General features: G+C 35.9%; 2 protein-coding genes, 1 long non-coding RNA gene and 3 pseudogenes across 3 annotated transcripts in view; 1 reads left to right on the top strand and 5 right to left on the bottom strand.

The window, feature by feature from the left end:
* Nucleotides 1-129, bottom strand: part of LOC132641572 (AAA-ATPase At3g28580-like) — a 1404-nt pseudogene extending 1275 nt beyond the window's left edge.
* Nucleotides 130-157: 28 nt separating this feature from the next.
* On the bottom strand, nt 158-2050 carry LOC132641571 (AAA-ATPase At3g28580-like; annotated as a pseudogene).
* A 14711-nt stretch (nt 2051-16761) lies between these two features.
* On the top strand, nt 16762-31654 carry LOC132639808 (putative late blight resistance protein homolog R1B-16; annotated as a pseudogene).
* On the bottom strand, nt 25105-27921 carry LOC132641573 (uncharacterized). Its single transcript, XR_009582895.1, has 3 exons — nt 27697-27921; nt 26702-26752; nt 25105-25360 (listed from the first exon to the last, which is right to left on the bottom strand). It is a non-coding gene; the product is annotated as an uncharacterized LOC132641573 (long non-coding RNA).
* A 31921-nt stretch (nt 31655-63575) lies between the features above and the next one.
* On the bottom strand, nt 63576-65323 carry LOC132641570 (AAA-ATPase At3g28580-like). Its single transcript, XM_060358611.1, has one exon. It carries the CDS (start codon nt 65234-65236, stop codon nt 63647-63649), a length of 1590 nt encoding a protein of 529 aa, XP_060214594.1. The 5' UTR covers nt 65237-65323; the 3' UTR covers nt 63576-63646.
* Nucleotides 65324-70343: 5020 nt separating this feature from the next.
* Nucleotides 70344-72089, bottom strand: part of LOC132641569 (sphinganine C4-monooxygenase 1-like) — a 4420-nt gene continuing 2674 nt past the window's right edge. The window contains exon 2 of the mRNA XM_060358610.1: nt 70344-71197. Within this exon, the coding sequence (XP_060214593.1) occupies nt 70643-71197 (555 nt within the window). The 3' untranslated portion in view covers nt 70344-70642. The remainder of the gene's footprint in view (nt 71198-72089) is intronic.

The following is a 72089-nucleotide window of genomic DNA, read 5'->3' as shown; positions in this document are numbered from 1 at the left end:
CTTGTCATCCTCCTTCCACAAAGCAATTGTTTGTTTGTTGGCTGCTAATTGGCTCGAAATCCACCAAACTTTCTCATATTTATATTCATCGGTTATCTCCTCATAATCATGCATGGTTAGGATAAGAGCTTGACCATCTTTCACCGTGTTGGCTTTGAGGCGCTTAGCTTGTGTGCAAGAGTTCTTGCTCAAGTACCTTTCGATTGCTACGTAAGCTTTGCTCCGCTCGAACCACCCCTCACTTTCATACTCATGACCATTTTCCTTACCGAAATCAACCTTTGCTAACATCACCATTTTCCTTAGCACCATTACTTTCTGACTTCTCTTTTTCGCTTACACCATCAGCATTCTTGGCTTCTTTAGTAGCTGCTAATTCTTTCTTTTTCTCCTCCTTCTCTTCCTTCTCCATCTCAGCCTTTGCTCTCTCTTCTTCTTCTTCTTCTTCTTTCTCAGCCTTCAACTTTGCTTCCTCCTTTGCAGTTTCAAGAGCTTTAATCAATCTCTCCAAGCAAGTGTCTGCATTTTCCTTCGAAGACTTAAGCATCAAATTCTCATCAATATCAGCAGGAGTCATATTAGTTTCCCCCAATAACCGACGAATCTCAGGAAAGTGAACATGAGATTCGACGTCAAGATAATTATTTGCAAGCACCTTGAAGGACTCAAAGCAACAGTAGGATAGCACAATATGTTTATCCATCCTCCCCCTCCGAATTAGAGCAGGGTCACCACCAATAGCTGACCATAGACCATCAATGAAGTTCAAAAGTCCGGATAAAGTTACCTCACTTTGCTTTTCTTTCTCCTCTCCTCTTTTAATCTTCTTCTTGATGGCGTCTTTCTCATTTTTTTCTTTATGTTCCTTGTTTTTATTTTTATTCTTCTCTCTTTGACCCGTAAGGTCAAGGGAACAATCAATGTCTTCAATTACAATAATAGATTTACCTGTAGTGTCTATGAGCAATTTTCGTAGCTCAATATTGTCCTTAACCGATGTCAGTTCAAGATCATAGACATCAGATTGCAAGAAATTAGCCATAGCAGCAATCATGCTAGATTTACCCGTTCCTGGAGGACCATAAAGAAGATAACCGCGCTTCCACGCCTTGCTAATCTTTGCATAATAGTCTTTTGACTTGCTGAATGTTTCGAGATCATCCGTAATCTCTTGCTTCTTGTTTGGATCCATGGCCAGAGTATCGAATGTTGATGGATGCTCAAACACTACTCCACTCCACATCCTCCACCCCCTATAGCTGTACCCACCACTTGTCTCTCCCTTATTGTTTGTGTACAACTTTTTCTGTCGTTCTCTCACAGATATCGCCTTCCCTTCATCCAACACATACTTCAAGTATGACTCTGTGATAAGCTTGCGATTCTTTCTGTGAAATTTGAGCTTCAAAAACCTCTTGTCATCCTCCTTCCACAAAGCAATTGTCTGTTTGTTGGCTGCTAATTGGCTCGAAATCCACCAAACCTTCTCATATTTATATTCATCGGTTATCTCCTCATAATCATGCATGGTTAGGATAAGAGCTTGACCATCTTTCACCGTGTTGGCTTTGAGGCGCTTGGCTTGTGTGCAAGAATTCTTGCTCGTACCTTTCGATTGCTACGTAAGCTTTGCTCCGCTCGAACCACTCCTCACTTTCATACTCATGAAAAATTACGTGCATATAAGGGTAGAAATAGCTCACGATTTTATCGGTATACCTCCTAATAAGACCACGAAGTTCATGAGGAAAATAGTTCTGGTACATGGTCCAGGAGAACATGATTGTTGCAATGGCTGGACCCAACTGAGTCCAAACATCTTGCATCATCTTGAGATTAATAGGAGTACAACAGCAATTGAAGAGTATGTGAATGGTTTGTTCAGTACTAAATGATATATGGCCTCTTATATATAGAGATAGAAAACACCAGAGCGTACGTAGTTATCATTTCCTTGGTCACCAAGTTTGAGCGTTTAAGAAAAGACATACTTGTGATGGAAAACAACTCATAGATATTTGTGTAATTGCAAATCATCTCATATAAAGACAGCGGGAAGGAAAGTGTTATAAATCATGAATAAAACGTGCCAAGTTCCAGGCGGTTTGTAGGTATTCTACCTTCTTATTTTGACAGAATAAAAAGGAAAGTACATCGTATAAATTGGGACAGAGACAATATTTCTTTTCTTTTATAATTTGGGTATGCTCATGAGTCATGACCATATATATATATATATATATAGGTCCCTAGAGAAGTAGGAAGGTTAAATTAAGATAAATTAAGATTCGGAGTTGGATCCACTAATATTCTGATGCATATGGACATTGTCTTTTTCCAAGGTGATAATATATACACACACACAATATATGTATATACCATCTATAAGATGTCGTTGTGCTTACTCATGGGAGAGTGACTAATGATCATATATCATCTAAGATGTCATTATGTTTAAAGGAAAATTTACAGCCAAATACCATTCGGCCATCTACTTTACAAAATATGTACACAGTGTATAGGTAGTGTATAAAATATACTAAATATACATATAATATACATACCTATACAGCCAAAGTGTATAGGCAGTATATACTTTGGCCATATTTGATAAACTAGATGGCCAAAGTGTATATTTAAGTGAATTCCCCAATTACACTATCTGATATTCGGTATAAAAAATTCACGGACTCTATTACTAATACAAATTCACACTTAAACGACCAAACAGAGGGTCACAAGCATTAGATAATTAAGGTTAAGTGGTTCAGGAACAGAGCATAATGAGGACTAATTTAGATATCAAGAGGAACAATTGGGAGGAAAATCGAACCAAAAGCCTTCAACAAATTAAAGTACATTTGTTTGTTGAACCAAGTCTCTCAACAAATTATTTTATCCTTACTAATTAAGCCACCTCTTCGTTGGTAACTTGCATAAAGTAGTCCTCATTATTGTCTTTGTTTATTACATAAGACGACCTTTGTGTTTAGGTGAAGGCACGCCACTTCCCGCCCACATTATTTAATTCATGAGTTTACAATTATTTTCATGTCGAAATTTCCACTCTTAATTAACAATTGTTAGTACTCATATTGTCTTTGTTTATTACACTAGTGTTATTTGGCCCGTGCTAAGCCCGGGTCCAAAATTAATATTAAAATTAAATTTGCAATTACTTTTTTTCTTACTCATTGTGATTTTAAGTTATTGAAAGATTAATTTGACCTTTTCTGCAAATTCCTAAAAACTAAAGGCTCTCCATAAATTAAAATTGCACCCAAAGTATTTAAAAATTGAATAAAGACTTTTTTGTCCTTATTTTAGAGTTCATTTTAGCATTGTTTATTTACTAAATTTTATTTAGATTTAGACTTTGGAAATTTCTTGAAATCCAACTTAGCTGTAACATCTTTGTGATTAAAAACTTCCATTATGAACTATAATGCTTTCTTTCAAAAAGAAGAAAAACAATTTGGTTCAAGAGACATCAATTATAAATGCTACATTTATTCTTATAATGAGATGTTAGTAGATGTTATTTTCATTTAAGATAAGATATACAAATTACAATGAAAATATGAAGAGAATTAATGACTTTTCTTAATATAATTAAATCCTTTTGCTTTCCAAAACTTATGTATGAGGAAATGACATTTTTTTCCTTTTGCTAGTTTATAAGTGGCACATTATTTTATAAAATGTACATTATAATCATTTTTTAAACAAAAATAAAGCTTCAATGCTTCATGCTTAATATAATCATGTTTCCCTATGCTAAACAAGCACTGCCTAATCCTTTTTTAACCCCCCCACCCAACCCCCACCCCCACAAAAAAAAAAAACTAAAAAATCTTAAATATGATTGCTCTCTTTTGTTACAATTGTTTGATACTCCCTCCGTCGCAATTTAAGTGTGTTACTTTCCTCGTTTATTTATCCCAAAAAGAGTCTCTTTCTATATTTAGTAAGTTTTGACAAGTTTTAGACCACTAGATTTAAAAAACTACACATATCTTTGATTTAAGACCATAAGATTTAAAAGTCTCTCTTTATTTCTTAAATTTCGTGCCTAGTCAAACTAAGACACTTATATTGAGACGGTGGAAGTATTACTATTGTTTGGAAAACTAAAAATTATGTAATATTTAGGTACACAAGCATAAAATATGTTATTTTCTTTAATTATACATATCAGTTATAGTTGGAACGACTTTAAGGATTTATAGGTTATTGAGGCTAATGCGTCTATCTATATATATATATATATATATATATATATATATATATATTAAAGGAGATGACATATTTTAAATAGTTAACTTATCTATGTAAGAGACATTTGAGAATACAAGCAAAAGTATTTTTAAATAGAAAATGTCCAACAGAAACATATTTAAAATTTACTAACAAATTTTTAAAAAACTATTAAGACAATAAAGTAATATATAGTAGGAGAAAAACGATTCATATAAAAGAAGCTATAATACACTCCACGTCACTCTCTCAAGTAGATAAGCAATAAAGAACAATTAAAAGGTTGAATTTGGAAGAGACACCTTTTAGTTAGAATCTAACTAAATGACTATAAAATCTTTAGATTCCCACTTATTATAAGTAGTAATATCCAATTTAAACGAAACAAGAAATCTGTTGGAGTTGTTTCACATGAGCAACTCAGAACATTCGACTTGTTGGCTTTATGAAATTTAACCTTAACTGATACAGAAACATGATAGAGTTGTCATTCTTAGCTAAACATTGGGTTGAACTTGAAAAAACGTTATTCAATATCAAATTAAATAATAGGCCAAAGTCATAGATGGACCCCTGAACTTGTCCTGATTTTTCATTTAGACCCTCCAACTGAAATATTGACCATCTGAACCCTCGAACATAAGATAAACTGTGCCATTTGAACCTCTCATGTCAGTTGGGCACACACGTGAAGCTCACTTGTTGTGACATGAAAAAATAGACCAATAAAAATAAGCCATGTCATGTTACCTGTTTTTTTTTTTTTTTAAAAAGCCATGTCAACGAAAAAAATTAATTTTTACAAAAACTCTATTTTAAAATCTATTTAAATAATTGAAAAACCCAACCCATCCTCTTCGAGAGCCCCCTCGCTGCCGCAACTGCCTCTGCCGCTACTGCCGCTGCTGCCTCCTCAAAATAGATTTTGAAGTGGAGCAGCGAAGGAGGCAGCGACAACAGTGGCGATGGTGAAGTGGGCTATCGGAGAGGATGGGTTGGGTTTTTCATTTTTTTTAATTATTTAAATAGATTTTAAAATAGAGTTTTTGTTAAAATTAATTTTTAATGGTTAAAATTAATTTTTAATGATTAAAATTTTAAAAAATAAAGCAACGGCGGCGGTAGAGGAGGCAGCTGCGGCGGCGAGGTGGGCTATCGGAGAGGATGGGTTGGGTTTTTCAAAATTTTTTAATTATTTAAATAGATTTTAAAATAGAGTTTTTGTTAAAATTAATTTTTAATGATTAGAAATTTTTTTAAAAAAAAAGCGACGGCGGCGGCGGAGGAGGCAGCTGCGGCAGTAGCGGCAGAGGCAGTTGCGGCGGTGAGGGGGCTATCGGAGAGGATGGGTTGGGTTTTTCAATTTTTTTTTAATTATTTAAATAGAGTTTTTGTTTAAATAATTTTTAATGATTAAAATTTTTAAAAAAGAAGAAATTTGGTCTCTCACGCTCTATTTAAAGCAGTGAACTTCACGCGTGTGCTCAGCTGGTACGAGAGGTTCAAATGGCACAATTTATCTTATGTTCGGGGGTTCAGATGGTTAACGTTTCAGTTGAGGGGTCTAAATAAAAAATCAAAACAAGTTCAGCGGTCCATCTATGACTTTGGCCTAAATAATATACACATACAACATATACAACATACAATACTTAAACCTATTAATTATTGAATATTGTCAATATTTGCTAAAGGCTAACAAGGCCACGATTAAACATGTCTGGAGGGAGGCAAATTATTTTCTAGCAAATGAAGGATATGGCTATGAGAAGCTTTGATACTCTAGAATAATGCACTTGAGGAAATTTTCTCCTACGTGTTGCTAACGAACGATTTTAAGATCTTTATTTAGTTTGTTTCTTCGATTTTACCAAAAAAAAAAAAATAGAATAAACAAAATCAGCCACTCCTTTTGAAGGCCAAGGCAAGGACCAGTGGGATATTTCTAAATATGTAGCTTTCGCTTAGCTTGCATCTTTGTCCCTTCTAAAAGTGGAAACTTTCATTTCTATTGCCCGGTCAAATGGGACACATTTCACTTTCATTGATCTAATTTTTCTTGTTCATTTTCCACATTAATGTTAGACATATTGTTCAATTGTAATTCTTTTTTCCACAAAGCACATGGTCACGTCTTTTAGTTCACAAAAATACCCCTATTAGTTAATTAAAATAGGGACTTTCAGGGGCCATTTTGGTCTTTCCATCAAAATTCCTAATTTCCCTCCAAACATTCCTAGACCCAATCTTCCACACCCCCATCCCGATGCTCATCCTTACAAGCTGGTCCCCCAAACGAGTGAATCAATACTAAATCGATTCACTTAAAAAATCTAAATTTCCTCCGCACAATTCCAAGACCCAAAAGTCCAAAACGGTAGAAACAGTGATTCAATTTATTATTTGTATATATTTTGTTAATCACCAATTAGAGGAAACCAAACCATGGAAGTGTTTCTATTTTGGAAAGATGTATATGAAGAAGATGATGTTTTCCTTTGTGCTGTGTGAAAGTAAATGGACAGAAATGGTTTCCAAGAGAGATAAGGTAGTGAGTGAAGGAGGAGTAACAAGATTCTGAAAATTGGCGGAATTTGGGGTAAAAGACAAGAAAGCCCATATATTTAAGAGGTGGTAAGGGTATTTTTGTGAACTAAAAGATGGGTACATTGCTATCGTACAACCTTCATGTTGTAGGTTAGCAAAACCCATATATATATATATATATATATATAAACTTTCGGGGAACTCCAAAAAACTACTTCACACTAGGGATAGTTCTTAAAAATTTAATACTGATTTACAGTAGGGGTTTATATTACACAGGTTTTTGACTGAGCAAGGGATTGGAGCATTTGATGAAAGAGAAGGGGAATATGGAAATTTTCTAGAGAGAGGTGGTTGATGCTCTTGTTGGTGATGTCTTTGCTTTTCCACAAATGCTGCTATTTATAAGCGTCTGGCGGACTTTAACTCCGGATTTCAAAATGCTAAAGAATCTCTTGAGTTCAGCCGGGTGCTCTTTGGGCCCCATCGTCACGTGAACTTTTTTCAAAAGAAACTTTATTTACTCGTCTGTTAGCTGATCTGTCCATTTACTGTAGCTGCTTTATTAAAGTTGCTTTTAATAAAGCCTTCTTTTTCTGCAAATGTCTGCTAGCCGTTGCTTTATTCAACGAATCTTTCAGCCTTTTGTCTTATCATAACTATTTCTTCTACTACGTCTGTCTGATTATTTCACTTACACACACACACACACACACACATATATATATATATAGCCAAAAAAGAGTGATTTCTTTTAGTCACGAATCTAGTTTAATTCCTTAACATTGTCTAACTTATCTGACATTTCTAAAACTTTTTTGACTATATGAGGTTGTAACTTTATTTTACCCTCTCCTAGTATTACTCCTAAAAAGTTTATATAAGTTTTACATAATTTCATTTTTTTCTTACTAATTATTATTCCATTTTCTACAAATAGTCTAAATACTGTTTGTAAGTGACCTAAGTGTTCTTTAATATCTTTACTAATTTTTTTATGAATAGTAAAAAGTGAAAAGTACCATAAACAGTAAAAAGTGAATAGTATTATGAACAGTACTTTTTTTTTTTAAATCTTAATCTGGATTTTATTCAGTCACGAATCTTGTTATACTGTTCATCTCTTTCTCTTAACTTTTGTTCTTAATAACAGTCTTCTTTAACCACACCCCGGTAACCACGGCCAACATCGTCCTTTATTATTTGAACATTAAAACGGCCGTTTTAAAACTTAGGAATTTACAGGTTAATCCATCGATTCTCTCTCTCTCTCTCTCTCTCTATATATATATATATTATCATCCTCATTTGTAATAATTAATTATTTACGGAAGGTTCGTGCTAAGTCCGGACCCGAACTCAAAATATAAAAATAGAAATTCTTATTAAATACGTATAACGTGACACATTTTCTACCGCATATTTAATATAATGTATTTGCAGGTTAATGATATCTTATTGATAAGTTTTATAATTACTAAGGTTTCTTCGCCACACAATTAGATGATTATAAATGAAAAATTTATTTATGAGGAAGAAAGTTAAGTAGAAAAATTAGCAATTCTCAAGGGACGCAATGACTCGATATCTTACACTGACATTGATTATGATAAAGTATGATAATTACAAATTGCAAAGCTCATAAATCAAAAAAATATTTTCATCTTTTTGTGAATTTGTGAGCATGTGATTTTATTCATAGATAAAAATCGATTTGTTTTGACATTTATTAAATTTTCATTCATTATCTTGCGTCAAGGGTTTATGCTTGTTAAATGTGATTTTTCACCTTATTTTCAGATGAAATTCAAGAAATAACCTATATTTATTAAATTGAACCTCAAGATTCAATAAAATTTAATTCTTCATCTATTCTCCATACTAAAAAAAAAATTAAATTTAGTTAACCAAACAAGAGATTTTAAAGATAACTCGATCTCAATGGATGACATTGTCTTCATTTTCAACACTATATGGCATCCTTTAAAAAAAATTACTTTATGTATTTATAATAAATTATAGATTTCAAAGGCGACGTATAAAATTGTCCATAACTTTTTTATTAGGCTAAAATTACATTCTTGAAAAAATTATCTTATAAAATAAAAAAGGACCTAAAAATAATTAATTGAAAAGTTTGACATTAATTTGGAAACTTTTGTGAGAACTACAAAAGTCCTTTAATTGTTCCTTATATATAGTAGTAATAAGACGACACCTTGTGTTTAGGTGAAGGCGCCCCCTTTTTCCGCCCTCATTATTTAATTCATAAGTCTGCAATTATTTTCATGTTGAAGTTGCCACCCTTAATTCACAATCGTTGGTCAAAATACAAATATTCTTGAAAAAGAATGAAGAAAATAAAAGTTGTAATGCTGATGTATGCATATCTTCGTTTCTTTAAGGAGATTCGAGGGTAAGGTAGTATAATCTTTACTGGTTCATTAAAGAGTAGTATTAAATAAGAGATAAGGATCACAATGGATGTTGAAAGAGCCATAAGTTTTTATATTAGTTGGATTACCAGTGGATGTTGAAAGGACAAAAATGTAAACAATAACTGAAAATTTTGCACAACATCGAGTCCGGAACCAAAATAACCTCAGAAAAAAGTTTTTGAACCAAACTACCCAAAAAACAAAAGTTGCAAAACTGGCTTTAGCGTAGTAAATTACTGCGCTAAAACACTTAACGGGGACGGCACCGTTAACTGCTTTAGCGCAGTAATTTACTGCGCTAAAGGGGTCCCCCCCCCCCCCCCTTTTTGGCCCTTTTGGTTAACCCCTCTTTCATTACACTTTTTAACGTACTTTGACCATAGATTAATCATGCTTCGGGACCCCAAAACTTCAATATTTTATATAGAACCCTACTTATTTTTGTGCTATTAATAAGGTAGGCTCAATACATCAAGGATAAGAAAATCTTCGGATGGCCGTTTTAGTAGTTGAAAAGTGCTCGATCGCCATTTTTGTTTGAAGGCTTGGTGTCATTAGCTTTAAGTTTTTTATAAATACTTAAACTTGTTCATTAATAATAAACCAAAACTAGTAAAAATACAATCATCAATTCATGCCCTTGAGTTGATGAAAAACTAAATATACTAATATTTTTCAAAATAACAGCATCATCATAAATTAAACTTAAAACTAAAATCACAACATTTTTAATCATCATCAGAATACAAGTTCTCAATATCGTCCTCAGAAAAATATTGGCTGTTTCTTAAGACACATCTTTTTTCAGTAGATGTTACTTTTCTACCGGTTGATGATGTTTGTTCTTCGGCCAATTTTAGCATGTAAAATCCACATCGTCTTGCCAGCATTCTGTTGTTTTCTTTTCTAATCCTTTGCACGGCAAGCTCGCAAGTTTCTGGACCTACTTAAGGCATGGTTATGGAGTACCTTGTTAGGATTGGAGCGTTGAGATTTTTCAAGTCACGAACAAGACGTTCTGATTCGGCAAGCCGATGTGACCATTCTCGACGTAAATCGCCATAATATTCGCGCGGATCTGAATATTTCACACTGCAGAAATCATCATTACGCTCTATAAGAAGGTGGGGTTAGCTCATCTAGTTTGAAATCACTAGTATCGCTCGAAAAACTGCTATGATTTGAACTCTCATCATCACTGCTATTTGGTTCTTTTGGAAGGAGTAAAGACCAAGCTGAGTTTCTACTACTCGACATTGAATATGTTGTAGTCTAATAACAAAAGAAAGTGTTACTTATATAGTTGTAAACCCCCGTGTACTCCTAGTTGGGGGGGAGGAGGAGTCTTTATGACCCTACCTACTTACTTTATATAAAAAATATTAATCTTCATCGGACATCTCACAGCCCGAATCCCACTTGGATCTAAATCTTGTGCTACCATGTACACCATATTCTACCCTAAGGTAACGTATTTGGATCCGATTGTTCTCTTCACGTAAACGGTTAAGAGCAAAATTATACTCTTGTGGAGTTCCACGAGGCATTGATATAGCACGTTTTTTTGGGCGTTTAAGTCCTACTGGCGATAACTATTGCTCCAGTGCTGCAGCTTCCCTAACATGCAAATCTCACTCCTCTCTCATTTTATTATTGTATTCTCGATTGAATCTATTGTTAGGGTTGTTTGAGTATTCAAAATCTTCACCCAATTCCCATGTCCTACCCATTGCGTCGAATATGTTTTCTGAAGTGAACGATATAACATGACTAATATCTCTAAATTGGTCAAAAAATGATATAGTAACTCAATTTTGTGTGGTTGGTAACTATTCGTCAAATTACGTTATATAACACTTAAAGTTTGATTCGAATTAGGACGTTTTTCTGTATGACAGTTTTGGTGACAACATATTGCAGTGGTATAGTGCAGTAAAATACTGCGTTATGATAGTATAACGCAGTCATTTACAGCGTTATGTCAGAATAACGCAGTATTTTACTGCGCTATTCTGCCAGGGACTGACATAGCATGGTTAATTCATGCGTTATGCAACATTCCGTACTTAATTTGATTTGACGTAACACTGCAAGACACACTAATTTCATGCATGCGTTGGTTCAATATTCAAACTTCAAATCTTATTAATATAGAGTTCAAATGAGAGAAAAAATTCTAAGTTTCATCCAGTTTTTGCATTTTGTATGCCTCCTAAATTAGACACAAATTCTAAGTTTCATCCAGTTTTTGCATTTTGTATTCCTCCTAAATTAGAGTTTCTTTATTCTGGGACGGACAAATTATATTCGAGGAAAATAATTTGTGCTATGATTCTCCCCCAAAATACCATGCTAAGTTTTCACTTGACTTAAAATTCTCAAAACTACCCCAAGCCTTGTATAATAGACTACAAGTTAGTAGGAGTGATTTTGATTTAAATATAATTGAAAAATATCCAATGTCATTTACACCGCAAGGTATAACTAGTTATGGACAGTGGTACATTCAAGACGATGGTTCTTTGACTGATTATTTGAAGGCACCTTATGATAATAGGGAATGCATAACTTTAAACGTCCTTGAAATGTACGTAGAGAAGGTCCCTATTAATCGACTTGAATTCATGGCTAGGGCTCCTTGGGAAACCCAAAATAGACATCGTCGGGAAGCCCCGTCTAGAATTCAGGCCGAAGTCACTCAAGCGGAACTTACTTATGAACACAATTACCCTGACATGAGTACTTATGAAGGCATTTTAACGAGCCAAATGCCTCTGGATAGTTTAAGTCAGCAATTTGATGGGCAGTGGTAAATATTCATTTTTTACAATATTATAATTATTATTATTATGTGTAGTGGCACTTGAATGCTACTAATGATGTCGATTATATTATTTAGGGGTTATATACCTGATATGAATCATATCAGATGGTCTCCTCAATCGGTATGGATGAATCAGGTTGGAACATCCTCAGCCTATCCTACTACTCAAAACGATGGTCCTTCCTTAAGTTTCGGTGCAGTTAATTACTATCGATACGTCTATTTTTTTTTTAACATCAATAGTATTATTTTATGTGTAGTAGTTAAAATACTCTAATTTCTTATGTAGGGAGAATGTGGTGGTTGCACCAAATTATAGGCAAAGACCCGCTATGGATGGTCTGGATTATCTGAATTATATAGTGACATCATCTTGCGATAGTGAGTAAATACTTAATGCGGAGGAAAGTGGCGATGAGAAAAGTGACGATGAGGTTCATGTTGGAACCAATCCTCAATATCAAGTAGAACTGTTGCAAGACATGATGAACAGTCCGACACACCAGGAGGAACTGAATTCACAGCAAGCATTTGAACAGCAAAAGTCAACTCCGGTTCAGCCGCAAAGCTAATTTCAACAGCAAGAGTCGACCCCGATTCAGTGGCATTCCTATCTTGATCATCTTCAAGATTGCCCAGATGCCTTTGTCTTTACTAGGGATGATGATCATATTCGACAAAGTTTGTGGAAAGAGCCAGTGGATCTTTCAAAACAAAAGGCTCATATTGAAAAAGGCATGATTTTCAGCTCGAAAAAATCATTGCAAAGGGCTGTTAAGATTTATTGCATCCGGGGGATGAGGGAGTTTAAAGTTGACGATTTCACACGAAAACTTTGGCGATTGGTCTGCAAGCGAAAATATCAAGGCTGCGAATGGATGCTCCACGGTAAGGAAACTGTTGAAAAGATGTGGACTATTTCAAAGTTCTACACAAAGCACACTTGTGATATGGGTGACCTCCCAGATGATCATTGCAATCTAGATACTAATATGATTGCTCGTGTGTTAGTTAGCGACAATGGAAAAAACCCAAGGTATCCCCTTCGCCTATGTTTATTTTATTTTTGGTGTTAATATAATGTTCCTCGTTGCTATATGCTGATTTTTCAACTTTTTCAGGTTCCCTATTAAAGATTGTATTACAGCCGTCCTGAAAGTATATAGCAAAATTGTTAGTAGGGGGAAGGCATATCTTGGGCTTAGGTGTGCACATGAGATAGTCTACGATAATTGGGAAGACTCTTTTAAGATGTTTCCGAGATACATGGCGGCTCTACAACATTTCAATCATGGTACTATTGTTGAATGGAAGCTCAAATCGAAGCCTGGTGTGCTCGGTAATATTTTTGTGTTTGTGTTTTGGGCATTCAAACCATGCATTGATGGTTTTTCTCATTGTCGGCCTGTAATATCAATAGATGGAACATATGTGTACGGGTTATACGACATAAAGCTGCTAATTGCAGTGGGAATGGATGCAAATGGAGCTATATTCCCTCTAGATTTTACAATTGCAGCTAATGAGAGCATTAGTACGTGAGATATGTTTTTAGACTACTTAAGGCAACACATTATTAAGGATCGCATGGGAATATGATCTCAGACAGAAATGCTGGCATATTGCACAATATGTTCAATTTGCTGGGGTGGCAGCCGCCTTTTGCCTACCATCACTATTGTTTAAGGCATTTGAAGGCAAACTTCCAAAAGGCATATCGAATCCCAGCACTTTGCAATTAGATATAGGCGGCTGCAATGAAGTATAAGGAGAAGAAGGTTAACCTGCAGATGGACATTATTAGGCGGGCGAATGAGGAAGTCTTCCACTGGTTGAATGCCATTGATAAATACAAATGGACAATACATCAGAATAAAGGTAGGCGATGGGGTATGCTGACAACAAACAGCTCTGAGTCATTCAATGGCTTGTTGAAATCTGCACGGGGACTACCCATCTTCGCAATGGTGAGAATGACTTTTAAGCAGATTGTGGAGCGGTTCGTCAATAGATCAAAAGAGGCCAAACCATATGCAGCAGCAGGTCTAAGATAGATGCCAAAACCGTCACAACTGTTTGAGTACCACAAATATAAGGCTCAACAACATGACTGGATAGAGTACAACTCTGCAGAGCGCATATTTGAACTCACAACAAATGTACACCAAGGTAAAGGAGGTAACACCCACACAATTTGTGAGATTCCAAGAACATGCACATGCGACAAGTGGTAATCATATCACATGCCATGTTCTCATGCCTTCAAGTGTTTTATCGCAATGGGAAAGAATGCCTCCGAGTACATGGCTGAGGAATATACAGTTGATAATTATGCAAGAACGTATGCTGGAAGGTTCTACTCACTTGGTAATGAGAGTTATTGGCCACCGGATCCATTTTCAATGGTTGCAAATAAAACATTTATCCATAAGTTCAAAAAGAAAGCATACTTCTATATTCATAATGAAATGGATGTTCCACCAGGGAGATTCACTCGAAAGTGCTCATTTTGCAATTATGTTGGTCATGATAAGCGCAAGCTTACGACATGGTAGTCAAACTACATCTCGTGGTGGAAGTACCTCTCGTGGTGGAAGTACCTCTCGTGGTGGAGGAAACTTTCGTGGTAGTAGATCTAGCAGTGGTGGTAGCACATCTTGCGGTGGTGGCACATCTCGCGCTGGTTGCGGAAGATCAATTTAAGGGCATTAATTGATGAATGTTTTTTAAGTTTTTTTTTTCTTTCTTTGATGATTGTATTTTAAAAAGTTTGAGTTTCTTGTTAATGAACAAGTTTCAGTATTTTCATATTGTTATGAATGATGCAATTTAATTATTTTGAGATTTGTATGAATGCTGCAATTTTGACTAAAAAATAGTAAACTTAAATTTAAATTTAAGTATTCGTAAAGAACTTAAAGCTAATGACACCAAGCCTTCAAACAAAAATGGCGTTAGAGCACTTTTCAACCACTAAAACGGCCATACGAAGATTTTCATATCCTTGATGTATTGAGCCTACCTTATTAATTGCACAAAAATAAGTAGGGTTCTGTATAATATTGAAGTCTTGGGGTCCCGAAGCATAACTAATCTATGGTCAAAGTACGTTAAAAGGTGTAATGAAAGAGGGGTTAACCAAAAGGGCCAAAAAAAAAGGGGACCCCTTAAGCGCAGTAAATAACTGCGCTAAAGCAGTTAACAATGCCATCACCGTTAAGTGCTTTAGCGCAGTAATTTACTGCGCTAAAGGCAGTTTTGTAACTTTTTTTTATTTGTTGGGGTAGTTTGGTTCAAAAACTTTTTTCTGAGGTTATTTTGGTTCCGGACTCCTCAACATCAGCACCCTATAATAACTATTGGAAGATGAAACGATTCTTCCCATTGATCCGATTCAACGTAGCATTTTGTTTTTTTCTTCTGAAGGTCAGATTTTTATATGACTACTTTAGTTTTTTAACTTTTCTCGTTGAGGCTTTCTACTTTTTCTATAACACTTGTCTCTGGTTGCACGTGTATCCCATGCTAATAAGTATAAATATTTTAAAATGGTATAACTAATATCATCTGATTGTCTTTTGATTAAAATTGCTATAGTTTTTTCTCATTCGTAATGTAAATAAATTGATGTATTATCCAAACTCCCATATTAGAAAAACCAAGAACAAAGATATTAATATGAGTAGCGAAGAAAAAGGTTGCACAAAAGCACCATAGAAAGCAACATGAAGAAGACACAAATTCTTCGAAGTATCTCATGAGACAATTCCATGGTTTTGCTCTTCTCTGAGAAACCAAGAACCACCTAGTTCCTCATCAATGACTATTCTCACCTAGATCCAATATTATAAGACTCTGAGGATTAATTAGCAATTACTCATCCACTTGATTGACTAGTTAATTAGATTAAGTTTTCTAGGTTATCTTTCTATGTTGATTTGTCGTTACATCAGGATGAGCCCTTCACTACAAAAAAATCTCTATTAGATGCATCAAACTTTTCAATCTCATCTCGTGCTATTATGTTATGTTGATATTTTCATCTTCTTTAAGCCTAATCCGCAAAATGGATGAAAAAAGGGAAAACAGCCAAATATACCCTTATACTATTGGGAAAGGGCCAAATATATCTTTCGTTGTACATTGGGTCCAATTATACCGTTGTCGACAGGCTTTATCAGATAGCAATTGTTTTTTCAGTTGAACTATCTCAATATAAAGCGTTACAGCAAAGAAAACATACAGCTACTCAAGATTCATGAGAAGTGGCAAGTGACCCAATGACCAAGTTTCAGATGGAAAATTTGAAAGTTGAGGTCCAGTTCTGTTGCTAGTTTTCATCAAAACATTTAAAGGAGCAATATATGTTAGTAGGTTGAACTAATATAGTATCAGACCTGTAACTGGCAGTGGCAGAGCCAGGATTTTCACTAAGGGGGTTGAAAAATATTAAGTAGTAAACAAACGAAGAAGCTAAGGGAACTCAACATCTATTATATATACAGAAAAAATAATTCAACCTTGTATATACAGGGTAATTTTTGGCGAAGGGGGTTCCAATGAACCCCCTAGCCATTACCTGGCTCCGCCCCTGGTAACTAGTTAGAAAAGATCATAGCAGAAAGAGTCAAAGACAAGCTCATAGAATAAACATATTTAGCCTAAGTCGATCTTAAGGTCCAATTGGTGGTAATAATGGCAGAGGGTTAGTGGTGGAAGAACAAATAGAGGGGAGGGGTATAATGGTTTGGACTCAAAGTATAACGAAGGGTATATTTGGCCTTTTTCTGTTAAAAAAAGTGGTACAAAGTTTGCAAGAGAGGAGTAAGGGCTGTAAACACAGATTTCTTACCACTCTTTGATGTCCTAAAATCAACTCAACGTGCTATTAGTTGTCGGAACATCCATAATCAAAAGATTACATTCAAACTATACTCAATTTAATCCCAAAACTTATTTTCATAATTAATCCATAACCACAACTTCATAAAACCCCTTATACCCTCGTATATGACAATTCCTTAACATCATTATTATCCCTCATAAAAGATTATGCTCAAAACATACTGATAATTATAACTCAAGTTAATTCACAACTCAAAATATCATCAAATGTATATTTGAACTTTTCCTCCAATTTTCTTCTCCTTAAATATTAACATAATTACCAAACAAACTTATAAACATGCAACTAAGATGAAATCTTACCTCAAAATTCAAGAACACTTCAATTCCATGATTACTCCACCTTAAAATACTCACCCAAACATCTTCAAGAAGGGGAGACAAGTGTAGACCTCAGTTGGAACCCCTAACCACTTTAATCTTCACTTTGATCCTTGGTTTAGGCTTGAAAATATGTTGGAATATATTTGGAGAGGCTTCTAGGACTTGGGGTTATGTTAAAAATGAAATAAAAATGACCAAAATTGTCATATAGACTTTTAAGAATATATGTGCATGTTGTGGAAGTTGGGGGAATGTTCTAGAGGATTTGGGATATGTTTTGGGGGGTTTGGATGTAGAAATAAGGGTTAAACCCTTTTTTATAGTGCTCTAGAGTCGGTTGGCACCGACCTAGAACTTTCCGCGCACTATAGCTGCTCGTTTCTGCTCTGTCAGCCTGACTTGTAACATTCATAATTCTGTACTCTGATGTCGTATCAATGAGCGGTTTGTTGCGTTAAAACTAGACTTCATGAACTTTAATTTAAGCTTTTTATTTACTTCAAAACTCCTCATATCCTAAAATATATTCTTTCCCCAAGTTGGCTCATACTTTGTTGTTCAAAGTAACGCTCATCTTTTTCCAAAGTCATACTAACTCAACTCCTTCCACTCAATTCCTTATAGGACATTCCAAAATTCCTCATATGCATTCTTTACTCATAAAAAATATACTTAATAATGCTTCATCACTTATACTCCAAAGTTATTTTACTTAACCATAGTTCAACATACTTATGCTCAATTTGATCACTGCTTCTCTGCAAGTACGGGGTGTAACACTCTTTCTCACTATTGTTGACATGGTTTCTTAATTCATCTAAATTCAATGCATTTCTTACCGTCTGTAACGTGATCACCTCCTTACTGTACATCACTGAATTAACTACGTCTTTATACGCCGGTGATAGTGAAAACACTAGAGTGCGCGTTAGTTCTTCATCTCCCACTTTAATATTAGCATGAGTAAGATCCATAGCCAATTCATTAAAAGTATCAAGATGATCCTGTAAAGTTGTACCTGTCTTCATCTTGAAGGTGTGTAAACATTACCTTAACAATATTCTAGTTGTTACTGATTTCTTCTGGTAGAGATATTCAAGTTTCTTCCACAAACTCGCAACTGTTTTCTCGGTACTGACTTCACATAACACGTTGTCTGATAAAGATAATTGAATTGTGTTAAACGCATCCATCTCAATCTTCTGCTTCTTGTCCTCTTTCATATTTTCGGGATATGAGTCGTCCAAAGCATAGATTGATCCTTCTCTCCGTAACAACGCCATGATCTTGATCTTCCAGATGTTGAAGTTATTTCTTTCCGCTTTTGAGTAGGAATTGACTAGAATATCTTCTCAACTTCACATTATCAGATACAATGAAGACTGGCACTGCTCATACTTCATTACAATTGCCAAGAACACCAAGCGTGAATGAAGAAATTATGGGTTTGAGGATGTAATAAAAAATTATGAGATAAATTACTAAGAGCAAGATGTTATCTCAATTCACGGCAGGCCGGCCCAAGGTAAGATGACTTTGGCTTACAGACTCTATTCTGACAGTTCAGTTGTCTCTCAATTTGATATTCGTGCACAGTGTTGTGTGTCTCAAGTATATTCATATACGCAGGGGCGGAGCTAGGTAGGCTCCAGGGGTTCACACTCGGTAAAAGATTACAGTGTATATACAAGGTTAAAATTATTTTTTTATGTATATATAGTAGACGCTGAATTACCTTGGCTTCTTCGTGTATTTACTTCTTCATTTTTTTGAACCTCCTAGATGAAAATTCTGGCTCCGCCACTGCATATACGGACTTATTATTTTCCTTGCTACTTGATGTTGTTGGTAAGGATTCTGAATGTAAAGATGCCGATATGCTTCGCAAAACTTTATTGCCCAGAAGGTACCTTATCCTTGTTGATGATGTGTGAGAAAGTAGTGCTTGGGATGATTTAAGAGGTTGTTTTCCAGATGCCAATAACAGAAGTAGAATCATTCTAACAATGCGACATCATGAAGTTGCCAAATATGCTAGTGTTCATAGTGATCCCCTTCATCTTCGTAGGTTTACCAAGGATGAAAGTTGGAAGTTGCTAGGAAAGGAATTTTTTGGTGGAAAAAGCTTCTCCCCCCTCCTCATAGATGTTAGCCAAAGGATTGTAGAAATGTGTGGAAAACTCCCTCTTTCACTTGCTTTGGTGGCCAATATTCTCAAAGAGATGGAGAAGAAAGAAGAATATTGGGAAAAAGTGCTGAGAATTTAGGTTCTCACATTCAAGGTGACTCAAAGATGGTTATTGAACAGAGTTATCAGAATTTACCCGATCATCTTAGATCATGCTTTCTTTATTTTGGAGTAGTTTTAACAAGATTATGGATCTCAGAAGGATTTGTAAAAAGTTGTGAAGGCAAGAGTTTGGAGGATATAGCAAAAGGTTACTTGGAGAATCTTATTGGAAGAAATCTAGTGGTGGTTGCTCAGAGGACCAGTTCAAATGATAAGGTCAAAGGATGCCACCTTCATGATCTATTGCTCGACTTCTGCAAGGAAAGAACTACTGAGGAGAATCTTCTACAATGGATAAAACGGTAATATGTTAATTGATTATGGTTTATTTATTCATTCAATCAATCAAGTATTTCAAGTTATATTTGAAAACTAATGATATGATTTGACTAATTTATATATTCTAAAGGAATAAAATTAAGAAGAAAGGATTGAGATAAATTTTCTCTCTGTATTTGATCACCATCAGTGTACATGTATTTATAGCTATGTAAAAGAATATTGCTATTAATAACCTATACAGGTGTCCTACTCCTATTTGTATGTGTGTAACTAACTAATATTTACAAATACTAAGAAATAAAATAAAAGGCTAAATATTTACATAGATGAAACATTATGAAGCTTCTGGTTGGTTTCTTGTGTATGATGAAAGGACCTGTATGAATAAAATGGTCCCAAACCACTTTACTCTTTTTCATTTTCCATGAACAGCAAACCAAACACACCTTAGCTCAAACACACCTTATTCTTCATTTCTCCATGGTTATCGTCTACTCCATTACCCCCTTTCAAGTTGGAGGGTGGTGTACGAACCCTCAACTTCTTCAAAAGAAAATGATCAGATCGACCCGGATGTGGTTTTGTAAACAAATCTGCTACTTGTGATGAAGAAGGGATGAAAAAAAAAAAGAGACCATAGAGATATTGTTGATGGACGAAGTGACAATCAATGGAAACATGCTTCGTCCGTTCATGAAAGACAGGATTTTTTGCGATATGTATGGCAGCTTGGCTGTCTGAGTGAAGAGAAATAGGAAGTGAGGGTGAAAGGGACATATCTCAAAAAAGACGAACGAGCCAAGTTAATTCGGCAACTACCCTGCGCATCAATCTGTATTCGGCTTCCGCCGATGATACTGAAATCGACGACTATTTCTTAGACTTCCAAGAGATGGAACTACCACCCATGCTAATAAAAAATCCGCTCACATAATGTTTGGAGTCTTGGCAAGTGGCCCAGTTTGATTCGTAAAAAGCAAGCAATTTGAAGGATGGAGAGCTGTTGAGAAAATTCCTAATCTAGGGTCGAAGAGTAGGTAACGAAGAACATTCTTAGCAGCAGCAAGATGGCCATGGTGTGGAGATCGCATATATTGACTTAGATATTGTACTGAAAAGCACAGATCTGGTCAAGTATGTGTCAAGAAGTTCAATTGCCCAATCAATCGACAATAAACAGTCGGATCTGGTAACGAAGAGTCCATCTTGGCTGTCAATTTCTGAGTAGGGTCCAAAGGCGATGAAGCAGGATTCAGATCGTGACAATGGTATTCATCAAGGAGTTCCAAAATGAACTTCCTTTGACTAAGTATGAGACCCTGGGGTTCACGAATGATCTCAATCCCCAAAAAATAGTGTAAGTTCCCCAAATCCTTTATCTTAAACTCTTTGTCAAGAAATGATTTTAATTCATCAAGTTCTTCTTTGTTGTTACTCGTGAGCAAAATATCATCCACGCGGACTACAATAAGAGAAATAGATGAACCAGAACATTTGTAAAACAATGAATATTCGTTTAAAGAATGATGAAAACCCTTGTAGCTCAAAGCTGACGTTAATCTTGAATACCACTGTCGAGAGGCTTGTTTGAGCCCATATAAAGACTTCTATTATCGACAAACAAAAGTAGGATCACTGACTTGTAACCCTGCTGGAAACTTCATGTACACTTCTTCGGCTAAATCCCCATGAATAAATGCATTATTAACATCCAACTGATAAAGTCCCCATCCTCTTTTAATGGCAACTGCAAGTACACATCTAATTGTAGTGATTTTGACTACTGGAGTGAAAGTCTCAGTAAAGTCGATACCTTCCTCTTGTATATCACCACGTACCACTAGTCTGGCTTTTAATCTCTCTAAAGTACCATTAGAGTCGAGCTTAGCTTTATATACCTATTTTGAAGGTAATGCCCTCTTTCCAGTAGGCAGGGGTACAACTTCCCAAGTGTCATTTGTGATCAAAGCCTCGAGTTCCTTTGTCATAGCATCTCCAACCAGGGTATAAAATAGCTTGAGAAAAACATTTTGGTTCAAAAATTTGAGAAATAGAGTTATGGTAATTTTTGTTAGTTGGAGACAAGGTATTAAAAGAAAAATGAGAAGGAGAAACAGAAGAATTAAAACATGAAGAAGCAACATTGGAAATATGAATGGCATTGCATATGTAATCTTGTAAATAAGCTGGGGTATTGACTGATCTGAGTAGATCTCCTTAGGGAAGTTTCAGACTCAAAAATAGGTATAAAAGGATCAGATGTGTTAAGGTCTTGAGAAGATGAGTTAGGTGACAAAGGCAATGATGTAGGAAGAGTAGTAGGAGATTGTGGTATGAGTGGTGTGCTGGGTGGATTATGGGAATTGGTAGATGGAATTGAATCATTAGAAAATGTGGGAATATCTAGTGTAGGACTGTTAACTGTGTCACGGAGAGGAAAAATAGGACTGTCAATGTGAATGGAATTAAAAGGATAGATGTTCTCATGAAATACCACATTTCTAGAAATTAAGAATTTCTGAGACTGTAAATTGAAGAGTCTGTATCCTTTCTGTCCAAAAGGATAACCAAGAAATACACAGGCTTGTGCTCTAGGTTCTAGTTTAGTTCTTCCATTGGATAATGTGTATTCAAAACAAAGACAACCTAAACATTTCAAATGAGAATAGGAAGGAGGATGATCAAATAATTTCTCATAAGGAGTTTTAAAAGATAAAATTCTTGTAGGACACCTATTAATCAAATATGTGGCTGTCATAAGGCAATCACCCCAGAACTTAGGTGGTAAGTGAGATTGGAATAGTAAAGCCTACATACCTCTAACAAATTCCTATGTTTCCTTTAACTACGCCATTTTGTTGTGGTGTGGCTACACAAGAGGTTTGATGAATTATTCCTTAACTGGATAAAAAAGAAGATGTTTCTGTACTAGAACCCAATTCCCAAGCATTATCAGACCTGATTACTTTCACTTTCTTAGCAAATTGTCTTTCTACCATGACAAGGAAATATTTTAGAATAGGGAATGCATTAGATTTAGTAGATAGAAGGAAAGTCCAAGTACACCTACTAAAATCATCAACTTTGGTCAAAAAATACTTATAAACATCATAAGTAGGTATCTTATAGGGTCCCCATGTATCAATATGTATAAGATCAAAACATTGCTTGGAAGATATATGGTTGTTAGGAAAAGGTAATTACTTTGCTTTGCTAATAGACAAACAGAACAAGGAGTCAAAAATTTAGAACAAACACCGAAAGGAATTCCATTAATATTCTTCATATTTGAAAAAGGCATATGGCCCAATCTATGGTGTCATAATCTACTCTTAACATCCGAAAAAGAATTACAACTAAAACTGGATGATACATCCTTTAGGGAATCAACAACATAACTAGGTGACTTAAAACTAGACCTAGGCAAGAGTGGAGCTTCTGGATTCCTATTGTTGAGCACATATAGTCCTTTTAAACAGTGAAAGGGAGAAAAAATCTTAAAGCTAGAAAGTTGTTGGCAAAGTCTATGGACAGATAAAATATTAAAATGAAAACTAGGAATAAACAAAACATTGTAGGTAGTCACGTTTGAAAACAACTTGACAGAACCAAACTGAGAAACTGAAACTCTTTGAGAATTTTGTAATTCAACATAGACAGGATAGGGAAGTGATTTCATATTGATAAAAAATTCTTTGATGTAAATCATGTGTTTTGAAGCCCCAGAATCAGTTGACCAAGTTTTGTTAGTGATTTTTGTAATATCAACCTTATAATTTAAAAAGAAAGGGCTCAAACTTATTCCAGCACAACTTGCATTAGCTATGACATTAGAACTGTAGGATTGATTATTTGTTTTCACCTGTTATAGCATCTGCATGATTTGTGTCAATTGCTCAGGACTAAGCAGTTTTCCTTGCTCACTAGACTGAGCAATGCCAAGAAAAGGCTCAACAAATTCATCATTGTAGGACACTGCATTACTCTAAGCTAATTTCTGGTAGTTTCTTTGCTTAGTAAACTTGCAATTAGGAGGAAAACCATGTAGTTTATAGCATTTTTCAATAGAGTGGCCAGGTTTCTTACAGTACTTGCAAACAAGTCCAGAATTCTTATTGTCATTGTATCCTCTTTGAGCTCTGAAATCAGTGGTAAAAGTCCTTTGTCCTGTGGTGTTCAGCTGAACAACAGCAAAAGAGGAAGATTCACCAGGGTATCTAGGAGTTTTATACATCTCCCTTTGTTTTTCCTCTTGAATCAACAATGCATAAGCATTAGCAATGGTGGGTAATGGTGAGATCATAAGTATGTTTCCTCTAGCACCACAGAAAGAGTCATTAAGTCCCATTAAAAACTTCACTAGTCTTTCATCTTGTTTGAATTTGACATTCTTTTCTTTTGCCCCACAGGAACAAGCACAAGAACATGGGATGAATGAATCCACAGTATCCAGAGTCTCTTGATTTTGGTAAAGTACCCAGCCATATCAGATGACCCCTGGACAAGGTCACTCAAATCCTTCTGGAGTTGATACAATCTAGTCCTAGAACTTTGCCCAAATCTGGTTTCTAATTCAGTCCAGATGTTCTTAGCAGTGTGACAATATAGCACACTGTTAGAAATGTCCCTGGAGAGTGAGTTTAATAACTATGAAATCACCATGTTATTGGATCTGGACCAAGCAGAATGAAGGTCAGATCCAACAGCAGGTTCAGCAGTAGTTCCATCTGCTTTGTTTTTAGCAGTCAAAACAATCCACATAGCCCTTTTTCATCCCCCAAAACTTTTCCCATAAAAAACAGTGTTAACTAAGAGAGTTCCTGGGTAATTTGAGGGTGAAATAAAGAAAGGATGAAGATTTCTCACCCATAGTCTCAGAAGTTTGTTCACCCATTTTCACGAAGAAACAAGATGAAGAAGACGAATAGAGAAAAAAAGAAGAGAGTGAATACTATCATTGCTCTGATACCATAAAGGAATCAAATTAAGAAGAAAGGATTGAGATAAATTTTCTCTGTGTATTTGATCACCATCACTGTATATGTATTTATAGCTATGTAAAAGAATATTGCAGTTAATTGTCACGACCCGACTAGGGGCCGTGATGAGTACCCGATACTTGTACCGAGCACCCCTTATCTATCGTTTTACCTTTACTTCTCAGCGGGCCGTAGGAACTGTGCCATATATTTTTTTTTTAACATTAACATTAGCAGCATCATTATGAACATAGACTAGTAAACTTCGTTATCACTTTATACAACAACATTAAAATGCCAACACACCATATATCTAACTGTACTTGACTGACTGGGCATATCTGTCTACGAGCCTCTAGACATAGTACACTTATACATAGAAAGGGCCGGGTACTGCTGTGCCCGAATATACATACACAAAATAGTACCGCGGAAGTGAGGCTCCGGAACAACTGGAGCACTGTAGAGTACCGCTGGTAGAGCTCCTAAGGATCAAGTCCACCTGTCTGCTGACCTGCGTGGCATGAAACGCAGCGTCCACAAGAAGGGACGTCAGTACGAATAGTGTACCGAGTATGTAAGGCATGGAAGACAATGCAAGCAATAACATAGAGTGCGATTAATAATATCATGGAGTCACAGGACATATAACGAGGCAAGAAAGTAACTTGTACATAGGAAGGCCCCTGTTTGGGCGGCTATCATGCATGGCTTGTCTTTCCCTTTTAAAAACGTTTCCCCTCCATGAACGTAGAAAATAGAACTTATATTATGTCGTATCTTGTCGTATCGTGTCCTATCGTGCCCTATCGTATCCTATCGTGGCATATTGGGTCGTATCCTATCGTGGCATATCAGGTCGTATCCTATCGTGTCTTATCATGGCATATTATATCGTGTAATGTCATGTCTTACTACAGCATGTCGTGTCGTGTTATATCATGTCAATGTCATAGTATAGTGTGTCATAGTGTATCATGCCATAGCGTAACTTGTCATATCATAGCATAGCTTATCATATCATAGCATAGCTTGTCGTAGCGTATCATATCATGGCATAGCGTATCATATCATAGCTTAGCTTTCCGTTGAAAATCTTTTCTTGTTCATATATATATAAAAATAGAACATGTCATATTGCTGAGGCGTCGGCAGCCGATCCATTTAGCCATAAATACACATCCCGCGTCCGGGCATCCCGCGTCCGGGACGATATCATGTCATGTAATGCCAACTGATCAGGTGGATATGCGTGTATAACGCTCTGCCCTTATTCCCATCTTCCCCGTATACATATGCATACATCATGTACATATATCAGCGTCTATAGCGCTCTGAATCTTTTATCATATACATATACTGGTATCATGTACGTATATCAGCGACTATAGCGCTCTGGATCTTTTATCATATACATATACGTGTATCATGTACATATTTTATAAACATATACATATTTCCATTAGAATGGTACAGTACTTATCGTTTGATAATCGGAACGAGGATCAAAAGTTTCCTTTGGATTCTACTCCAAAATAAGTCAAACGGAGCAATAGGGAAAATCCGGGAACAATGGGCCCACCTCAGGTCAAATGAGGCGGCGTACCAAATTTACGTACATTATATTTCATGACGTCACTTGTGAGGGTTTTAAGGTAGTCGGGTCATATTTATGCCAGTTCTAGATGTTTAGGAAGTTTCTCCAATATTTTACACAATTTCTAATTCAATTCTACTGAATGAAAAAGGGGAAACTTTAAGTGCGGATTCCGGGAAATAGAGTTGTCCCCGAGGCTCGTACCCAACTTATTACGTTTAAGGCATGCCATAGAAGGAAGGGTGAAGCCTTACATACCTTTTCCGCTTCATACACGTCTCCAAAATCAAGTTTCAAGTTCGCCAAAATCTACAATTTGGTCACAATTACCAAATGTTAATTGTAAGGCTTTAAGATTTCAATCTTAACCAATACTTGTCTACAAAAATTTGGGCAGCATCTCCCCTATAAATACACCATCCCCAAAATTCAACTTAGCCAATTTTTATCAACAACAATCCGGGAATTCAACCCGGCCAAACTATCAACACAATGACAACAACCATGACTACAAAACACAATATAACACAACTAGTCTTCTTTCCAACATAATGCAATAGCTTTCATTCCAACTTCACATTTCCAAAACCAATCTCAATGTTTTTACATTCATTACTAATCAAGATCATTACAATATAATTCGGAAGCATTTCATATCATTTCTACCAAATATTCACAAGATATACAAAATATACAAACTTTCCACCAAAACCATAATCCATCCAAAACTTCTAATCTTCAATCTACATATTCCTAACATATTTCCATCTTCCAATTTCATCAACCATAATCATAATTTGCACCTTAATAATTTCATTTTCATAATTACATAAATCTACCATAAAATCACAAAACTTCTCATAACCACTTAACAACCAATCTTTCATGCCAATATGGACTATTATCCTTCCAAATTCACCAACTAACATAATAATTCACATTTAAAACTCCACTTCTATAATTACATAAAAACTTCATTAAAATCATATAATTTCCTATAACTATTTCCAATAATTTTCCATGCCAACGTGAACCATTTTCTTCCATTTCCAATATAAATTTCACCATAACCACAACTAGAATACAACATAAAATTCAACTCATATTATTTATACAACAATATACATATATGTCCACTTACATATATGCACACCCACTTTGTAAACTTCCATATTTCCATAAATTCTACTCATTTCTACATACTACAACATAAACCAACCTTCATAACATAATAAAAAGGGATTAATTCTTACCTTTTTCTACAATCTTCTTCACTTGACCAAGTTGTCAACTTGAAGAAACAAGTGTTCTTTCTTCCAAAATAATTACACCAAGTTGTAAAGGACCCTTGAATTAGTAGGAATACCACAAGAAAATAATTTTTGGGAGAAGATTTCAAAGGGACAAAAATTGGAGAGCATGGCCGTATGCCATGTCTCCTTTGCTCTTCATTTGTTTTGTTTTTCTCCTCTTCTAATGTTCTTGAAACTTCTATATGTTTCAAGACAACTAAATGACCCCTTTTATTTAATTATCACATGGAAATTAATTAGAATCCATGGGCTTGGGCCATTGTATGGCTGGCCACCCCTCTTTTGGGCCTAATTTTTTTTCTTCATTTTTTTGGGCCAACTCGGTTGATCCCGAGTTGGGCCTAGCCCACTGACCTTTCGACCTTAAAACTTCCATATCTCCTTGTACCGATGTCACCTGGGAACCCACAACCTATGGTTGGAAAGCTAATTCAATTATCTACAACTTCTATTTCTTGATATTTTTCCAAATTCCAAACTTATAATACCGTTTTTGCCCCTACAAGTCAGATCACCCGAAAACGTTTTCTTAAAAATATTCGTTTGGAGGACATCCACTTTGATTTGGCCCAAGGGTCCTTCTTGAGTTGTGTTTAACTTCACATATGTGATTCATATGACTTTTCAGATGTCCAAAAAAAAATCTCGATGTGTGGGCCCCACCTCAGCTTACAAATAATCCGACGTAAAAAAAATACGGGATATAACATTAATAACCTATACAGGTGTCCTACTCCTATTTGTATGTGTGTAACTAAATGATATTTACAAATACTGAGGAATAAAATAAAAGGCTAAATATTTACATAGATGAAATATTAGGAAGCTTCTGTTGGTTTCGTGTGTATGATGTCTGGACCTGCATAGTGGCCACGTGTCTGCTTCTCCTTGTATGAATAAAATGGTCCCAAAACCACTTTGCTCTTTTTCATTTTCCACGAACAGCAAACCAAACATACCTTAGCTCAAACACACCTTATTCTTCATTTCTCCATGATTATCGTCTACTTCATTATAATTTCAGTGATCAAGTAACCAAGTTATATGTGAAAATCAATGTTATGATGTTGCTGATTTATATGTTTCACGGGGATCAAAATGCCAATCCTTCTTTCTATGTTCACAAGCAACATGCTCAATGTCGCTTGGCCTTCTCTAAAGTGGATAATCTTGTAGAATGGATCTCGTCTTGCTCACTTGTTGGCTCTGTACTTTGCAAGAATGATGCAGCATACTGTGCCCCTCGTAGACCATCCTCACACACCTTGTCAATTTCGCGCATTTTACAGAATTTCAAGTTTCTAAAAGTGTTGGATTTGGAGAATTACGTTGCTATTGATTTTATCCCAACTGATCTAGTTTACTTGAGATATTTCTCTGCAGGAATTGAACAAATCTTAATTCCTTCGTCCATATCCAATCTTTCAAACCTTGAAACTATGCTATTAAGATGTAGGAAAAGAGAATTTAAAATTACAGTACTACCCTGTTGAAAATAGTGCGTCCACCAAACAGTATATGGAGAGACCTGGTTGTCTACCAGTTCTGTTAGACGGTGCAGTAAGTAAATATCATAAGATTTTTACCGTGGAAAACTTCTTGCTCAAGGGATTAAAAATCGCGACCTACCACGTAGGATTTCAACTCCACCATCACCGAGCAACTTCAGATTACAACCTCTTGCAATCTAGGAATTTAACTCACATAAATCCCTCACCCTTACAATACACCTATTGTAAGCTACACCTCTTGACCACCCTTCGCCAAGCTCACAACCAAGTTTGACTAACTCTAGCCAAACCAACTAATATACTTAACTAACTCTAGCCAAGGGTACCACTCAATAGACTGAATAGGTAAACTGCCTGACAACTACTGAGAATTTACAACACCTACAACAGCTTCTTGAAAGAAGAGTAGGTTTATAGTTTAAAGAGCAAATGAACAAAGACTCACAACTACCTAAAGAACTTAGACATAATCTGGTGTCTGGATCAAGTTCTTCAGCTTGTAAGTGACTTTGTTCTTGAGAGCACTTGAGAACTTGTGGCGGCAAGAATTTGCACAAGATAGTTTAGGTTTTCAAGTGATACCCAATATGTTGGAACAAGTTGTATATATATTGAGGAACATGTGGGTGAGATAGAGACCACTCATGCCATGTTTGACTTGACGCATGGGCCGCAGCATTGTTGTACAGTTGTGCAGTTAGCAGTGCAGGTTTACAGTTGTTGTTGTTGATTGTACGACATACAGAGAAAGCAGATCGCGAACCAAGTCTCTCTCTATTTCACCCACAGTTTGACAATCATATGTGCTTTGTTTTATCGTACCCGGTACAGTTTGGGAGATGGTTAAAATCAAACATTTGCTTATTTCTAACTTCGCCATTGAAGATGCAGAAGAATTACTTGAGAACTCCCTGAAACTTCACGATCTTGAAACTTTTTCCTGTCCATTTTTTGCTTGTGTCGAGGATGTGGAACTGAAGTTGAGCAAAATGCCTAATCTTCGAAAACTAATATCGCGAGGGTCTCCGGCTTTCAGCACCATGTATTGAATCTACCGAAAGGGATTGATATATTAAAGATTATTCAATTATATTCCCCTAAAAATATTCCCTTTTTTTATCTCTGCACAAAATCTAAAGAACTTGAAACTATCTGGCTTTTACTTGTATCCTGAGCACTTGTCAGAAATTGCACAGCTTCAGAACCTTCAGGTACTCAAATTGTACTTGGTTAAATTCATGAATATGGAATGGAAAGTGAGCGATGACGAGTTCCCTCAACTCAAAGTCTTGAAGCTAGATAGCTTAACTTTATTTGAGGAATGGATTGTCATCGATGATGCCTTTCGAAACCTTGAAGGCTTGGTTTTGAGTGGTTGCCAGGAGCTTAAGGAGATCCCTTCTTGTCTCGGGGACATCTCTTCTCTTAAGTCCATTGAGGTAGAGAACTGCAATGAGTCTGTAGTAAAGTCAGCTAGGGATATCCAAGAAACACAAGTTGAAGATTATCAAAATACTAATTTCAAGCTCATCATCAAGGTACACTACTAAGAAAATATAACTACATTCAGTCTCACATTACTTACTATAATAAGTTGCCTTTTACTAACTATTCTTTTTGTTTGAAACCTTGTCTAAAGATTTATTATTTATTATCTTATTTATTAGATAGAGTACTATCAATAAGAAAAGACCCAAAAAATTCCATGAAAGTTATACGAACTCGTAAAAGCCTACTCCTCAACTAAGAAATTCCATCCTCATATATATTCTTTGGTCAAAACTGTAGAAAAATATAGCAGAAGAAAAGTAAATCGGGGAGACCTTCTGCTAGCCCAAGATCGTTAACTAAGATCGGAAGATTCAACTAAAGAAGAGGAAGTTATGAAAGGGAGAATTTAGTTGAAGAAGACTTTATTGAATTGGCTTGAATGACTTACAATTGGGTTTGGCTTGGATTGGTTACAAATGCCTAATGTCACCCCTATTTATACTTGTTTAGGGATGCTTCTAGATGTTATTCTAGATCCATCCATAAGAAAAATCTAGTTATCTTTATCTTCTAGTATTACTCTTGAATATCTAGATTTTTCTATCCTCTACTAAAAATATCTAAGTGTCTAGAATTTCTAGACATTTCCTAATACAATATATATCAAAGATATTACATTATAACTTTCTAGAAACTTTTCTAAATATCTATGATATTTATTCTTCCAAAAAATTAACTTTAATTTTTCACACTCCCCCTTAAAGTAATTTTTTGAAGCTATCCTGAACTTGTCGCAGAAGAACTTAGACGAAGCTTTTGGACGTGCCTTGGTGAAGATTTCAGCAATGTTTTCCCGACACTTCTTCCTTCTTCAAATGATGATGGTTTTCCGCTGATAATTGGGCCTCCAAAGAAACATGAATACGTCTTGATAAAAGTTTCATCTCTGTAGCGGGCAGTCTTGCCACTATTTCTTTTTGGACTTTGCGAACCACGTGAATCATCTTCATGCTGAATTTTTCATTCTTGAGTTTCCAGACTCTCCCTTTCTCTTAGCTCCTTAACAATTCTGTTATCTGGAGAAACACCTGAGTCGGTGACGATCTGACTATGAATTTTCTTCAAAGCCTCAATACCAACACATGATCCACCACTAGATTCCCTTTTCAACTCCTCAATAAATTGTTTGTCAGCTTCAGAGCATCCAAAAACCATATTATCTATCTCTCCATATGAAATTGAGCCTTCAAGGTCAACCTCTTCATTTATTTAACCGTCAGCTTCTCCATCTGCTTCCAGTATTTGATCTGAGCTAGTGATTGACTTTGATACGGTAGATGATTGACCAGAGACTTCAACTTCCACTACAACTCCGTCAATGCTTTCTCTAGAATGGTCATCATTGTCATATATAGTTTCAGAAACTTCATGCTCAGGTTCTACTTCAACACCCTCTACGTCCAGACTTTTATTACCAGTTTCAGGATCTGCTTCGTTGATTTCCTCGGTAGCAGCTATCACGTCACTAGTCTGAACGTCTTTGGAATTTTCTTGCTTTTTGATGACGCCAGTGTCTTCCTTCTCCACGTGATGGACCGTATTATCTGCTGTCACAATGACATCACAACCATTGTTTTCTTGGAGGTTGAAAAATTTAGATTCATCTTCAGTGAGATGGTGCCCACATCCTGAATTAACGATCCAGCCTCTTTCGAAATTGAGAGAAGCCAAGGCATTTACTACTTGAGTCTCAGCTACAAAGAACCTTCCCCAATCTTCTTCTTCAGGAGCTCTCTCAGTTTGAGCCATGTAGCTTTCCTTGGCTCGGCAAAATTTTTTTATGTGTCCTACTTCACTAGATCGATAACATTTAATAGTCTTCTTACCTTTATTAGAAGACTCTTTCTTCTGTCTTGGTGAGCTTGACCCCTCATGGAATTGAGAATGTGTCATCTCTCTTGAGCCACTTCGCTTTTGTCTTCCTTTAAAATTCCTCTTGTCAGCTACAAGAGCATTTCCTTCCCCTTCTTTGATAGACACACTAGCCATCTATTTGGCTAGTAGCTCCTGTGATGACAATAAATTTTTAAACTCCTCCAAGAATGGTGGTTGAGCCCATCCTTGAATTGATGTAACAAAAGGAATATATTCTTTCTTCAAACCACCAATGATAATTCTTCTCATTCCTGCTTCAGAGATAGTCTCATCCGGATTTAATAATGAGATCGCTGAACATAAGTTCTTAATCTTCAAAAAATATTCGACAATAGAAAGATTACCTTGAATGGTGTTGTCCAATTCATTCTCCAAGATTTGTAGTCGCGCTTCATCCTTCTTGTTGAACAGCCGATCGAGGGTCCTCCATATCTCATGAGCTGATTTGCACCTAATAATATGATCAAACAAGTTGTGAGAAATGGACCTCTTCAGGATGAACTCCGCCTTCGCATTAATTTGCTTCCATTTCTTGCATGCGTCGCTATTTTTGCGGTCCGTCAATAGGAGGACTTGTGTAACTACCATTAACAACATCCCACAAATCCTCTCCCACAAGGTATGACTCCATACATGTCTTCCATACCTTGTAACTTGACTGATTCAACAACTCCATCCCCAGTCCATTAACACGGCTGTTGACACCCAATTTTATCCCTCTTTTATTTCAATTTATTTACTCGGGGCTTCTAAATTCATTGAAAAGCCAAACACTTTATTTTCACTATTATTTTTTACTGCTACTACTATTAACATCATTACTTTCATTTTCACTACTTTACTATCAATATTACTTGTATTACTTTATCACAAATGTTAAATGGTTCGTCATCGTTTCATTTAGAATTTGTACTCGTTAAATTAATTTTTTACTTTATACATACTAATTACCATTTGTTTTCACATAGTATATATTGTACCAGTTATTAAGCTAAAAGCCCAAGAATAATTAAATAGGGGAGGAAGGATCAATAATTTTCAGCCAAATTATTAGCCCATACTCTAATTAATTCGTCCAGCCCATTACCCATTTCACTACTCAAACGGACCAGCCCACAACTCTACCCGATCCAGTCCACTCCAACACCCGACCCGGCCCACTTATTATTTTCCTAATCCCTACCTCTCTTTCTCTTTCTCTTTCTTTTTTCCTTTTTTCAGCCGCCCCCCTCTCTCTCTCTACCCTACACTCCACTCACCGCCGCACCCCGCTCCTCTCCACTCACCACCTACGCTCCTACTCCTCTTGCTCTTCTCTTAAACTCTAATCACAATCCTATAAATAATCCGAATTGGGAGGAGGTCGGGAATGATTTTAATGTTTAGAGGGACACAATTATCTTCCACACTTGATTTTTACTTTTCCGGTGAACTTTAGCCGGGGATTACTCAAACGTTTTCAGAGATTATTTTTTTTATCAGTAGCCTACTCTAAATTTCACACCATTTGATAAATTTCTTTTACCTGTTCTTAAACATTTTCTCACACGAAAAACTTTCGGATTCGTTTCGATCTGGGATTTGAATTTGTTTCTGTGGATCGAGCCTAGTTCACTGCACTCGAAAAAGGTAAACGATCTTTCTTTAAGTAGTTTAATTTCAGTTTAGTAAGTTAAGAAGCAGTTATATGTTCACACATGCTCATTTCATTTGGTTGAATCTTAGTTTATGACTTGTAGTATCGAGCATGTTCCGGATTGGTTAGTTTGATTTTGGTTTTAATGATGCTTGTATGATCGTGTCTTAATTTAGTTCGGGTTTTGCAGTTTAGAAGTTGACAGAATCTATTTGTTTAGGTCTTAATTTTAGTTTAGTTTAATTTCAGTTTTGTTGGCGTTTAGATGTTCGTACGAGTTTACGTGGGGATGATTATGATGATGGTTTTGATCTCTAATTTGACATAGTCATGTTTGTTTGGACGTGTTTAGATTAGTTTAGTCATTTGCTGGTTTTCGTTTAAGGTGATTTTGGTGTTTAAAGTCAGTGTATTCTTCAATCAAACTCATGTTGATTCAATTCATGTAACTTTCCTTCCTTTAGTTTTTTTTTTTGGGGTTTCTGTTTGGTCGTGTTGTTATTATGTTTACATTTTTAGTTAAGTTTGTAATAGTATGACGTTTTACTGTTGTTACTATCAGAAGATTGGTAGGTCTGTTTGCGATGTATTTATCGATAGGTTAGGTATGTGGTGAAATGCTAGTTTACATGACATGTTGTTCAAGGGAGCATGTTTGGCTCGATTGCTATTTGTTCAAGTCGGATAAGATCATTAGGGATCTATGTTGAAGCCAATCTGCAGGTTAGGATATGTCTATCAGTGGTCATTTTTATTTATGTTGAAGCTAATCTGTTTGTTTGCCTGCTTTGTGTCCAGAAAGCATGATGGATATCTTTTCCCCTGTAGTCTCTAGTTTGTGTGTGCTGCATCTCTCATGTCTTGAACTGTTGGTGCCTTTGTTGCTCATGTAAAGATATGAAACATATAAGCCTTCACATGTTTGGTAGTATCTGGAAACCTTATGTCATGTGCAGGCTCAAGTTGTTGTATGTTCGCCCTTCTATGATGTTTTCCTTAATTTGGTGCATAGTCTTGCATAGGCCTTGGAACTGGTTCTGTCCTTCTAGGGTCTAGGTAGCATGACACTTAGTCTCTTAGCCTTGCTGATCATTACTGTCAAATGGATTTATTATGCTTGCTTGATCCTGTCCTTTTGGTGATTGATTGTTGACTGAACCTGCATATGCTTGCCATTTATGAATATCCCTGTTGAATGTTGCTGTTTTGTGTGAATCGGTGTCGAGTTAACTGGTCCAGTCTGCTTTCCATATGGACTGAAGTCATTACAAAGCAACTGTATTTTAAAAGGATTAAAATGACAAGTATAAGCTATGCAATTTATTTGTGTAAAGAATGTCGGTTAAGTTTCCTTTACTGCGTTACCGATTAAGCATACAGTTTCAAAATGCCTCTTGCCTTATGATTAATTCATTTTGTTTACGTTTTCAATACGACATGAATCATTTTTTTTTTCTGTGGTTGTTAGTTTGTTTTGTTTTGTTGTCTACCTATGCTTAAGTTAAGTATACTTTAGTTAGTTATTTGTTGATTCACTTACTGTTTACATGCTTAATATGCCTAGTTAGGTGTAGTTAGTTGTTTATTGGTTTATTTCCTGTTATGCGCTTAACAGGTTTACTGGTGGTAGCTTAGCGGGTTTGGTTAGTCTATCCCAATTATAGCATTATCTCATGTGCGCTTTTCCTTTTTTATTTTGGTAATCAGCATGTCCTCTCTCCTAAACTGTTTGGTATATTGCCCCTCTACCCGAAACTGTTTGGTGTATTATCTCTCTTTCCTGCACATGTTGTTGATTGTATTTTGGGAATTTGGCTTGGTGAAAATATGATTTCAGTTGCTGATTGGCAGAAGACTCTTTGGTTCGAGTTTAATTTCATTTGATAGTAAACTTTTAGTTTCTTGGACTTATTGGCTGCTCGCTGCCTTGATATTTTCAATTACATTGAGCAAGACTGAATTAGAATCATACAAAGGGATCTGTGTTCCGCATATTAATGTCAATTAAATTTATGTAGTTCTTTTCCTTTTGCTTCACTTATTTCTATTATTTAACGCTCATCGGCTGAAATTAATGTCCCAATCCCCGCATCTTTCACCTTTAATTCTATCTCCATGCCTATTAATGACTTGGTCCCTTTACTAATTCCTTCATTTTTTTTTCTTTGTTTGCATGAACCTTGGGAACGAGGATGGAGTCTTAATGCAAGACTCTACTAAGTCCGACGATGGAGTCGATCACTACTGCTGCATCCCCTTGTTTAGGATTTTTCTCCAATCTCTTGCACTGTATAAGCAGTGAAAGAATAGAAGGAGTCTTCAATGTCTACCTTAGTTATTTTCATTATCATCTAATCACTGTTTAACCTCGCTTGTTTTTTTAAGATTTTATTATCTTCAGTTCATTTCACTTAGGATTAGCAGTAGCTTACATAAATGCCTATATTCTGATTAACTCTTAATTAATTAATTTTGGGTTCTTAAAAATCATACGAGTTTATTTTCTTAGATATGTTGATTCTTTTCCCCAAACTTGAGCTAACACATTTCTTTGTTATTTTAAAACAATTCTTATCTTTTCTTTGATTAGAACGTTCAAAGTCTTTTTTTTTTCTCTGAAAAGGAACGTTTTTCTTTAAAACTTTTACTCACTATTTCAAGTATACTTTGAAAGTCATATATTTTATCTGATGTTTGACTTACTCTTTCAAAACGTGATTTTCATTTTGGCATACCGGGTCCTTCAATGATTTCCCATGCCTAATTAATTCATCTAACATAATATTTCTTCAAAACATCACAAATTTTACACTAACGTTAGTTTATTTTGAGAAATAAAAAGGCAAACTAGTTCTGTGGATGACTTCTTCACTTTAGCTCTTTTTCAACGTTCGAAACATATATCTGCTAAAATAATTCTTACATAGTCTATATTGAACTAATAGTCTTTTGTAAGTCTTACTTTTAAATAGCACTCAAAATCTTCTTTTATACAAATAATTGTTGTTTTTCTACAAGTCCTCTTTTAAATAGCTTTCTTACAGGTCTATAACTTTAGCCACATTTACAAAAGCTAGGTTCTTTTCTATAATTATTTACGCTTAGCCTAACTAATCATAAGTCCGGTCGGTTAACCATTGTTAATGGGTCTTAAAGGGTGCCTAATACCTTCCCTTTAGATTAATTGAACCCTTACCTAGAATCATTTGATTTCGTAGACTTTAAAATAAAATCAACTTTAGATAATTACTTTAATTAACTTTAGGTGTCCTAATTCACCGTAAATAATTAGGTGGCGACTCCTTAACATTAAACAAAAATAAGAATCATCAATATGTTGTACTCCTACTTTAACCCGGTTAAAATGGGGTATGACAACGGCTGCTTAAATCCATATAGAGAAATCAGTTGAATCTACCACTAACCCGATCTTGAAATAAAATCCAGAAGCCAACTACGGCTATGGATAAGGCTCTGACACCATGTAGAGAAATATAGCAGAAGAAAAGTAAATCGGGGAGACCTTCTGCTAGCCCAAGATCGTTAACTAAGATCGGAAGATTCAACTAAAGAAGAGGAAATTATGAAAGGGAGAATTTGGTTGAAGAAGACTTTATTGAATTGGCTTGAATGACTTACAATTGGGTTTGGCTTGGATTGGTTACAAATGCCTAATGTCACCCCTATTTATACTTGTTTAGGAATGCTTCTAGATATTATTCTAGATCCATCTATAAGAAAAATTTAGTTATCTTTATCTTCTAGTATTACTCTAGAATATCTAGATTTTTCTATCCTCTACTAAAAAGTCTAGAATTTCTAGACATTTCCTAATACAATATATATAAAAAATATTACATTATAACTTTCTAGAAACTCTTCTAAATATCTATGATATTTATTCTTCCAAAAAACTAACTTTAATTTTTCACAAAAACAAAGCTTAGATGGTTGGTTCTGCTGATGATTTTAAAAGCAAGGTCGTGGGACAGGTTACTGAAGCTAGGACCTGCGGTTTTATCTACATTCAACTGAGATTTCTGTTGAATGATAAATGAACAGTAAGGCATATCTAGTGCAAAGTAAAATATCTATGAGATGCCATTTTTCCTTATCTATTGGTCTAGAACTGTAAAAAGTATATTCCTCAAGGGAAATACCTTAATCCAGAAAGAGAAAGAAAAACTTTTCTAGTCATTTATTTATGTTTTGTAGCTCTAAATATTACAGTTCATACTACTTTTGAACCATTAACTCATTGAGTTTCCATTTGACAGAGTACGGACGGTAGCAGGAGCAATTTGGGAGATCAACATGTAACTTTTTAAGTAGCTTTTTTCGTTATTATACACAGTAAAATTGTCCATCTGCTGTTGCATTCAATGAAAACTACATTTCAGAGCTTAACAATTTGGAACAAGTAATTTAGTCAATCGTTAATGTTTGGTTCGAGTTATTAGAGTTTGTTTCTTAAGGTGAATGGTTTCAGCTTTTTCTTTTTGTCTTACTAGTTTTCAGGCACGTGCAACGTACCTCATATCAATTGTCACGTATCCAAATATTGATGGTCACACTCGTACAAAATGCCAACATTTCTATTAATTCTATAAGAAATTGAATCAAAGAAGAAAATAGAAAATTGAAGACGTCGATACAACCGCCACAAGTGAAAGAAATTATTGTCAATCTAGCATCAAAATCTCTAATTTTTCTCCATCATCTTCCTCCCTTTTTTGTCTCTTGATCTGACAATCCAACCAAAGTGGAGTCAAACTCGCTGAGTTGTTTTTTACTATCTTTTTTTGAATTTTAGCTTCCTCTCTTATTTGATGGTGTGAAAATGTGAGAATTGCCTCATTGAATTTGCATCTGACCAGATTAAGTAGCTCCTTCCGTTTGACATATCTTTGTACTAATCTATAAAAAGAAAGCACGAGATTATCATTTCAAATTTAATAGAGAGGATCTACACTAACTAAGAATGCACCAGAAAATAGAATTATGCATAACATCTACTTACAAATATAAAATTATACTGAAAAAATATAAGAGTATGTATACGTTGGGTTGATGTACCCATTCGAATCTCATACGCTGGAGATATAAGTCTATTTATAGTGATGTACCCTTCAAATACAATAGAAGTCTTTTTTCATCCACCCCTTCTAATTCCATAATTCTGTGACACAGTCTTTTAAGTTTTCAAATTAATTAATTGTCAGAATATGATCATTTCAAATTAATTGAATGACTAAGTTCAACCGTTGCTCCCAAGAAAATTCAGCTTACGTGAAATAGCTTTGTTTGTGATAATATATGTTTTCCAATTAACAGCTCATTATAGCCATTATCTACCATTTAATAGCTTAACTTAATTCCATGTGCTTTAATGCGTTCAAATGATTAATGACTAAGAACAACCTAGAATAATTAGAAGGTGAACAGCTCTTTCTATTAAGTGATAGGTTGTGAGAGGTAACTTTACTTGTTGAACGTGTAATTCAATTAACAGGTAATTAAAATATTACCATTTAATATTTAATTAGATGTTTTATTGAATTTGATTTACTGCAAGAGCAAAATTGTAATCTAATTTTGAAGGTTAGAGCTTTTCACTTTTAGTATTATATGATGATGACGACTTATGTCACCGCTATGCGTCTTATGATTTCACCAAGATGCAGAGTTGTTACTCTGTAAAATGTTGTTTTTGAACTGTTCCGTAGACCTGTTTTTTCATACTTAATGCCAGTTTATGTCCTCAACTTGGAAAATCCTTCTTAAACATTATTCGTATGTTATGTCAATTTCCTGAAGAACATACAACAGTAAGGAATCTTTTTTTTTAACCCCTCCCCCAGGAGCTCCCCCTTTTGCCTCCCTTGGTGACTCGAACCCACAATCTTGGCTACTATAAAAGGGGTTAAAACCCCATTTTTCTTCATAAAAAACCTATCAAAATTTCCAGAAAATTCAGCCATCAAAAGGGCTCTTAAATCTCACATAGAATTGAGGATTTTGAGCAAATTTCAAGCTACGGAATACCAATCGAAGTCCGGACGACTTGTAGTCGCGATTATCATTCCGTTTTGTGTTGGAGTGAGATTGATAACAAGTAGAGATTGAAGATATTGCTACCTTAGTAAAAAATAAGGTATGAATCATTGAATCTTTTCTTTATCAACATTGATTAAGGAATAATTGCAAGAATAAAAGTTATAGTTGTTGTGTTGGTGTTGTTGGCTTATGGATTGAGGGTTGAATAGAATTTTGGATGAAAATACAGATATTTATCTTGTATGATGTTGGTATTGTTGTTGTTGATTGGTTGTTGATATTATGATTTCGAGCTAGGCATATAAACAGGGGAGATGCCGCCCGAATTTCGACAGAATCTAAAAAGGAATTTTTATTAAGGGCTTAAGACGGGCGTATGATGATGATACTAACAATAGTATGAATGGTTGTATATGTAGATAACGAGGCTATGAATGATCTTAAATGAATTGCGAGACAGAAAGTAAGTTGGAAGTCGAGAAATTGTCTTCCAGGTATGTTAAGGCTTGTACCTTTCTTTCAAAGGCATGATTCCTATGCTTGAATCTATAACTGTTTCCATAACCTCCTTGCTTCTAAACGTTAGAAGTTCATGATTCAAGGCATGACTCTTTTCCTCATAATCCATAAGTGTTTTCCAAAATGTCCGTATTTTCCAAATCAGAGATTTATGATTCTAGAAGCTCTTATGACAACAACGATGGACATGTGTTTTTATAATGATAACGGTGAGTTCAAAGATGAGCACATCTCTATGACGATTATGATAATGATGATTTTATATTTAAAAGTCTCAAGTTATGAAATCAATGATAATATGAGAATGTTGAACTATTTCTTGATTTTCTTAACTTTATTCATTGATGATGACTCTATTTCTAAAAGTTCCAAAGTGTATGAATTGATGCTTTATGATACTTATGATCTTACTCTTTGTTTTCCCTTGATGTTATTCTTCATTGATAGTCTCGCCTTATAATGCTAGTCCCTTCAAGGTGAGACACGACGATCATGGTTATTCCATAATATAATCGGAGGTTACTGACCTTATGTCACTCCGATGTACTTATAGCTTTGATTTGGCTCTCATGCATGCTTTATATATATGTATGTATTTTCTCACACCGCGTCGCACTATTGTCGGCCGGGCATGGCACGTAGATGTGCACACCACTGCAGTGGGCATATTATGATATTGCCCCGAACGCGGGAGGCCCAGACGCGGGCTAATGATGATAACACCGAGCCTTAATGGCCGGGCATGATACTATATATATGACACCGAGCCTTAATGGCCGGGCATGGTACTATGTATATGTATAGAAATGTTTTTTTTAAAAGGCTAAGCATGGATGACATCCGCCTTACGAGGCATTCAGATGTACAGGTTATCACTCTTATTCCTTGTTACTTTTCATATCTATGTTATATTGTTACTCACGCCTTACATACTCACTACATTATTCGTACTGACGTCCCTTCTTGTGGACGCTGCGTTTCATGCCACGCAGGTATATACAGATGAGTAGAGGATATTGCTAGAAGATGTTCCAGCTGGATTGGCGAGCTCCATTTCCTTCTGGAGTGTTGCCGAGTCAGAGTATCTATGTTATGGTATATTTATTTTTGTTAGAGACTTTGCAGACAGAGTCACGTATATAGCATGTCATTCTTGCAAGCGGCTCTGCAAGCCGATGTATCATTATGCATTATATTACAAATTTCATATGATTACAGATTTTACTTGATTTGAGAAAGACAAAAATAATGTTTTTGAAAAGCTTTCATTATGCATTTCATTTCGTGAATTTAGAGTCCAATGAGATTATGAATATAATGAGAACCAGCGGGTTCGCTCGGCTCTAAGTAAAGGGTCGGGTGCCCATCATGCCCTATCAGGACTGGGGTGTGACATTATCCCACCAAGCTACTGGCTATAGCTGAAGGGGAATTGAACGCAGCCTTTCTCTACTAGAGAGCTTAACGGAAACAACCTCTCTATCCCACAAAGGTAGGTGTAAGGTCTGCGTACACCCCACCCTCTCCAGACCCTACTTGTGGGATCACACTGGCTATGTTGTTGTTGTGATTGTTGTTTATGCTCTGTTGAGAAGTTTCATCGTTTGAAGAAAAACAAAAGTGTATATTTACCTACCAGACATCTTACACATGATCAGACTTTCTAGACTCTTGAAACAAACATTTGGGGGCGATGGATAAATTTTGGATAGCATTAGGCTATTAGCGATCTTCTTTATTGATAGATAGTTAGATACTGGTCTGCTTTCCGTGGTCACAACAACTTTTGAAGCATGATACGTCAGGACTATTTAATGATACAAATACAGCTTCCCGAGCTTCGTTTAAATAACTTCCCTTCTATTTAACCAGGATTCCCAACATTTCTTTTGGGAATATGCCTTTAATTCAAGTAAATATAGTGTCTGTTTGTCCGACGACTGCAAACATGCTTTATTTCTTTTCCTTCTGATTCCATCTAGGATCTCTCCTGCATTGTTCTTTCAGCTATTTAAAGCATTCTTCTCGGGTCAGGATTCTATATCAAGAACAACGTGTACCTACTTCAGGGCCGGCCAGAGCGCCAAGCCACTAAAGCGGGGGCTTTAGGCCCAAAATTTTGGGGGCCCCATTTTTTTAATCCGGTGTTGGATACCTGTATTGAATTTTTCGATTTCGAGACATGCAAGGCCGGTTAAAGAGGGAAGCACATCCTAGCAAGATTTTTTTGTTCTGAGTCTCGAACCCAAGACCTCTAGTTAAGGGAAAAGAGGCCTAATTTTTACCTACAATAGATTTATAGGTTAATTTTTCTTTTAAAGAATATTGAGCAAAAAAAATTAGGCTTCCCATTAAAGTTGGCTTTAGGACCCCGATATTATTGAGCCGCACCTGACCTACATTTGTGTAAGAAAGAAACCATAAGTTCCCAAAAGTTTTAGTCTAAGCATTTTGCGTCTTCAGAAGTAATTTGTCCAAACTACAGTAACAAATTGGAAGGATTAAGTGAATTACTTAGAGATAAACTGATTAAGTCAATTCGAGTCCTGCATGCAGTAGTCTTTTCCCAATGACAAGATTCCTTTTTGAAGTACTAATGAGGACACTGTTGAAGATAAACGGAAACCACAACTATACGTAAGAATTTACCATGTTATTATCATTTGATTTAATACAAATATAAACAATTTGGTACTGCGCACTGGAACGCTTACTAGTTAAACGCTACAGTGCTGGCTCGTTGGGATGCGCTAGGCAAAATGTAGACTGTAGTGCTAAAATTTGGGCATTGCATCCAAACCTGAAACTTTATCAGGAATTACAGTCTTCAGAAGATTTTTGCAACAGAAGGAAATAATTGTTCATTATGAAGATGGATGAATCAGAAAGATAGTGTACACAGGTTGTCCTAATTTGAATCCTTTTACAGCTCAAAGTAGTAAGAAGATCTCTTATGTAATTATCACTTATAGTACTTACACCAGTTCTAACTAATACACAAACATCTTTTCATAAATTTCATGATCAAAAAACATGTTCACCAAATCCTTTTGTCACACCCCAGTTCTGATAGGGCATGATGGGCACCCGACCCTTTACTTAGAGCCGAGCGAACCCGCTTGTTATATTCATAATCTTACTGGACTCTTAAATCACGAAATGAAACGCATGATGAAAGCTTTTCAAAAACATTCTTTTCGTCTTTCTCAAATCAAGTAAAATCTGTAATCATATGAAATTTGTAACATAATGCATAATGATACATCGGCTTGTAGAGCCGCTTGCAAGAATGACATGCTATATACGTGACTCTGTTTGCAAAGTCTCTAACATAAATCAATATGCCATAACATAGATGCTCTGACTCGGCAACACTCCAGAAAGAAATGGAGCTCGCCAATCCAGCTGAAACATCTTCTAGCAATATCCTCTACTCATCTGTATACACCTGCGTGGCATGAAACGCAGCGTCCACAAGAAGGGACGTCAGTACGAATAATGTACTGAGTATGTAAGGCATGAGTAACAACATAACATAGTTATGAAACGTAACAAGGAATAAGAGATATAACCTGTACATTTGAATGCCTCGTAAGGCGGATGTCATGCATGCTTAGCCTTAAAAAAAAAACATTTCTATACATATACATATTACCATTCCCGGCCATTAAGGCTCGGTGTCATATATATAGTGTCATGCCCGGCCATTAAGGCTCGGTGTTATCATCATTAGCCCGCGTCTGGGCCTCCCGCGTTCGGGGCAATATCATAATATGCCCACTGCAGTGGTGTGCACATCTACGTGCCATGCCCGGCCGACAATAGCGCGACACGGTGTGAGAAAATACATACATATATATAAAGCATGCATGAGAGCCAAGTAAAAGCTATAAGTACATCGGAGTGACGTAAGGTCGGTAACCTCCGATTATATTATGGAATAATCATCGTCGCTTTGTCTCGCCTTGAAGGAACAATTTTTATAAGGTGAGACTATCAATGGAGAATAGTATCAAGAGAAAACATAGAATAGGATCATAAATCTCATAAGGCGTCAATTCATATACTTTTGGAATCTTTAAAAAAATAGTCGTCATCCATGAATAAAATTGAGAAATCAAGAAATAATTCAACATTCTTATAGCATCATTGAAATCATAAACTTGGAACCTTTAAACATGAAATCATTCTCATCATAGTCATCATAGAAATATTCTCACCCTTGACATCATCGTTGTCATTGTAAAACATATCCATCGTTGTTGTCATAAAAGCTTACGGAGTCATAAACCTCTGGTTTAGGAAATACGAACTGTTTGGAAAACATTCATGAACTATTAGGAAAGGGGTTATGCCTTGGAATCATGAACATCTAACTTTTGGAAATAAGGAGGCTATGAAAACATTTATGGAATTATAATCATAGGAATCATGTCTTTTGAAAGAAAGGGACGAGCCTTAACATACCTGGAAGATAATTTCTCGACTCCCAACTTACTTCCTGTCTTGCAATTCACTTAAGATTATTCGTAGCCTCGTAATATACATATACAACCATTCATGCTATTGTTAGAATCTTCATCATACGCTCGTCTTAAGCCCTTAATTAAAATCCATTTAGATTTCTGTCGAAATTCGGGCAGCATCTCCCCTGTTTATATGCCTAGCCCGAAATCATAATATCAACAACAACAATACCAACATCATCAACACCAATATCCTCAACATTCTACAAGATAATTATATGTATTTTCATCCAAAATTCTCTTCAAACTCAACCCATAAATCAACAACATCAACACAACAAACTATAACCTCTATTCTTGCAAATATTCCTTAATCAAAGTTGATAAAGAAAAGATTCAATGATTCATACATTATTTTTACTCAAGTAGCAATATATTCATTATTTACTTGTTCCCAAGATAACTCCAACACCAAACGAAATTATAATCGCGTCTGCGCGTTGTCCGGACCTCGATTGATATTCCGTAGCTCCTCACTTTTATGTGAGATTTAAGCCCTCTTTTCTTGCTGAAATTTCTGGAACATTTTGGACAATTTTGATGATGAAAAATGGGGCTTTAACCCCTTTTATAGTAGCTAAGGTCGGCTACATTGTAGCAGTACTGTAGCGGTACTGTAGCAGCCCTGTTTCTGCGTTGACAGCTCAGTTTGTAACGTTCATAATTCTCTACTCCGATTTCCTATCAACGAGAAGTTTGTTGAATTAGAAACTAGACTCGATGAACTTCGTTTTAGGCTTTTGTTTCACCTTAAAACTCAAAATATACATGGAGATATACCCCTCCAAAGTTGACTAAAAATCTGCCCAACATTTCTCAAATTTTCATCAAACTTATTTTCTTCAATTTGCTTGATCTCGAAATATTCCGAAACTCTCCATACATGATATTTATCATTTATTATACTTAATAATGACCATGTTCTTGTGTTTCAAAATAGTCTTTCCCGATTACGACTTACGAGATCGTAATTCATCCTTTACTTCATTGTTACATACTTCCCATGACTTGTACCTTCCAAAACATCATGAGACGTATCCGATACTCCATTACTACGGTGATGTACGTGTCATGCTCATGCTCCGAAAGTGCGGGGTGTAACACCTTTTTCTACTAGGATCATAACACGTACAAGTACCTGGTGTTGGCATCCAATTTTGTCCCTCCTTTATTCCAATTTATATCCTTGGGCTTCTAAATTTATTAACGAGCTAAATACTTTATTTTCACTACTATTTTTATTGCTACTACTATTAATATCGTTATCCCTCTTATTACTTACATCTTCACTATTTTACTATCAACATTACTAGCATTACTTTATCACAAATTTTAGTGGTTTGTCATCATTTCATTTTAGGATTTGTACTCGTTAAATTAATTATAAGTCAATACTTTAGTAATTCCTTTATTTTCTACATATTAATCACTAATTGTCATCACATAATACACAAGAAGTTGTAGAAGTTAATTACTAAGAAGCCCAAAAGGAATTAATTAGAAGAAGAAAATACCCAACAATTTCAGCTATTTGAAGCCCATTCTTACAAGCCAAATTCGTGTATCTGCAGCCCATTTGGGAGAATAACGTATATATACATAAGAATAGGGTATATTTACAAAATATGACGATACTTTCTAGTTTACAAAATATAGCGATAGATTTCTTACATAACATATACAAAAAATTTAGCTCAATGCTACAAAATTTCGCTCAAAATTTTGTGTATGAAAATTATATGAAATGTGTATATTTTGCTCAAGGCTGAAAAATTTCGCTCAATATTTTGTGTATGATAACTTCATGAAATATGTATATCTCGCTCAAGAATTAAATATTTTGCTCAAAATTTTGGATATGAAATATGTATATCTCACTCGAGGTTTAAAATTCTCACATTTTTCGTGTATGAAAACTATATAAAAATGGTATAATATATGTATATAACTGTATAAAATTTGTATAAAGTGTATGATAGGTTTTCGGAAATTTAATATAACTACAACAACATTGTATACAACTTTCATACAATATTCATACAAATTAATAATTTTGAATCTCTCTTGGGGCTTAGAATTCCGATCATTAATAAAAAAATTGCTTCTATTAATACTTATCCTAGTCTACGTGATTAATGTCTAGATGATTCAACCAATTCAGAATCAACATTGATCAAATTAATCCAAATTCGTAGAGATTCTAAGAGGAAAGGGCGTCTGATTCCATATTCTATCTGAAAACGTAACATTTTCTTGAATGGACAATTGATTCAACAAGGAAAGTTGTTTCGTGCAGAAGCAGATTAGAAGGTATTGGAACTTGAAAAGTGGGACTTGGAACAGTATTTAGAAGAAGATATTCTAGTATTATTTATACAATTCATTATCCAATCTCCTAATTCAACACCCAGATCTATGGAACCGCTTCGTCGGCAGGGTTGGTGGAGAAAGTTGAAGCTTAAGGTTCCACCATTGATTTCTTTAAAAAACCAGCCCTCCACCACTCTTCAACCAAAAATTACTATTGGGTAGACAACAACTGAGATCCAAACAACAGCGCCACTGATTTCACGATTGATTACTTTGAATCTCGTCCCTATTTTAGTCGATTAAACCACCATATATGGGTTAACTAATATTAATTGAACAATCAATTAGAAGAAGAATGTGGCAGCGATTGCAAGACCAAAAAGAGAGAAGACAGCCTTCAATGTGGTGGTATCGCTGGCTGCGGTGGGTGCCTCAGTCAGAGTTGCACTTTTGGCGGTGAGGTAGTGGGTGGAGAAGAAGAGTCGATGTCGGGAGTTAAAGAAATATGGATGAAGGATAATGGGGAAGGGAAGGGTTCAGTTTTAATTTTTTCAGATTTGTGTGTAAAGGATAATGGGGAAGGGAAGGGTTGCCCTTTTAATTTTTCAGATCTGATATATTTTGTAAATAAGGAAAAATATCCCTATGTTTTGTAATATAAAGTCTTAACTAGTATTATTGTAAGGAACCGACCCCCTTGGCGAGTCTGCGAACCTATGGGCACATGGGCCCCATGAACATGCTGAACATGACATGACATACTCAGGTATTGTACGTGAGAGGGTGCTTAGCCAGTTCGATTTACGCTGCAGCGGTTGGGATCGAACCCGCGACCTTGCAGTCACCTTTACATTCCCCTAAGGGAATCGACTCTTACCAATTGAGCTGCAGCTTACCATGGGCCTCTTACCAGTTGAGCTGCAGCTCAATTGGTAAGAGTCGATTCCCTCAGGGGAATGTAAAGGTGACTGCAAGGTCGCGGGTTCGATACCAGCCGCTGCAGCGTATATCGAACTGGCTAAGCACCCTCTCACGCACAATACCTGAGTATGTCATGTCATGTACGCATGTTCATGGGGTCAGATACCCAGGGGTTTCACAGTATGGTTAGCGCCCAGCTGTGGGTCCTCACAAAAAAGGCGACTTTTTGTCGAGGATCCACAGTGATCTGCACTGTAGGTTGCCCCCTCTGCTGACATGCATCTACGCATGGACTACTGGGTCATTGTATGTGAAAGGGTGCTTAGCCAGTTCGCACACTCTGCAGAGCTTCGAACCCGCGACCTTGCAGTCACTTTTGTCCTCCCTAAGGAAGCGCCTCTTACCAGTTGAGCTGCAGCTCAATTGGTAAGAGTCGATTCCCTCAGGGGAATGTAAAGGTGACTGCAAGGTCGCGGGTTCGATACCAGCCGCTGCAGCGTATATCGAACTGGCTAAGCACCCTCTCACGCACAATACCTGAGTATGTCATGTCATGTACGCATGTTCATGGGGTCAGATACCCAGGGGTTTCACAGTATGGTTAGCGCCCAGCTGTGGGTCCTCACAATTATTAGGTCATTTTCCCATTATTAAATGTTGAAGACCCAGCCCATAACATCTTTTATATTTCCCTAAACCTAATTTCTATACCCATCCGTTGCCTCTCCTTTTTCCCTTCCATTTTGGACGATTTTTGTACCTTTCTTTCACCATCACAAGACCTTGCTCCACCATTTTGGTGAAAGTTTCAGACATTACCCAAAGCTATTTTGTTCTCTTCCACAAATCTCTTTGTTCCAAGTCAAAATTTCATCACAAGAGATTCGTTTAGACTAGAGATAGGTCACGGGCTTATTTTCTCTGTTGATCCATATCAGTCCCTTTCTCTTCTCTCTTCCGACATGATTTTGACCTCTCACAATGACTATATTTCAAAGTTGAAAAGTTTCCGCTCATGAATCTGGAAACCCTAACCTTTTCCTATAAATACATCTCTAACTCTCAGCCAAAGGGGCTTTCTTTTTTTTTTACCGATGATTTACCACATTTTCGTTATCAACATTATTGCTCTAAAGAAGAGACTTTCTGGTGACTTTCCATCCGAAATTTGGATTTGTTCGTGAGTAGGGAAGTAGATCTGGATCGTCGTCTCGTTCACTGCACCCGAAACAGGTGCTTACTATTCTCCTTTTATTTTTATCCATTCTAAGTGATGTTTGTATTGCTCTCTAACTTTTATTTCGATCCTGTCATTGGATATCATGAAATAGTTACTGAATCTGTTTTCTTGTTCACTTAGTATCATGTTGCTACTATGAAACTTTTAATCTTTGTTCAGTTATAGAGGCTTACGTAGGAAATATGTATTAGGATTTCTTTGAATAATAAGAGTTTAGTTTCGGAGTATGTTTAAGACTTTATACATAGTATGAATCATGTTTTGGGTCACATAAATATCATCTGTATGGCGTGTCACAAGAAAGCACGAATTAGGTTCCTCTCAAATTGATAGATGAATAATAATTTATTTATTTATTTATGTGCATGTTCTGATTTGTTAGTTTAAAAAAAAAAAGTTCTTTACTTTTTTTTTTCTTCCAAAAACCACCTTGTCTATTATTTTCCACAAAAAAATTACACTGTCTTGGAGGGGGGCTTAGTACCTGACCTCCTTGATTTTTAGAATAGTTCACACTATCCTTTTAGCAAGCTACAAACTTCTATCAGTTACAATATTAGCAAGCTATATAAAGATGCATTGAAACTATAAGAAGTTAATGCATTTACAGAAGGTTTGCTCACGGAGGTTCGAAGAACCAACCGGAGTTTTTCTTCACTTGTCTCCTGAAGGATGGGAGATCAAGTTTGTTCATTCTTAAAGGACCTCTAGCCTCCATAGGTAGGTCTCCTTCGATCAAAAAAATTCTTGGAGCCTGTACTTGTGCAGCGTATTTGGCTAGAGCATCCGCAACCTCGTTCCCTTCCCTGTAGCAGTGTTGAACTGAGATGTTTCTGCCTGTCATCTTTGCCCTTATTTCATCGATGATACCTTGAATCCTCCATGGGGGTTTAAGTGTACCATTTATCATTTGAACCACCAACCATGAGTCCAGTTCCACTTCTAATGCCTCAAACTGTTGGTTAACGCACCAAGAGATTCCTATCAGAGCTGCTTGAGCTTCGCTATAATTGTTAGTGTAGAATTGGGATGGATATGAGAAGGCCATGATCATGTTCCCAATTCTGTTTCTAACAATACCACCAGCTCCAGCTTTTCTCTGATTCTTCATATAACTTCCATCTGTGTTAAGTTTCCACTTGTTGCCTGTTGGTTTAATCCACTTGATCATTTTGCTTGTGATTACTGCCTTGAAATTCTCTGCCATAAGACAGACCTTGTTCCAGTTCCATGTGTAATCAATGTACTTGAATTTCTTCCCAATGCCCACCTTGATCTGAAAAAGAGATTTGAAACATATATTAGAGACTGTGGTATTTTTGTTTTCAAATTTTTGTTTACACCTTGCTTTCCAAATTTCCCAACATACTATCACTGGAGTGATAAGTAGCAAGAATTTATGGACTAAGCTGTCACACCCCATTTTAACCGGGTTAAAGTAGAGGTACGACATATTGGAGATTCCTATTTTTTTTTTTGTTTATGTTAAGGAGTCGCCACCTAATTATTTATGGTGAATTAGGACACCTAAAGTTCATTAAAGTTATGTTTAAAGTTAACTCTGTTTAAGATCTGCGAAACTTAAGATTCTAGGTAAGGGTTCAATTAGTCTAAAGGGAAGGTATTAGGCATCCTTTAAGACCCATCAACAATGGTTAACCGACCGGACTAAAATTTAATTAGGCTAAGTGTAAATGTAATGTTTAAATGTTTAAGAAAATACCTTATACGTATTACTAAAGTTTTAGTTAGAAGTAAAATGTTATTTTAAGTAAAACTTGTAGAAAATAATAGTTGTATAAAAGAGTTTAGTTACAAACGAACCAAAAGAAAACAAGATGTGTAATGTTATATGTTTTGGAAAAAATGACTAACAAATTTAAAAGAGTTATTTAATGAAGTTTTATAGAAAGACTATTAATTCAACGTATATTATGCGAAGGTTATTTTAAATAAATATGTATTTCAGATGTTAGAAAGGGACTAAAGTGAAAGAGTTATTCGTTGGATTAGTTTGCCTTTGTATTTCTTAGACTTAGAATAGGCTAACGTTAGTATAAGATTTGTGATGTTTTAAATTTCTAAAATAGTAAGCATAAATTATTATTCCCTTAGCCAAAAGATGTAATCATGCTATTTTGAAAATCAATTACTCAAATAAATGTTATAGATACTATCAATAGTTTAAAAAATAGAAGTGAACGTAATTTGTGAAATTAATTACCCATTACCTCACTAAAACCCCTAATGTTACTAAAGTTTATCTTAATTAACAAGCACAAATGTTAGTCATACAATACATGTTAAATGCACAAAAATAAGATAGAAGAGCAAATAGATTAAATGGGCTCGGCCCATTTCCAGGGACTGCTGCTGCGTTACTGTTCGCGTCATTGGGCTTAAACCCAACAAATCTGTTTATATTGCTGCTGTGGGCTGTCCCTGTTCATTGGGCTTTGGCCCAAATTCTGTACTCTTATTGGGCTACAGGCAGGGGCTGGACACAGGAGGATGTCATGTTGGGCTTTCAGCCCCACCACCAAATGCGGAAGGAGACGAATCCGAGGGACCCGTAAGCGATAGTCGTGCATGAAAACGAAAGGAAAACAATTAGTATATAATCGATGAATATGTAAAATATACGTTCAAACAGATCAGTAGATTGTACATATTCTGTGTATACTTAAGAAACAGCGTATTACATTTTAGTTCTCCTTAGCATGTCATATGCAGTTAAAAGGAGAGAAAAGAACAAAGGGGGGCTTTATACTCAGCAAAAAGCAATCAACCAACTTGTCCTAGAGGGTTTATATTAGGCATGTTATGCACTAGAAAACTAGGAATAATAAAATCAGACCAGAACCAAAAGAAGCAGCGCAGTAGGAGATGTATACAACAGTCAAAGTTACCAGTTTAGACATCAAGAAACAGGATACCATATATTAACAGCAATACTCGTTTTCATATAAATAAGAAAAGGATAAACTAGTTCCATAGTTCAAATCAGCTTTAGCTAATCTATTCCAAGTAACAAAAAGAGGCAGACCTGAGAATAGAGTCATATTTCAGGCCAAACTTAGATGAAAAGAAAGAACTAGTCTGTTAAACAAAGAGGAAATTGAGAAAGGAAAACAAATTGTTTCATGCCCATGTTATTGAAAGAGAACCTATTTTCAAGAGAAGAACAGTAATCTTAAAACAAATAAATATTAAAACTCAACATTCTTAACAAACATTCAATCCATTTCAAGATTCCAAAGGTCCAAGTTATTCGGAACAAAGAAACAAGAGCTGAAAACAGTTTAGTCGAAAGCTGGGGGGTCACGATCTGATTATTTCATTGCAAACTAACATACGGATAAATGCAGGGCAAAAACCAACGAAGCCAAATTCTTCTCCACATATATTCTTTACAGTATTGATGCTCCTATCTCAAGACATTCAGACCAATATCAGCTAACCTTCTCATATAGACATGAACATGAAAGGACATTATCACTAAAGCTTGATACTGGTGGCCCTCAACAGCCAACACATTGTCCATAAACTTACACAAAAGAAGGAAACTTTATCCACTTTAAAGGGAACAATATCTAGCTAAACCTTTCTCCTACTTACGTCTCATATTAATTCCAAACAATACATTTTAGCAAAGAGAAAGGGAAATAAACTTGCTCTAACAAGATGCCAACTGGTTTGCATTGGATGAAACTGATGACTCACAACTCTCCTTCAATCTTAATTGTCAAACATATAAGATTAGTTGGGTTATCAAATGAGGAACCATATAATCATTTTTTATTAACATATTGCATCAAATGGCAACAGTTGAGCAAGACTCAAAACTGTAAACACATGGACAGCATCTGTAAGCATATGATTAAACAATACTCAAACTGAACCACAATTTTCTGACTTAAAACAGGGCAAGCACTTAACTCATAAGACTCAGATGTTTAATCTCAAGTAAGTTACTGAAAAGTCAAAACAAGTATAAAGCAGTTCAAACTAACACAACCAAACAGGATTTCACTTATCTATATTAGATAAGAGTGACACCTATAACTGACACAACCAAACAGGATTTCAACATAGGCTAAAGCTAAATAATAACATATACAAAACCACTAGCACATGAACCTTCTCATAATTAAATACATATTAGAGATAGTCAAAGTAGCCAAGTAAATATCTTACTTTGAATCAACAGGTTAAAACACAAACATGAGTCAAATACAGATTTATAAGGTATGTGACTGACCAGGCTAGACATGGCTCATGTTCAAACAAGCTAGGGACTAAACAGCTTCTAATGAGTACATAATTGGACAATTTCCATTTTTAAACAGAATTTATAGGAATGCCAATGATTAGGTAAATTTATCTTAGCTCAGGTTAGGTTGAAGCAGTGACTAAACCAGGCTAAACCAACTAATATATACAATATAGCATGCATGATTTCTAAACTAAGCTACAGAAAAAAAAAAAAAAAACTAATGTTGATTAAATTTGACTTAAACAAAACTCATGAATTGACTAAATTATAGATTAAGCAGAGAAACACATCAAACAAATATAAAAGGGGCCATTAATAAACTAATCTCCAGAAATTGATGAAGTTGCACTAGACATCGTATTAAGCCAGCCAAACAGGAAACTTAAACTTACAGATGAAAGACAATCATAGAGATGATTCAGGGCCGATCTGTTTTAATCACATACGCAATATACCTAAGATATACACACCGCGGTGTGTATATCAGATGTATATCGAATGTATATATCTTTCTTACCTTGATAACACACGGTATGTCTTATGTATATTCGATTTTAAATAGGTTCTAACTCCGTAAATTCAATCTAAGCACCCAAACTACATTATATATTTTAATTCAATTAGCAATTAATCAACCTATCCTAATAGCCCCAAACACATAATAGAACATGCACACATCAGAAACTTCACATTCGAAATAAAAGAGAAATGTACTGACCTTTTGTTGGTATAGTGAAATGGGGCGTCGAGGCCTCGAATCTACTCTCGATCTTAAAGTAACAAGCCGAAAGAGTAAAACGACTTAATTTTCAAATGGGTATCCGGGTATAGTGATTGAAAGTATAAGTATTTCAAATGGGATTTTGGTGACTGCCCCAATTGTGGGATTGAAACGTGGTATTTATAGGCTAAGTAACTAGGGTTTCTCGGACTCCCGATTCTTGGCTCCAAAACAAGAACCGTTTGAAATCGAATCCGAATCTTTACAGTTGTTTTCCCTTTTTCAGAAATTTCAGAAAAACTTTTGCCATACATGTTGACTCGAACGTTGAAGGTAGGAGAGAGAGGATCGTGGGGGACAGAGGCGTCAGAGGGGTAACGTGGGGGGTATGGGCGAAGTCAGAGGGGACAAGGCATGGTGGAGGCGTGGTGGAGATGGTGGGGTGTCAGAGCAAAGTGGGGGAGATGTGTGGAACGTGAGGGGCAGACAGATGAGGGAGGCGAAAGAGAAGAGAAGAGAGAGAGAGAGGCGGAGATCGAAGGAGAAAGAGAGGAAGAGGGATTAGGGATTAGGGTAAAGGAGAAAAGGATGGGCTGGACCGGGTAGGGTAATGGGCTGGTCAATAATTCGTTTGGGCCGGTCTAATAATTCAAATATGGGCTGATATAAAATGTGGGTTGGGTATTAAAATGTGGGTTGTTTATTTGAGTAGGAAATAATATTGTATTGGTATTTTGGGCCATTAATTTGGCTGAAAATTGTTGGTCCTTCCTCCACTATTTTAATTATTTTCGGGCTTCTAATTCAGTAACTAGTACGATATTTATTATGTGAAGATAAATAGTAATTAATATGTAGAAAAAATAAGGATTTTAGAAAGTGTTGTCTAGTAATTAATTTAACGAGTCCAAACCCGAAAAATGAAATGATGATGAATCATTAAAAATTTGTGGTAAAGTAATACTCGTAATGTTAAAAATAAAAGTAGCGAAAATAATAGTAGTGAAAATAAAGTATTTGGCTCGTCAGTTAGACGCCCGAGTGAATAAAATTAAATAAAGGAGGGACAAAATTGGGTGTCAACAGACTAAGCTCCTTGGTTTTTGTCTCCACCACTGCCAAAGAATGGCTTGGACTGAATTTCCAGTGACCGTAAATCCCAAAGGTCTCGTTATAGTATGCCATGTTTTTTTGGCCAGTTCACTTGCAGCGAAGACATGGTCACCTGTTTCCATGCATTCTACCCTGCAGCAACAACAACTGGGGCCCTTGTTAATGTTAAATCTTGATAAGTAAGCATCTAGAGGAAGATTTTTCTTTAAAAGTTTCCACATGAAAAATGAAATCTTAAAAGGAATCTCTTTAGTCCAAATGTACTTATAAATAGGAGGGCCACATTTTTATTCCTAACAATTTCATAAGCAGTTGAACAACTAAATGTTCCATTGCTATTCAAAATCCATATTGCTTTATCTTCCTCCTTTTCATTGCCAATAGGGATATTTTTGATCATTTCCAGGATGTTCCTTGGAATAGAAGGATCATTTTCATCCAACTCCCATTGCTGATTATGTAAAAAGTGTTTAACCATTACATTTCTAGGTTTGGGAGTTGGATTAATCATTTGATAAAGGGACCCTCTAAGAGTCCAGTTATCCCACCAGAATAAGATATTACCAGAATTAATTCTCCTGTTGATATTGATCTCCATTGTATCCCTAATGTGAAGCAGGTCCTTCCAAGCAGCAGAATCTTTTGAAGCTATCATTTTGGAATTGAGATTGCTTCTTTGACAATATTTGGCTTTTAAAAATTGTGCCCACAGAGAAGGCTCAGTTCTTAGTCTCCACTATCTTTTAGCAGTGAAAGTATGACAGGTGTCCAGCAAACTTTTGAAGCCCAGGCCTCCTTCTTTAATAGGAAAGCTCATGTTATCCCATGAGGACCAATGATAGCTGTTTTTCCCATCTTTTTCACCCCAAAAGAAATTAGCAAACTGCATTTCAATCTCATATAAAACTGTAACTGGTGGCATTAGTGCAGCAAATATATGCAGAGTTTGAGATTGTAAAATATGTTTAATAATCACAACCTTACCTCCAGGTGATAAGAATCTACCTTGCCAACCTGCAATCTTATTGACAATCTTTTTGGAAATATCAGAGAAATAAGAGATTCTTTTTCTTCCACAGTATATGGGACAACCTAAATAAGTGAAGGGGAAAGTAGCCTATTTGTAACCAGTCCACCTTCTTATCCTTCTGTTATAGATCCTGTCAGTCTTACTATGAGTCAGAAAGCAAGTCTTATCCTTATTAATTTCCTGGCCTGAAGCTCTTTGATATAACTTCAACTGTTTCATAATAAGCTTAATAGAGATTCTATCAGCAGATGTGAATAGAACAAGATCATCAGTATAGCTCAGGTGATTAATTTGAGGGCCTTTTTTATGCATTGAGAAACTAGTGAACCTTTCATTATGGTGAAGATAATTCAAGGCTCTGGTAAGAGTTTCAGCTGCAATAATAAAAAGAGCTGGGGACAACGGGTCACCTTGTTTTAATCCCCGAGAGGATTTGAAGAAACCAAATCTAATGCCATTAATAATCACAGAATACCAGTTATTAGAAATTAGTCTATAAACCATTTTAATAAAGAAATCATCAAATCCCATCTTCCTAAGAATAGAAGTAAGGAAATTCCAAGATAATTTATCATAGGCTTTAGACATATCAAGCTTGATAACAACATTGCAATCATTTGATTTGGATCTGATACCATGAATAATCTCCTGTGTCAAGAGTATGTTTTCGGTAATCAGTCTTCCTTTAACAAAACCAGATTGATTTTCTGAAATAATCTTAGGCAAAATAGAGTTGATTCTCAAAGCAAGAATTTTAGACAGAATTTTGTTAGAAAAATTGCTTAAACTGATAGGTCTAAACTTGGAAAAACAATCAGGAGAAGTGACCTTAGGGATAAGAGCTAAAAAAGAGTGAGTATAAAACTTAGTGAGTTCAGCTCCGTGAAAAAAGGAAAGAACAAAGGATAATACCTCACTTCTAATGATTTCCCAGCAGTGTTGGAAAAAAAGACCATTGAATCCATCTGGTCCTGCACAACTATTAGGATCCATAGAATCTATTGCCATTTTGATTTCCTCAGCTGTTGGGATTTTGGTCAATAGAGTATTGTCCTCTTGACTAATCAAGTTGTCACAGTCTCTAAGAAAGTCCAGGTTTATATCCCTCTGGTTTTCAGAGAACATCTCACTGAAGTAATCAGTGGCAGCTTTAGAAATGTCAGTATTACCTTCTACCCAATGGCCCTGTTGATATTTGATTTTAAAAATCTGGGCTCTCCTTCTTCTAGCCCTGATAGTACTATGAAAGTACTTAGTATTGGAGTCTCCATCTTCAGCCCATTTTATTCTAGACTTTTTCCTGATGATAGAGTCTTCCATTTTCAACCATTTTATATATTCAGCCTTAGATTTATTGAGAAGCATTCTATCAATATCAGAATCTGAGTTCAAATAAGCTGTTTCAGCTTCTGAAACTTATTTTTCCAGCTCCTTAACCTTCTCAAAAACATCACCAATGCTATGTCTAGACCACTTACTGAGCTCCTTGGCTAAAATCTTAAGCTTTTGTTGTAACCTCCACATAGGGTTACCATAAACTTCAATGTCCCAAACAGTTTTAACCAATGGAAGAAAGTCCTCGTGTTCTGTCCAGAAATTAAGGAACTTAAAATACTTGATTACCTGTTGGTTGTCCTCTGTGCAGTCGACCAGTAATAGATTGTGGCCTGATCCAGTTTTTGATAGATGCTCCACATGAATGTTTTGAAATTTGGTAGATCATTCTTCATTGTGCAAAAGTCTATCAAGTCACATATGTATCCTTTCAGTTCCTCCTCTTCCATTGCACCAAGTGTGGATATTACCTGTAAAACCAGCATCAGTCATTCCACAGTCTTCCATACAATTAATAAAGTCTAGACAAGTGCTTAATCTAAATGGAACACCCCCTTTCTTTTCTTCTGCTTCCATTATAGAGTTAAAGTCCCCTCCAATGATCCATGGTCCATTTATGATAGAGTTTAGCTCTCTTAATTTCTGCCAAACGTCTCCTTTTATTTGCTTTGGATCTAGCATATACAATTGTTATCCAAGACATGTCTGCATTTCCTTGTAGATGAACCTGCAAAGTAACTTGTTGCCTACTTTTGGACAGTATTGAAAAAGTATTGTTAGCTTTCCAAAAAATCCAAACTTTACTATGAGAATTGGAGATAGCATGATCAAATCCAAGCTTTCTCCTAAATTTTTCAATTTTATTACTTTGTAAAAAAAGTTCCTGCAAAGCAATAAAATCAATTCTATGAAGTTTAACTAATTTAGTAAGTCTATCAAAAGCACCTTGAGAGGTTATCCCCCTAATATTCCATATTATGAGCTTAATCATAAAGAAATCTTAGAGGGGGTAGCCATTTTTTCAGCTTGTTCAGCTTTGTTTCCTTTTCTAATGTTTTTACCTTTCCTATTTTTGTTACCTCTTGGTGACAAGACTTGATGATTTATGACTTGTTCTCTTTCCTGTGTGATAGGGTCTTTGATGTCCCTTGGACTTGGAGCAAATACTTCAACCAAACTGTCCAGTATTTGCTCCTCTTCTGCTGCAGTAACATCCTCAAAATTGTCTGGCACCTCCTCATCTGATGAAATTCCTGCTATTTGTTCCTCGCTGGTGTCATAACATAGCTCCTGATCTGAATTATGTTCTATATCCGGGCCATGTCTATCTTCCAGTGGAATGAACTTGACATATCCCAAATCTATCTCCAGTCTGCCTCCTTTTTGTTGCAAACACTCAGTATCCACAGTAATAGGAGACATATGCCCTTTATGTTCTCCTTTAGAGCTGCTTCCCTGGCTGTCTAAGAAGTCATCTCCAATTTCTCCTTTATTAACCTCCATGCTATTTGAAGAGTTATTGTGTTTATAATGCTCTGTTCTTTCCAGATTTTCCTTAGCATAAGCTTGCTTTGGTTTCTGTTTAACCCATAGCATATTCTTGAGGAATCTAGCAGCATTTACTTTCTTCCTTTTCTTTCTTTGCTTCTTCTTCTGCCCTTTAGCTCCAACACTTTTCACATTCACTTTTTCCTCTGTGCTTCCTGTTAAAATATGAAGTTTTTCTGGTGCCTTTTCTTTCTCCTTCTGCTTGCTTTGTTCAGCTCCTAATAGCTTATTAACCTGAGTTCTTGTATCTGCCACCTGTTGACCTTGACTTTGATTGCCAGAATAGTTTGTTTCTGCTAATTGTATATTTCTTTGTCTTTCTCTTTGTACCTTAGTCTGCTGATACTGTCGCTTTACCTGTTTGCCTCTTTCTTGGTGTTTTTGTATTTCCTTGTTTGGAATGGTTACTTTGTTCTAAGCATCTTTGGTGTCAATACCCTTCCTTGTATTTACAGGGTTTGTGGGCTTATCAAAAACTTTCTTGTTCTTCCTCCTAGTGACTTCTGTGAACCCATCCTCATCTTGCTTATTTTTCCCCGTATTGGAACCACTTGGGACATTGCTGCATTTCTCCTTGTGCCTGTTCTGATCCCCTTCCCTTTCCCCTTCATGCTGTTGTGTTTCACTTTTTTCCTCTTGATTCTTGTTATTTTGTACTTCCACAGTAGCCTCCTGTTTACCCTCTTGTTTATTATTTTTTTTCCTAGCTTCCACTTTGCACTTGGATTGATCATGACCTTGTAATCTACAAGTTCGACAAAAAGCCGGAACACCTTCGTATTCAATTTTTTGTTAGTAACCTTTCAGACCAGCTCTTTTCTTTTCTATCCCAATGAAAACAGAATTTGGAAGAGGTTTCTCCAGGTCTACCTCTACCCTTACTTTAGCAAGAATCATCTAAAGTAAACGTCGTTGAGATCAGCTTCATTATCAAAATCTAAGAAAATATGTCGATAATCATAAACACCTATGCGAATTTCACCTTTTAGAGGAATCTGCTCACGAAATTTGCTCCTAATTAGCTCGATTTGAGGTCTGCCATACGTGTATTTACCCACCAGAGTCCATTTGCACTGTTCCGTCATCACCCCGTAGTAGTTATCAGCATCAAAGATCGCCGCAGGTGTGCCGTTGTGGGTTGTTTGCCTTGCCTTCACTGGGTAATTATTAATAGGGATAAATTGTTTATGGGTTCCTTCAATTTCCCCTTTATAGCTGTTCTTCTTCAGATTCGGCATTATAGAAGAGGTCGCCTCTGTTGTGGGGTCCTTTGGCTGCTCAATACGCGCCGGAATTCCGGCCGTCGGAGTTGCCATAGGGAGGCGCGTGGGTGAACGCGCAGGTTTTCCTGCCGTTGTGGTTCAACGGGAGTATTTGTACGGAGAGAGAAATTTCTTTACTTGATGAGCTTGGTATGCTAATTAAGTACCTTATTCTTAAAAAAAAAAAAAAGTTCTTTACTTATTTTAGAAATTATGTTATTAGGATTTTTTTTTTAAATTATCAAAAATCTTATTAGAAGGTTTCATTAAAAAATACTCATCTTTCAAAGATGATTAAAGGAAAGCTTATTCTTGTATCTAACACTAGCAGAAGTTGTGTCCTTCTAGCCTTGCCCCAAAATAGTAGAAATTGTGTCTTTAAGCTTCTTGAAATCTAGGATGATGACTTGGTTCAGACTTATTGTTGACAACTTCTTGTTCAAGTGGTGGGATCATCTTGAGAAGGGAACTCTCAAGGAAGTCATTGATATGAAAACGATCCACAAATTGACTTAAAAGGAGCTGCGTTTCAATCTGGTTGTACAATCATAGTTTTGTCCCTTCAAACCAATAACTTCGGTTGTGATTTTATGAAGGCATCCTTCTGCATTTATGTTTGTTGTTTTTTGGTAGAAGTTGAAAGGAGGTATTTTTTTCAACTGAGTGCAACTTTTGTGCCATAGCTGTGCTTTCTATCGAAACTTAATAAAATTATTACTTGTTTGCTGCATGCAAAAAAAAATAAAAAAAAATAGTTCTTTCATATCTGTTATAGTGGGTTATATTTGCTATCGGGAATTTGTTTGAGTATGCAAAATATATGCTAAGGTCTTCATATATATCCTTATATGAGAACCATGTTGTGGTTTGTTGTTTGGTTCTTTATTACCTTTTGACAGTAAGATTTCTCTCTAACTTCATCATTTCTTTCCTTTCTTTTGCATGAACACCGGAGCCGAAGAGTTTCACTTTGAGACTCAACGACGCCGCTACCACATGGAGCTCGTACATCCTAGATCATTTCCAGCTTTGCATCGCTTAAACAGAACCACAAAATAATTTAAATCCTTTCTGTCAGGAGCCTATTTTGGCTAATTTATTTGTTGATGCTGCTTGTTTATATGTTTGGTGTGACTAACATTTTGCCTAGCTGTGTGGTTATTATAAAATACTTAACCGCTTTATTTTAACCAAGTCCCATTTTATCCATATTAGGATGTCTTAACTAGCAGTTTAGTTCTTAAATCAAGTGGAGTTTAATTGTTCCTCTCGTGGGTTTGGCACCTTTTTAGTTAGAAAGAAAAAGATATTCTTTCAAAGTATCACAAATTTTATACACTAAACGTTAGCTTGTTTTGAGAAAAAAAAAAAAAACTGGTTTTTATGGAGAATTTTTTTCACTTTAACTCCTTTCCAATATTTGAAACATGTATTTTGTTAAAACAACCTTTGCATAGTTTATATGGAACCGATAGTCTTTTCATAAGTCTTTCACGTTAAGCTAATCACAACTTTCGAAATACACAAACGTTTTCCCTAAACTTTATTTAGTTCACTACTTTTCATATGATATTTGTATTTTTTAAAATGCTTCCACGTTCGTATACAACAATCGGCCTCAATTTTTCTCAACTTAAGTCCGGTCGGTTAACCATTTTTAATGGATTTTAAAGGATGCTTAATACCTTCCCTTTAGATTAATTGAACCCTTATCTAGAATCTTTAAGTTTAGTAGACCTTAAAACGGAGTTAACTTTAAACATGTACTTTATATAACTTTAGGTGTCCTAATTCACCATAAAATTAGGTGGCGACTCCTGTACTTTACTTAACCCCGGAATTACCGGGATGTTGTAAACCATTTTGACTTCGGTTGAAATGGGGTATAACACCTGGTTCTTACCGGATTCAACCTAACACCATATAAACGCAAATATATTTTAGCATTAAACACATTTGGACTTTTAACAAATACAAACTCACACACAGGGGCGGAGCTAGGTAGGCTCTAGGGGGTTCGGATTAAAATTATTTTTTTATGTATATAGAGTAGATGTTGGACCCCCTTGACTTCTTCGTGTATTTACTTCTTCATATTTTTGAACCTTTAGATGAAAATCCTAGCTCCGCCACTGCTGACACAAACCATATTTCATTTGCTAATCATCAAACCACTTTAAAATCATATTTTATTATGAGTCTGCTACACGTGGACCATATTAAAATGCATAGTTGCTGAAAAATGTAACCAGTCCCTTATGCTACTGATGGCTATACATCACTTATTATTAACCTCACCAACTGCATGAAACCACTTTCCTAATACCATACTAAGACATAAAATAAACTTATTACAAGTACAACTAATAAAGCCAATTGCAGAAAACATAAGGCTAAAACACCCCCAAAACTTTCATATATGTGTAACTTTAATTCTTATTAATCAAACATTACCGAAATCAACCTTTGCTAACATCACCATTTTCCTTAGCACCATTACTTTCTGACTTCTCTTTTTCGCTTACACCATCAGCATTCTTGGCTTCTTCAGTAGCTGCTAATTCTTTCTTTTTCTCCTCCTTCTCTTCCTTCTCCATCTCAGCCTTTGCTCTCTCTTCTTCTTCTTTCTCAGCCTTCAATTTTGCTTCCTCCTTTGCAGTTTCAAGGGCTTTAATCAATCTCTCCAAGCAAGTGTCTGCATTTTCCTTCGAAGACTTAGGCATCAAATTCTCAGCAATATCAGCAGGAGTCATATTAGTTTCCCCCAATAACCGACGAATCTCAGGAAAGTGAACATGAGATTCGACGTCAAGATAATTATTTGCAAGCACCTTGAAGGACTCAAAGCAACAGTAGGACAGCACAATATGTTTATCCATCCTCCCCCTCCGAATTAGAGCAGGATCAAGCTTTTCCACATAGTTGGTGGTGAAGACAATAAGCCTTTCACCACCAATAGCTGACCATAGACCATCAATGAAGTTCAAAAGTCCAGATAAAGTTACCTCACTTTGCTTTTCTTTCCCCTCTCCTCTTTTCATCTTCTCCTTGATGGCATCTTTCTCATCTTTTTCTTTATCTTCCTCGTCTTTCTTCTTATTCTTCTCCCTTTGACCCGTAAGGTCAAGGGAGCAATCGATGTCTTCAATCACAATAATAGATTTACTTGTAGTATCTATCAGCAATTTTCTTAGCTCGGTGTTGTCCTTAACCGATGTCAGTTCGAGATCATAGATATCATATTGCAAGTAATTAGCCATAGCAGCAATCATGCTAGATTTACCCGTTCCTGGGGGACCATAAAGAAGATAACCGCGCTTCCACGCCTTTCCAATCTTCGCATAATAGTCTTTTGACTTGCTGAATGTTTCGAGATCATCCATAATCTCTTTCTTCTTGTTTGGATCCATGGCCAGAGTATCGAATGTTGATGGATGCTCAAACACTACTCCACTCCACATCCTCCACCCCCTATATCTGTACCCACCACCTGTCTCTCCCTTATTGTTTGTGTATAGCTTTCTCTGTCGTTCTCTCACAGATATCGCCTTCCCTTCTTCCAACACATACTTCAAGTATGACTCTGTGACAAGCTCGCGATTCTTTCTGTGAAATTTGAGCTTGAAATACCTCTTGTCATCCTCCTTCCACAAAGCAATTGTCTGTTTGTTGGCTGCTAATTTGCTCGAAATCCACCAAACCTTCTCATCTTTATATTCATCGGTTATCTCCTCATGATCATCCATGGTTAGGACAAGAGATTGACCATCTTTCACCGTGTTGGCTTTGAGGCGCTTAGCTTGTGTGCAAGAGTTCTTGCTCAGGTACCTTTCGATTGCTACGTAAGCTTTGTTCCGCTCGAACCACCCCTCACTTTCATACTCATGAACAATTATGTGCATATAAGGGTAGAAATAGCTCACGATTTTATCCGTATACCTCCTAATAAGACCACGAAGTTCATGAGGAAAATAGTTCTGGTACATGGTCCAGGAGAACATGATTGCTGCAATGGCTGGACCCAACTGAGTCCAAACATCTTGCATCATCTTGAAATTAATAGGAGTACAACAGAAATTGAAGTGTATGTGAATGGTTTGATCAGTACTAAATGATATATGGCCTCTTATATAGACAGATAGAAAACACCAGAGTGTACGCACTACTACGTAGTTATCATTTCCTTGGTCACCAAGTTTGAGCGGGCAAAGTGCTTTTAAGAAAAGACACAAAGATATAGAACAAGTCATAAATATTTGTGTGAATAGAAATCATCTCATATAAAGGAAACGGAAAGGATAGTATTAAAAATCATGAATAAAACGCGCCAACTTTAGGGTGGTCTTAGGTGTTCTGCCTTTTTATTTTGACAGACTAAAAAGATATTTCTTTTCTTTTATAATTTTTGGTGTGCTCATGACCATATATATTTTCTAAGAAACTGCTTTGTAAATGTCAAGGTGGCACTGACGTTTCGACGGCCAATCTTGAAATACTATTCTTGTCCTGATCAGGAGACTAATTTATTCATAAATAGATAGGTCCCTTGAGAACTAGGAAGGTTAAATTTAGATTAATTAAGACCCAGAGCTGGATCCACTCATATCATCTAAGATGTATTGTGCTTACGTATAGGAGAGTGAACAATGATCATATATCATCTAAGATGTCATTTATGTTTTAAAGCATCTGGTATTCGGTATACAAAATTTACGGACCCAACTAATACAAAATCCACACATAAAAGACCAAACATAGGGTCATAAACGTTAGATAAGAGTTTGATTTCTCAGATGGTCACTCAATTAATAGTTATTATCTCAGAAAGTCATTTTTTTATTGAAGAAATTGGAATTGAGAAAAAAGATGGCTTTATAAGATAATCACTATCAGTTGAACCATCAGGAAAATACCCCGTTAGATAATTAAGGTTAAGTGATTCAGGAACAGAGCATAATGAAATCGAACCAAAAGCCTTCAACAAATTTAAGTATATTTGTTTGTTGAACCAAGTCCTTCAACAAATTATTTTATCCTTAATTAAATTATTTTATCCCTATTAATTAAGCCACCCCTTCGTTGGTACCTTGCATCAAGCAGTCCTCATTATTGTCTTTGTTTATTACATAAGACGACACTTTATGTTTAGGGTGAAGCACGCCTCTTCCTGCCCACATTATTTAATTCATAAGTTTACAATTATTTTCATGTCGAAGTTGTCACTCTTAATTCACAATTGTTAATCCTCATATCGTCTTTGTTTATACGTTATACGACGCTTTGTGTTTAGGTGAAGGCGTCACAATTGTTGGTGAAAATACAAATATTCTTGAAAAATGAAAAATAATTAAAGTTTTCATGCTAAGTTGTGAATATCTTCGCGCTTCTTTAAGGAGATTCAAGTCCAATGCAGTAGAATCTTTACAGCTGGCCAATTAAAGAGGGTGGAAATATTAAAGAAGAGTGAGATTTCATATTAAGTTTCTATTTCACCGAGTATTAAAGAAGAGTGAGATTTCACATTAAGTTTCTATTGCTCATATTTCTTGCTCATCCCCAAAAAACAACTATCATGGCATCCTACATGGCGTTTCGCGGGTGTTTATGGGGCAACTTAAACCAAGTTGAGGTGTCTAGATATGCATCCTCAAAGTTGGTATTTACTTGTCAGTTGAGGTCAAATTAAGATGTCTATTTATGTATTATGCCTTTAATATACATGATGATGATATATCACTAACACTACTACAAAAAATGTCTCGTCTACCTATAATTAAAACTTGAGTCTCTCTTCCTATAATTATAAAGACTCAAATATCTCGTCATTTAAAATACTCTCATGGAAGTGTGAAGTATCTTGATTTACAATGGTCATAGTTGTTACTATTATTAGCAGTTTCCTTGAAGCTGCTCAGGTAAAATATTGTTAATGAAATATAAATATCTGACTTACAATATTGGTCTTTCTAAACTATGTACTTAATCAAAGACTCAATGTAAAGGAAATAACGGCATGCACCGTAGTATTAGGTAGGTAAGTGCCATGATAATGTGAAATACATCGACTTACATCAGTGTTTGACAACAATATACTTAAAAATCAAATTACAATAATATTACTAAACCCCTAGAAATTAGAGCATATGCGTACCGTTAATAACTACTCCCTCCGTCCCAATTTGTTTGAAGGTTGACCAGTTTGGGGAGTTAAACAACTTCTTCTTTGACTTAATTTTAAACATAGATTCTTCGAGTATTTATAGTAATAAAATTTACATAATTGAAAACTACATAAAAAGTACTACAAGTCTGCATAATTAATAATTCATAATATATAAAAAGAGTTGGAGAAAATCGTAATCAAAGAAAGAACTATTTGACTCCTCAAACTGGTCAACCTTCAAACAATTAGAACGGAGGGAGTAGTAACTATTCATTTAAACGATGATTGCTAAACCTGGATGCCTTAAAGCTCAGAAATAAATCATTTCGTTAAAGGAGAAAACAGGGAAATTAAGCCCTATTGTTGTTCGTTAGCTAGCAATAGACAGGTGTTGTTTTAGATTTCCGGCCACCCCAAGACCAAATTAGTCATTTTGGAAAGAGTTGATGGTCAAAAACACACTTAAACTATCGTCTTTTTCACGAGTTTCATACCTCAGCTATCCGTCGTTCCCTTTACCTACCTAAACTATCATTCCCTTTGTGTTAAACCACACCCTGATGCTAAGTTGGCCTCCACACGCCTATTGTCTTTTGATTCAAAAATATTTGGCCACCTCAGCGTCAAGGCGTGTTTTAATACAAAGGGGGTGATATATAATTTAGGTAGGTAGAGGGAACAATGGATACCAAGGTATGAAACTGACAAAAAAGTGATAGTTTATGTATGTTTCTTACCATTAAACCTTTTGGAAAGTTGAACTTTGTATACATAATAGAAGGATTAAACTCGTCTAGGGCAGAAGAATTACTTGAAAGCTCCTCAGAACTTTATGATTTGGAAACTCTTTCCCCTCCATATTTCTTGTTTCAAGGATGCGGAATTGATGGTGAGAAGAACACCTAATAATCGGGAACTGAGAAGCAAATTCGAAGGTGTTTGCTTTCCATTCCCTGTATTGGATTTACCAACAGGAACACAAGTTGAAGATCATCAAAATCCTGATTTCAGGATCATCATCAAGTAATCCGAATTCACGTACACTACTGAGACAAAAGAACTACATTCAGTCTCATTTCTAAACTCTGTTAAATGCCTCTCCCTTACTATAAAAAGTTGGGTTTTTCTAACTATTTGTTTGACACCGTGTGAACACTTAGGCATGCCTGATACAAAGTAAAATATCCATGAAAAAGATCAGTTTTTATTACTGGTCTAAAGCTGTAGAAAGTGTATTCCTCAAGTGAAAAAAATTACATCAAAAGCAGAAAGGTCATAACTTTGTCTAGTCATTTGTTTTTGTATGCTTTGTGTACTAACTTTTTTAGCTGTTAACTCATTGGTTCTTTTTTTTTAACAGAGTATGTAAGCTGTAGCAATTTTGAAGATCACTATGTAATCTTTTCGTATTAGTTTTTTCTTTAATAAGTTCTGTGACAGTCCGTTGGTTGTATTCATTGTAAGCTGCATTTTAGAGTTTAAACGATGGAACAAATTATTCATTGGATCCTTAATGTTTGGTGTAAGTCATCAGATCTTTAGGAGTGTTTTTATAATAAGACCTACTAAGCCAACCTATTTATTGTGGAGTTTCTAATTAGGATATAAGATCATGCACTAGAAGTAGTTGATTACCTTTAAGTGTGTTCGGTACGAAGGAAAATGGTTTTCATGAAAAATGCTTTTTGAAAATGTTTTCCAAGAAAATAAGTTGGTTTCTTACTTATTTTCTTGTGTTCGATATGTAAGCAAAACCTATTATCCTAAAAGCATTTGTATAAAATCCAAACAAATATTGTGAGTAGGAGTTAGGGGTGTGGGGTGATTGGGATGGGGCTACAGGGGTGGGGGTGAAAGTGAAGTGTGTCGGAACAAATCTTCTTGTTCCTACTTTCAATAAGGACATCATTTTTTTTTCTTTTTTTTCTAAGAAACTTGTTTTCCTAGAAAATGTATTCTAAAAACTTGACCACCCGAGCATTGGAAAACTCAAAAATATTTTCCCGAAAATGTTTCCTCCGTACCGAACACACCCCTAATCTTGATTACATGCTTGGAGTTGGAGTTGTTAAAGAGAGGTCATGATACCTTTTACCAAAGGTGAGATTATAAAGTATATCTGCTTGGAACTTGGAAGACGTTTGTAAAGAACTAATCATAAGCATGACATGCTCATACAATGCTGCAACTTTTTAAGTGGCCAGTCCCCCTATAAAAGTTTGAGAGTCGAACAATTGGACTTTTAAGATGTCAAAGTTTCTTGAAGCTATTATATGTTGACTCATAGATTAAGATGATGAAGGATCATGATATAAGTTGGAGCAAATAATAGAAAATCTTCACATTTCCTTATAATGGGTCCTTGCTAGTACTATATTTTTCCGGTCCTTTTGACAAAATCCTAGCAACATTAATCCCACCCTAAGTTCTAGTTTGTAATAGTCCTATAGCATTATAATAGGATCAGACTTGATTTGGTATCTACTTCAGTTGGAAGTGATTGACCTTGATCTAAATCTACATGGTCCATTTTTTCCCTTGACAAGGAGAGAATCACTATTAACAGATCATCTTTCATACTAAAACTCTATTTTTTGTCAAGAGCAATCCTTCTTAACTCTTGTTCAGAGAAGAGGTATCTAAATACAGATTAAAATAATACCATAACGACCATAGCTATATTTGGAAAACTGAAGCAGGTCCTATCCTATCCAATTTCCCAAATTCCAAAACTGAGTCTAGAGCATGACACCAAGATTTTGACCAACTCAACATAGCTCCAAATCAGAGCCCTAACCAGAGCTATGTCAGAATTGATGAGAAGGTTGTGGCCTAGTAGTTAATCAATGAAGAGGTGAAACAACAAGGACGAAAAACACTAAGTGATTCCTCTTCTCTCTCTAAGCCTCGATAAGCAGGTACTAGAGTGATTCCTCTCTCGCAGCAGATACTCGTTTAAATAGTACCAATCCAAAAAAAAAAAAAAGAACAATGAGAAAGTCACCACACATGTCCAGGTGTCTTTGAACTAAAGAAGTGAAGGCACACAACATATTTTAGGAAATTTTATCTCTGCCTGCAGTTTGATATACCAGAAATCAGATCTGAGACAATGTTTAAAAAGGAAACTATTACTCATATTCCTTTTCCAACCTCGAAATCAACACCAGTTATACAACAATATATGCAGAAACCTTTAACTATATACAAAATAAATAAGTAACTAAGCATTTGAAGAAGGCAAAAATTGCAGTGGTACATACTCTATGACAAACATGTACTAACAGTATTGTCAATGCTCCTTGCAATCTTTAACAGGCTTAGCTTCAAAACCTCCTTCTTGTCTCTTCTCAAGTTCATATGGCATGTACGTTCCAAATATCCTATCCCATGTCACAAAGAAGGGCTGTGAATAGTTAAACTTGGTCCCGTAAAGCTGGTGATGAATATCATGGTAAGCCGAGTTGTTTTTAAAGAAGATATGGAAGAGGTTTCCGGGCAACCATAGTCCGCAATGATCATCAACCGCCTTGATTGTAGCAAATGAGAAAAAGAAGATGGAGGTACGTGGTGACATGCCCGATACAAGGAAAGCTAAAGCCCCACTGACTGTGTCGAGAATCAGGCCCTCTAAAGGGTGGTTGTACAAAGCTCCAAATACATACGGAACAATAAGCCGGTGATGTTGAGCATGGATATGCTTGTACAAGAACTTGTTTTGGTGCATGTACCGATGCATAAAATATTGCCAAGTATCTAACATCACCATGGCAACAAAGAACTGCCTTTCAAGAACAAAGATGGAAGCATGTTGATCCCCATCAGATTCACCATCATTTCCAGTGACCTGCTCAAAATTAGTAGATAATCAGACACCAAGATTTAGTCAACATACAAACATAAAATTTGACATGATGTGGAAAAAGAATATGAGAATCGAGTGCATGAGATACTGAAAGTACAAGAAATTTGAAAAGTGAAACTCCACATGGTATATACTTAAATTACTTACCAGAACATACAAAAGGTGTACAATTTGTACCTCATTGATCAGAGATTAAATGTGATGGTATGAGCTAGCCCTCCCTATTAGACTTATCAATTTCCCTCTCAGGGTCAGAAAAGTACACTTTTTGCTATCATAAATGAAAAGTCAGGTGCTGATTCGTGGGTCCCAGAATCACATGCTGGCTTACCAAAGTGAAAGGAAACAAAAGCAGTGCAATTGAGTTTAAGACTCAAGAGACCCAATTAATCACCACATGACAACCACAGATAGAGAAGTGCCAACAAACGAATTAAGTTTAAAAAAGTACAGTTTTTAAGGGGATAGATATGAGCGCTTGAAAGTCAATTTGCAAATTAGGTTACACACATATCAACGCTAGCCAAAGGAAAGACAAGACCACAGCGTCTCCTTTTCATATCTCTTCTTTGCAGGTTAAAGAAACGAATTTATCCCTCAATACATCCAGGCTCAGGAATTGAGCTTGAAAAGATCATCTCATTACTTTAGTCTTTCCATACCTCCGAACACATCGAAAGTTGCACGAAAAAAGCTTTATTACTTCTGGCGTCAACTAACTTTGCAATACGTACGGACACCAAGAAAAGGGCAGACAACAGAAATGCAGAAGAGTATTTAAGACTTTTTTTATAGGGAAGTCTTCCTTTGTCAAGCAGGGTCTCTACTTTTTGTTGATTAACTTAAAGAACAGAAGATTCAGCACATATCCCAT

Source organism: Lycium barbarum, chromosome 5 (genome assembly GCF_019175385.1).
Source record: "Lycium barbarum isolate Lr01 chromosome 5, ASM1917538v2, whole genome shotgun sequence".
Classification (NCBI taxonomy): Eukaryota; Viridiplantae; Streptophyta; class Magnoliopsida; order Solanales; family Solanaceae; genus Lycium; species Lycium barbarum.
The sequence above is the reverse complement of the archived record's forward strand: the minus strand, read 5'-3'. Positions and strand labels throughout refer to the sequence as shown.

Excerpts from the sequence above, each read along its gene's own strand:
- LOC132641570 (XM_060358611.1), bottom strand. The coding sequence starts at position 65,236 with ATGATGCAAGATGTTTGGACTCAGTTGGGTCCAGCCATTGCAGCAATC.